General features: G+C 43.3%; 2 protein-coding genes and 1 long non-coding RNA gene across 4 annotated transcripts; 1 reads left to right on the top strand and 2 right to left on the bottom strand.

Annotated features, from left to right (window-relative positions):
• Positions 1-7,946: 7,946 nt before the first annotated feature.
• Positions 7,947-48,975, bottom strand: MMD (monocyte to macrophage differentiation associated). 2 transcript variants are annotated; one of them, XM_088176786.1, is made up of 7 exons: positions 48,836-48,975; positions 18,947-19,028; positions 12,642-12,802; positions 11,824-11,898; positions 11,333-11,434; positions 10,885-10,954; positions 7,947-10,138 (listed from the first exon to the last, which is right to left on the bottom strand). In XM_088176786.1, exons 1-7 carry the CDS (start codon positions 48,874-48,876, stop codon positions 9,938-9,940), a joined length of 732 nt encoding a protein of 243 aa, XP_088032912.1. In that variant the 5' UTR covers positions 48,877-48,975; the 3' UTR covers positions 7,947-9,937. The 2 variants fall into 2 exon arrangements, with proteins under 2 accessions (XP_088032912.1, XP_014733721.1); XM_014878235.2 differs by lacking the exon at positions 48,836-48,975 and adding an exon at positions 25,002-25,128.
• Positions 25,273-31,305, top strand: LOC148221556 (uncharacterized). Its single transcript, XR_015807859.1, has 2 exons — positions 25,273-25,319; positions 25,707-31,305. It is a non-coding gene; the product is annotated as an uncharacterized LOC148221556 (long non-coding RNA).
• SMIM36 (small integral membrane protein 36) lies at positions 48,915-49,465 on the bottom strand. The gene has a single exon (XM_088176787.1). It carries the CDS (start codon positions 49,242-49,244, stop codon positions 48,915-48,917), a length of 330 nt encoding a protein of 109 aa, XP_088032913.1. The 5' UTR covers positions 49,245-49,465.
• Positions 49,466-64,326: the final 14,861 nt, after the last annotated feature.

The following is a 64,326-nucleotide window of genomic DNA, read 5'->3' as shown; positions in this document are numbered from 1 at the left end:
TTAATTGTAGTGTACAACACAAATAATTCATTTTACTCTCCATTATAGCTAATATTTTATATGGACCACATGACAGATAATACATACTACAGGCTTTTAGATATCTAATTTATATAAATAGATACAGCCTGGGAGAGAAGAACTGTAACTCAGGACTCACCCTTCCTGCACACAAGTTATTAAATATATGTACCTATATTTTGTGTTTATATGTACTTATATTTTTATAGCTGGGTACAGAGCAGGATATATAGACACACATACCTATAAAAGTCTCTTTTATAGTATACATAGCAGCTATTATGCACAAAATGTATGTTTTAATAAAACAGAGTCAGTCTCCTCTCTGCGTGTGTGCATGCTTTCATTAGTTTTAAATATATGGCTATAATATAAATTCGTATATTTGAATACACATATTAAAGATGTGTGCATATAAATTTATAAATATATAAATTAAAATTGCATTTTCATATACCATGTTTATCATAATTGCTTTTAGCTTCCTATTTTTATACTCCTTTATAAATTTATCAATAGCTTTACTAATACAAATGAGTATTTTAATGAGACAGAAACCACACACGTGTCTGCACAAGCACATCTATCTCTGTGCATCCATAGAGCTCTACGTTGCCTAATTATGCTTTCATGGAGAATATTTAACAGCATTTATTTTAGTAATAAACCTTTATAAACTTTATAAGTTTTTTTTTTAAATACATATTTCTTTTATCACTAAAAATCTGGTTTTGCCATATATGTTATGCACAAACTATAATTGCTACAATACACAAACACAGTGTGGGCACACACATCCTTGTAGCTCTATTTTTATATATCTACAAATTTAATAACTTTATTTCATTTCACCAGAATTTACGACTTGAATAAACTTCTTAATACACAGGAAAAATATTTGATTGTTAGAAAGGTGCCTTTATGATACTTGCTCTGAATTATGCACAAGAATTGTCACAATATCTGTACATTTCCACACTCACCTGTGTGCCCATATAGTTCTGGGTATCTATAAACTGTATAAATATATATATATAAAAAAAGGGAGTTTATATACATATATAGATATAGCTGTATATATATTATATTTGTATATATATGTAGTGTGTCTACATACTGTTGTATACACATATAAATTCAGTTAGATTTTCATAAGACATACTTAGCATAATTTAATAATTTAGGTTAATATTTTTATATTTCAAATGATTTATTTTATTCTGTAAAGGTCTGTTTTTACTACACGTTCTGTATTATGCACACACACGTGTACTTCCTCTCACTGTCTAGTCAGACAGAAATGGAATAATTTTATTTCCATATAGCATATGGAACAGAATTAATAAGGTTTCTAGTATTTTTATATGAAGATTCATCTAAAAATTGTCATCATTGACAGGTAAAGATCTGAGTATAAATATACAGTATATGTTGTGCACCAAAAATGTGTTTTAATAACCCAGAAGAAATAATAATAATAATAATAATAATAATAATAATAATAATAATAATAATAATAATAGTAGTAATATTCCTGTGGCTCTTGTGCTCAGCCCCTCTGTACACACACATCTGGCACAGAGAGATCCATGTACACACAGCACAGGTTTAAAAAAAAAGGGATTTATTTTTACCCAGAGACATGTATAAAACAATGCGGTTTAAAGGTTAAAAAATGATATTTTCATATTGTTTTTAAAGGCTAGATTTATAGTTTTGAAGTAGATTTTGTTATTATTAAGATTAATAAATGTTACACGGGACACAGTGTGTTTCTTCTATCACCCTGTCTAGGTGTTTATTTCTCATTTATCTTTCCATGCACACAACTAGAGACATTTAATAATTATATTTCACACTGCCAACTCAACACCATTTTCTTCTTAATATGGATTTAGAGCTTCTTGTATCCACACTTTATTGCTACAAAGATTGTATTTGCTATAGATGTTATTTATTATGTATAAAATATACTTGTTATAATGCAGGAGCACACAAGACCTCCTTGACTGCTTCTGCGAGTGCTTTTAGCAGCCTTGTTATTATTATAATTTTATATATAGAACAAATAATACATAAAACATGCTTTTGGAGATGTTTTATTTTTTATTTCCTTTATATGACAGGATTTTCACATGTGATGAAGTATTTATTAGTACACGTTTACATAACTAGAGAAAATTTAAGTATTATTAATACAGCATAATTAGTAGCATAAATATACTTTAATATATAAGTATTTAAAATAAACCACCCCAAGCCCAGGAGACACACCCCAAACACGTATTTATGAGGAGCCAAGAAATAATTCGGAGAAGTTTTCCAGAGCTTTTGCTACTTTGGGGTCTTAGAGCTTTTGTTTTAACCCACCTGCTTCGTTTTCAGGATAAATTTGGTGGATTTAACATTTCTGGGGTCTTCCATGAATGAAACTATCCCAGAAAATCCATGATTTAAAAAGAAAAAAACCTGGAAAAGTCAGTCCCGAGGTGTTCCCTTGGGCTGGGTTTGCTGCTGCTTTTAACTTCTTTTACCCAAATCCCAGTTTTCATAAAACCTATGAGAATTTCAGAATCTTTGAGATGCTTTAAATCCTCTTTGACCCTTGCCCAGCTGCTTAAAAAAAATTATTCCTGAGCCAAATAAAGGCAGAGCCTTACCCCACGGGGAGTCTGGACAGCAAAAAGCGAATCCTTGATATTGCATTTAAAGGGAATAAATGGGATTTGTCACTGTGACTGTGAGCCGTGCGTTTCTGCAGCAATATCGGGGTTTTTATTAACACGTAATCATTCCCAAAATGCAGATGTGGGTGGGGGAGTGTGGGAGATCCATGGTGGGGATGCTGAGAGTCCTTCGGAGCCGACACCAGAGGTCACGCAAGAGCCGGGAGCGCTCCCGAGCGCTGGGATAAAACAAAACCCCGCAGCTTTTCCTTCCAGCATCCCCTCTATCATCTGGATAAAACAAAACCCCGCAGCTTTTCCTCTCCAGCATCCCCTCTATCATCTGGATAAAACAAAACCCCGCAGCTTTTCCTTCCAGCATCCCCTCTATCATCTGGATAAAACAAAACCCCCCAGCTTTTCCTCTCCAGCATCCCCTTTATTTGTGATAAAACAAAACCCCGCAGCTTTTCCCCTCCAGCATCCCCTCCATCATCTGGGATAAAACAAAACCCCGCAGCTTTTCCTCTCCAGCATCCCCTCTATCTTCCCTCGGGGCTTCTCCCCCGGTGCAGCTCCTGCAGGTGAAGCTCCGAGTCACCAGGGCTCAGGGGACAGCACGGTGTCACCTCACTGTGTGACACAGCACAGCCTGCAGCTGCCGGGCTGCCCAGGCTGCTCCAGCTGCTGGCTGGAAGTGTCCAAATATTCGGGTTTTAAAGGATGATGCTCAATCGTTTTGCACATTCACAGACCGGATTTTAATTGAAATGTGAGAATTAGCCCCACCTGCAGACAGCACTCGACAGCCAGGGTTCACCTGGGATGGATGAAACCTGGCGGATTTATTTTTTGTATTTTTTATATTTTTATAAAATATTATATATTATAAATATATAATATTTATAATATAACATTAACATTAATATAACATCTATAATATAACATTATATTATTATATATTAAGTATTATTATTATATTATTATATTACATTATATATTATAGTATATTACATTATATTACATTACATTATAGTATAGTATATTATATTATAATATATTAATTATTATTTATATTATATTATTACATTATATATTATATTACATTATATTACATTACATTACATTATATTATATTATAGTATAGTATAGTATAGTATAGTATATATTACGTTATATTATATGGGGGATATTTTGTTTTTTTGTTTTAATAATTTATTGTAACCAGGATTTTGGCCCAGCAAGCCAATTCCTCTAAGCTGTATTTCATTCCCTGTTTTCCCTCTCCACTCTGCAGCCTCCAGACAGGAACATCACCCCTGGAAAGGACACAGCCCCTGCTCAGCTGTGTCTCAGCCCTGGACCCGCCTTGCAGATGAATTGGTTGCCCCATTCCAAGGTCCAGTGGCCCACAGGAAACATGGATTGTTAATTGGATATTCTTCCATCACTGAATTGGGGCTTTTTGTGTTAGCTGGTGTTATCAACTAGGATTATGAGGGTGAAATGCAAATTATGCTGTGGATCCCTGTGCCACCTTGTTTTATACCTGCAGGTCAGAGTTTAGCACAATTTGTTCCATTTTCCAACAAACCCCCTGGCAGTGAGGATAAATGGGCACAGGTGGCTTTGGCAGCACAGGTCAAATTTTTTTGGACAAGTTCTATCACAACAGCTCAGGTATGCAGAATAGATGGCAGAAAATTTAAAGGGCTTGTCAACACCAGAGATGATGTGTCCATCATTAAAAGCAGTGAATGGCTCAGTAATTAACCCCACCTTAATTGGGGAGGGAGGAATGCAGTGCCCAGACAGAGCACTCACCTCCGCCTTGTTCTTGGTCCTGACGGGCAAAGTGCCCGGACTGCGCCATTTATTGCTGCCATAGCGTGGACGCTGTGGAGAAAGGATGCTTTAGGATAGATTTGGAACAAGCAAGAAGGAGATGTGTGTGTCTTCGTTCCCCATTTCTACAGAGAAGGAAAAGCTGCCTTCCCGGGATGCTGTGTGTGCTGGGTTTGGGGTAAATTTTCTTGCTTGATGCCCCTCTCCTGAAACATGGGATTACAGCCCCTGCTTCCACCTCTCCCTCCTTCTGCACTGTCACTAATTTCTCATGTCCCTTTGTCACAACATCAGCTGGGAAAAGTGGCTGGAGCCTGGAACTCCCTGCTGGCTCTGTCAAACAAGGTGGCAGGGAAGCAAGATTGAAGGGACTGAGTGTGTTTTAATCTAGAGGAGAAGAAAGCAAGGGAAGAAGTCAATCTCCAGCTACAGAAAACCTGCCTGGAAGGGCTCTTCTCTGAGCTGCTGCAGACAAGACAAGGAGCAACATCCTTAAAATACAGCAAAGAAAACAGTGGTTGGGCAGCCAGAAAAAAAAAAAATCAAGAGAGCAGCAGCTGAAACATTGAAATAAACGGCCTGGGAGGATTGTGAAATCCCCATTATTAGAGTCTCTTTAGAACAAGCCTGTCAGGACTGACAGGCAGAGTCCATCCTGCCTGCAGGCAGAGGAGGGGCTAAAATTATCTCAAAGTCCCTTCAACCTTTGTTTTCAGTTTTAGCAGAAGGCTGATTAAGCTGCTCAGCACCACCATCAGCTTCAAGACAAAAGCCATTTCTGTTCAAACATATTAATATATTAAGACACATATTTAAAAAAATAAAATCCATATTCCCCTCCTGGACCAATTCTGAACTTCCCATGTTTATGGGTTTTGATTAGAGAAGACAGTTGAGCTCCCACAGCAACAATATTCAATCCCCCAGCATTTAAGATGCTACCAAATCCTTGCTGGTTGAAGCCAAAAGTGGCCCAGGTTCCCCATGTTCAGTGGGTGTTGTGGGTTGGGTTTCAGTGTTTCAACATCCGGAATAACTACTGCTCTCCATCCAAACATCCTGCAGGCTGCTCTGAATGTCCTGCCGGAGAATGGCTCAATTGCTGGCTGGCTGTGTCACAGCAGCCACATGTCACACCTGGTCACACCTCTGGGCCTCTCCTGGAAGCCAGCACCACCCACCAAACAATGAGGAGGTGCCTGCTGGAGCTAAAGCCACTCCCTCAGTCAGTCTCTACCAACAGCTTCTCACCTCGGAAAATTTAAGGGAGATTTGCAAAGGCACCTATAGGATTTGGACACTCAAATCCACGCCAGCAGGGCTGGGGCTGCTAAGCAACAGAGACATTGAACAGATCCCTCTGAGAGCACATGAGCTGCATTAGCCAATGATGTAACTTGTGTTACAAAACTGGCCTCTCTGCCAGCCTTTTGCAACAGGATTTTGGTTCCCCAGCTCATCCTTAGGAGCAAGCATCCTGGTTCTGCAAAGGGAAGCAGCACTGCCACCCTCACTGCTCACCACAGACAGGAGGAGGATGCCTGGGGTGGAAACAACCCAGTGGCAGGCACTGAGCTCAGTATCAAAACACCATCCAAACACTACCCCCAAAGAGCAATCTGAAAACTCTCTTACCAAGCGAGCCCTGCTTTCCCTGGGCTTGGTCCTGTGAGTGGAACTCCTCTGTGTGTTCAGCTGGCCCCTGGACAGGTGCTCTGTGCTGAATTCTCCAGGCAGGCTGCAAAGCTCACACAGCGTGGGGATATTGAGCCCCAGGGACAGTGCCAGCACAGCACTGCTGCTTGTGCTGGGAACTCCAAGTTAAAGGCATCCCAACACTTCCAGCAGCCACTAGAGAACAGCTCAGATGTCTTCTGTCCATTCCCTACCCTGTGACACTGAATTTATTCAGACTGGAACACTCCCAAAGAGCAGGATGGAGGAGCAGCCTCTGGCTGTTGGAGCACAGTGGTCCGTGGCACAGGCTGGGAAAGGAAAGGCAGAGAGCACCCACACCCTTGAGCCAGCTGTGCCATGCCCTCCTGATCACTCTTTTGTCAACTTATTTTTAGCTTTAACCTTATGGCACCTATTGATGGGTGAAAACAAGCAGCAGCAGAGCCCAACATCCTGTGATCTTTAAAAATAGCAAAGCATGGAGAAAAGATTTAGTCAAGCACATGATGTGACCATGACAGCCTTGGCCTTCAGGGACATCTCGTGGCTAAACACACCAGGCCCAAGTAAAGAACTGTGTAGAGGTTCTAAGCTGGAGGGGCATTTAAGCAAGGAAAAAAACTATGAAAAAATAGAGTATCTTCTCTTTAACTTGCCCATTCCAACCCCAACAATGTGCATTTTATAGAATATCCTGCGTTGGAAGGGACCCACAAAGCCACTCCCAGCTTCCCTGGAAAGGACTGACTGACTTCCCTAGAACTGGGAGGTGGCAACACCATTTCTTACCACAGTCACAAATAATTAAGAGGAACGTGGAGCAGACAGGATTGGAGCCTGCTTTTAGACCTCTTTTTGTTAACAGGAAGAAAACTGAATATTGTCTTTGTGCATTCCTCACTATTTAATTTAAACCAATACAATTCAAAAGAACACTCTAAGATAGAGAAGAAGCCCTGCATTTAATAGAATTCTTTTTTTTGATGCACAGGATATTGTGTTATAAAAGCATGACCTAAGAATATATCCAGTATTCAAAGCTGGATAAAAAGAGCCATACCTGCTGCATCCCAGACATCTTCTGGAAAGGTTCATGTGAGATGTTTGCTATCTGTTTCATTTAGACTCAGCCTACTTGTTGCACTTCTAAAACCTAGAGGCATAGAAAATACAGAAGCAAGAGCTTTTAAAAGCATTTGCCTTGGGAAGACAAAGAAATCCCATCTTTGTACTGCAGCAAGCATTACTGGAAAAAGCACTGTCCTTACTCCTGAGAGGAACCAGCCTCGAGAGCTGCAATTAGATGGAAGGAAAAAAAGAAAACACTAGTTGATATGCTTGCTTTTCAGACAGAAACACATTTTTAGTTCAGCTTGTCTGTATCTTATGCAGTGATACTCCTCCAGGGATAGGAGCAAAATTATGTATTTCAATGTTCCAAGCTGAAAAAAAATCCCAATATATAATGGTATAAGAAAATTGACCCAGAACTGCAAAAGAGAAAAGCAAATTCTAAATATTGTCCAAAATTTAGACATACATTTTTTTCCATGCTAAAAATCGAATAGATTGGATTGCAGTCTTTCCTACTGTTTTTAAAGCACTGGCTGAGGCATGAGGGTCCTAAACTCCAGCTCAGGATCCTCTTTTGCCATGAGTGGCCACAGTGTCAGTCCCTGACTGCCCTGCTCAAGTGATGGAGGGGGGGAAAAAAATACAACACCAAAAATACAAGAGTTCCAAATTGCACCAAATGTTTATTGTTAATCTAGTACATTCAATATCATATTGACTAGAATACAGTAATTCAAAATATTTTTGGCGAATTGAAACTTTTAAAAAACCATTTCAAACACTCCAAAAAGCAAATGCCATGAAAAATTAACTTAAAATTAAAACAAACATTTTCAAGCAATAGTTTAACTTTTGACTACAGAAAACCTTTACATGTATTTTAGTGGTTTTAGCAGTACTGCATTTCAACAAAATATATGGACTCACAAAAAGTGGAAAATATTAAAATAGACATAATGTTAAAAAACTGAGGCATCCAGATGTGCAAGACTGTTGTAGCAGAATCACCTGCCCAGCTGTTCCCTTTGCTCTCTTTTGGGGCAGTTCATGAGTTTGCTTGTGGTGCTGCCACTTCTCTGATCACCTGCTACCACCACACATCAATTCTTCAACGTCTTGAATTTGAAGTTTGTCCCCCTGGTAAATTCCCTATACAAATGCAAATATTTTAAACTTGCTACCCTGTGGCAAATCTGAGTGAAACGGGACCTTTAAAACATCCCTATCTTGCTATTTATTGTTTGCAGACAGGCAATATCCAGAACAAAATCTGAAAAAGGCAACACATTTTGGTTTTGTTTTTAAATACTGACATGAAAAACTGAGTAAATTAGAAAAAGGATAAAGTCAATCTTAATATAAGACATTCATTACAGAGTGGGACAGGATACAATTATTGGACAAACAAGATTACAATGACTCTTCTACACTGGTCATTAGAGCACATGTTCTACAATCATGACTTGCTACCACAGCTGGATTTCCTGTACAGACAGACAGACAGCAAAAACACCAACTGGACTCTTGTGTGAAGTCCCAGGATGACAAGTGACACCCTGCCACGTTCTCCCAGCTCTGCTCCCTGCCAGTCTGTGCTTGTGAAGAACCCTGACCTCCAGGGGCCCAGCAATGCTCCCCCCTGCATTTCCCAGCAGAATCACCCCACCAAAAGCAGACAGGACCAGTCAGTCTAAGTGCTTTTGGAAATCCAAGCCCCACTGCCACATGTGTGTGCATGGGCTGGGGAAATGAGTGACCCTGGCTTGGATGGGGGATATTCCCCACACAAGCCCCCACCCTGGGCAGCACAGGGAAGCTGGAGGAGAAAAATCACCTCCAGCTATTCCTTTCACAGCTCTTCATCACAAATAAAGCCAACTTAAGGTCTGGTTCAGTGGTACTGTAAATGAGCAGAATGCTGCCATGTTAGAACTCAGCAGAATCACATTTAGCTTTCAGTTTGTAAAAGTGGTTATTACAATTACAGCTGCAACACAACCTTCAGAAGAGGTTTGCTCCTCAGCACAGGGTGTGGAATGTAACCATTTCTTGCAAGAGTTTGCAACATGAGTAACTGCATAGATGACAGTTGTATGTCTTCAGTTCAATAAATGTACTTTTAAAGTTTACAAAAAACACAAAAAAGTTTCTATAAAAGTCACATTTTACCAAGATAACGAGTGGTAGCTTAGTTGTCTCTGATTCATGTTTAAGAAATGACTCGTGGAAAGGTGATAGAAACCAATTTCAGGTCAAGAGCATCACGTTTTCACTATTGCACTGACTTCACCATTTGAATTACTAATTTAGAAAAATTCACGTAGTTAAAAATTGTAAAATTAAACTAGCATACAAAATTTGTTTGTAAACATCAGGTAGCCAGTTCTGCTAACGTGGAATGGACCCTTGGTTACTGCAGTACAGTATCTTGGTTATTTACAGCACTTGCCATGTGATGGGCAATGGCAGGACACAAACATCAGTTCACAGTAATTGTGTTCACAGAACTACCAAAGTCAGTGCAGTTTTGCTGTGCAATTTTTCCAATTCCCCCCTAATTATTTAAAGTCAAATAATACTGTTACAGAGGCCAAGTGCAGATTATTTTTTTTTTCTGTAAATATCTCTATCGATCTAGAGATACCCCAAAAATCTCATAAGTGACGGATGATGTCTGCAGGACTTCTGTAAAGGTACTTCCAGATGGCATAGTAATGGACAGCAGCTGCTGTGGCCACAAAGATGTGCCAGATGGCGTGGGCAAAGGGGATCACTCCATCACTCTTGAAGAACACCACGCCCAGGCAATAGATCAAACCTCCCCAGGCCACCTCCTGCAGTCCCTCGGTGTTGCTCTGCCAGGGAACAAGGACAGGGTGTAAAGGGGACAAAGTGTATTTATGGACAAAATACAAAGTGCTTTTCATCCCCCCCCCCCCCCCCCCCGGCAAAGGGAGCTGGCTGTGACAGCTCAGAAAATGTTGGGTGGAACAGATGGACAAGTGAGAAATGCAGTGTATTTATATTACACTTAGTATATAAACACATTATTGTTCATTTCACAATGTCCCCATAGCACTAGAGAAGTTATACTGGGACAACTCAAGAACTGAAACAAGTTTGATGATTTGCTTCATCAGCAGAGCAGACAATCATGGAGACAAAGAAAAATCACATTACTCTGTGGAAGTGTGAGTTTAATGCAGCCCCTCCCAGCAAGACTTTGATACAACCAGTTAAGGCATTAACTTGAAAACGTGTCAGGTTTATATTAGCAGCAGAAAGGGTTAATCAACATTATGTAAAATGTGTAACTATATATAAGTTTGGAGTAGGATGCTTTTCAGATGCACCAGGAAACCCAGGCCCTCTTTATCCACAGAATGGAGCCCAGATTGAATAAAACAAGGCAGCATTTCACTGAAATGTGAGCTAAAAATCCAATTATAACTGGTTGTATTTGGTTGCTCTGCAGAGAACGTTTACAAGTACAGTGTACTAAAATGAACATCTCTGCAGAGGAAGGAGCTGCACTGGAATTTAAGATGGTTATAAAAGGCAAGTTTTGTTTGTTTGCACTGTTAATAGTCACATTCCTTACCATGGATGTCACTACCAGAGCAGGAGAAAATCCCATCGCTAAATAGAAGAAGAGTTCAACGATCTTATACCTAAAAAGGAACAATTTGAGTCCTTTAAGGAGGTGTACAAACATTTCCTTCAATAGCAAAAAAAAATATTTTAAATTATGTGTTGGTATGAGGTCATTATTCAAAAAGTTTTTCATGCAGATAGATAACCAGCGTTTTATGACAAAATTAAAATTAGTGTTTATTTCTGCATTGTAGAGTTGCAGGCAATATCTTCTCTAAATACTGCTTAGATGGCTTCACTTGCAGTAAGTATCAATGAGAATAAAACACTGGGACAACTTGAATTTTCTTATTTGATGAGAACCTTGGTGGTTCATCTCCAAACCAAAAAAAGTTTGGTCCTGTTCTCTGAGAATAATTTTCAGTTTAAAGTTAAATGCAAAGAATAATTCTTACTTTTCATGGTAGAGAAATACATAAAGGGTTCCTCCAGCAGCCATCAGCCAGATAAACCATCTCATGTGAGATGCCAGAGGTCCCAGCTCACGGAGATTTAACCTGGAGGATTCCAAGAGACAAAAGTGATGAGTGAACACTGACACAAGAGCAGTGGGGATTAATAAAAACAAAGAAATACTCAGAGCTTTAACTGCAGAATGATGGGGGAATAAACACTGGGACATTCTATCCACAGAGAGGCAGAAGGTGTTTGCATTGATGAGTGGAAAGCATGCACTGAGGTTTGTGGAATATAAATTACTTTCTGATGTTTTCTACCATCACATTCTGTTCAGCAAGGCCCAGAAGATGACATGACAATGTCTGTCACAACACAGAATATGGTCACTTGCATCCAAGAAGGCATCTATAGGTTTTGGAAAGCTGCAATGACAAACTGTTTACTTTGGAAGAGCTTTGGCTCTGCAGCTGTGGTCCCCATTTCTTACCATGGTGCATAGGATGCTGCAATGAAGACATAGATCATCATTCTGTCACACATGTGAAAGCAATGCTCCATTGTCCTAGGGACAGAGAGAGACAGAACAGTTCACCATGACACATCCTGGAATGATTTTTGCATCATCTCATTTTCCTGACATGCTCTGGAACTACTCTGGGGGAAATACCATCACCTCCATCCCTCTTAAAACCACGTGGAGGAACTGAGACACATAAGAGCTGAGCACTTCTCCAGTCCTCTCTCCTTGTCCACCCCACCTTGCATCCCTGTCACATCAATTGTGCCTAACCCAGACACTCTTACTTTAGAGACTACTGGCTAAATCCAATTCATGGCCCAGAATTACACAGGGGTCTTACAAGGGTTCAATAAAATAAAAACCAAATAATAAATCATGTCAGTTTTGCTATTGCTGCCTTGGTCCCAAGGGGGTTTCCTGCTCATTAGCTGGGCATTGGCAAAAGCTGTGATCCTCAAAGCACTTGAGCATGCCATAGTCCCAGACAGTGTCTTCATATCTGCAATGGGATATTATCCATCAACCACTTACATTATGTATTTTCCATTCTGCTTCTGGATTAAGAGCCACTAGAGCCCACAAAAACACATTTTCTTTGTGACAAGGCAGCAGACATTCAAGTTCATTGGTAGATAAGCTTGGCTCACTATTTCTTCCAAAAAAATCAAGGGTGTTTTTATCATGATTCAGTAGAAAGTACCACTCCAACCTCCTGTAAAATTGGTTTTGATTAAGAAACACAATGGCGAAAAATCAGGAGAAAGTGAAACATTTTCTCCTGCTACCTTAAGTGACTCTTTTTCCAGGAAATGATGTGGAACACGGTGGAGACGATGAAGAGGGCACAGAGCCCCACCCCGTACATCCACGCTGTGATCTTCTCCCAGCGGTCGTCGGAGAGCCGGTGGAGGAGGGCACTGCCCACGATGGCAGGGACAATGAGGAACTGCAAAACAAAAAGCCATTGTCAGGTCTCTGCCCTGGTGCCACCCACCGAGCAGCACCAGCCCAGAGAGCTCAGCCAGACAGAGTTCTGTCCTTTAGTTTTAAATTGACACATCAGCGTGACAAATTCAACAATATCTCAGGCATAGGTTAGGTCTGGTTTTGCTAAATTTCTCCCCCCACGGTACCAGGGAAGGCTACTGAAGGTGGTTCTCTAGCCATGACTGCAAATTCTTTCATCTAATTTTGAAAGTATTAGCAGTGGTTTTATTATCGCATTCTGCCTCATGCTTTAAAACAATGTTGATCTTTCTCTAGGCTTGAATTTAAGCCACCTCTTGTGCATAGACAGAGCACAACACAGACCAAAATAAACTTGAATCCCAAATGAAAAAACAAAGCATTTAGCAAAGTGCAGTTGTAAGAATTAAGCAATAATTTTGCAGAACTTGGGTTTAAGCTATCATGAATAAATTAGCTGCAAACTTCTCTCATGAATAGATTTTTAATGCACAAAGATGTTCTTCTAATGCAGCACATCCAACTCTGTTTTCCTTCCCACCTCCCTCTCAAGCATCTTTAACTCATTTCTTCCAAAACAGGCCCTGTTCAAGCATCACGATAAAATTACCATGCTTGCATGAAGCATCCAAGAAGTGGCTGCAGGCTTCACAATACATTTAAAACTACACTCCTTTCCAGAATAGGTGATGTACCTCTATCTCCTTCAGGAAAAGGCAAAAAGAAAAGGGGGGGGAAGGAGGAAATAACCCAAAAAACACCTTAGGTCCAAGTATTTAAATAAGAGAGCTCACTAACTCAGACATTTCTACTCATCTTCTTCCACTATGAAGTCAGCCTTCCAAGTTACAAACACTGCACAAATTCCCTTCCAGGCCCTACAGCATGCTAAGATGCTAATTTGTTCCCTTGAATTGCAAATAAGCTTCTTAGTTAAATTCTTGGTCATTTAACCCAACTCTCCTATGTTAAACAATAAAGCCAATGTTTAAACAAATCTGGCCACTTTGCATTACAGGTTTGATAGCTCAGACTGCAAAGTTCTAGTCTGGCCTGACCTGTCTGTCCTTGATCTAATTACAGACCAGAGGAAATCAAGGTTCTGCTCTGTGCAGAGGATGCAGAGCAAACTGAATGGATCTGAGAAGAAGCTGGTTGAGCCAGAGAATAACAACAAAAAACAAGTGGCTTTTCCTTCTGGCTTTGAAATATATCAGCTGTAGTTTCATTACTGTTAAATTTCCTTATGTTTTACAAAATTTAGCATAGTTGTGCCAAAAGCTGTCGAGCCATGGAAATGCAAAGCATGGCACTGATACATTCACAGCATTGGGACTAGAGGTGAAAACACTTCCTGAGCTTTGTGAAGTTGACTTGGTGCACTTTAAGGCCAGAAATAAGTCTGCCAGCCTGGCTTCTCATTTATCAGCAACCCTAAGTTTCCATGCACACGTTCTGGAGAGCTCCCGAATCCAGGGAAGGTTGAAATGTGTCACTCCTCAGGAGATCAGTCACTCCTGCTTTCCACACATGACACACAGCGTGAATGAAGTGTGGCTGAAGCCCCTGGGACAGCCAGGGACTGATGAGATGTGACAGCTGCTTCATTTAGGTTTTGCAGCCCCAGAAATGGTGGTGTAGCCATGGCTCTGAGCTGTACAGTCCCACTGTATCTGCACTCCTCAATTTCCTTCCCAATTTTTGGTGCAAATTTCAGTTTTGACTCAATGTGACAGAACTAAAAGGTTTCAGAGAGATTAAGTACCCATAAATGCCGGGTAAAAGAGCAAATTCCTACTAATTCCCTTTAACAGCCCAGGCATGAGCTGCTCAGGGACTCTGACAGACACCACTTCATAGGAAAAGAGCCCTCTTTGGACTTCAGATTTATATATTACACAGAATAACCTGCCTTTCTTACACAGAGACCCCAGCCTTCTACTAATCTCCTCAAAGAAATATTTCACAAACTAAGCTGTGACATGGGATGCTCAAATGGGCCAAAACAAAGTTCAGTGTCAATCACTTTTCCCAGTAATTATTGTGTATAAAGTGATATGGTTCAAACAAAGAAGCAATTCTCTTACCACCTCTTTCTCTGTACCTTCAGAATCAAGAGTACAGCACATGAATTAAGACCTTAATCCCTTTATTTGCCTTGTCCTGCTTTAAAGAACAATTCTACCTCTCACAGGGGACAGCACTGTATTCCACAAGAAGAAATGATTGTTTTTTCCAAGTGTTCTCTTTGGAACCATTTTCCTCCCTGTGACTGATAGGCACCATGGGAACAGTCAGACAACACAAGAGATGTTTTATTACTCTTTTTTTAAACTTTTGGCCAAAAGTAGCTAGATTAAATATGAAATCCAGAAATGATACTCTGCTGTTGCAGCCATCTGGATGGAAGTACTTTAGACAGCAATGCCATAATAGGTAACATATGATACAGTGGGCTTTACCCATCTTACAAAAGAAATACAAATTTAGTTCATTTTAAAAAGGCAGATTTTCCCATGTTCATTTGAAAGAATCATTTGCACAAGAATTGCATTTTAATGTCCAGTTTTCAGAATGGAAAAGCCATCAATTAGCCCTTTAAAAGGAGAGGAATTTGCCAAAAAAGCAGTCGGAGAATCAGAACTAACAGAATGAGTGGGATTGTGCTGTGTCATTTTACAGCATGACAAAGCATTTCTTAGTTGCCAATATTCCTGGAAAAAAAACCCTTCAGCTACAAGTCACAAAATCTTTGCTTATTTCATCATGGAGTGCAACTCTTCCAAGTGAATATCATCAAACCCAGTAACTTAACATACTGTGAGCAAACCCAGAACTGTGATGTGCAAATTTACTAATTTTAGCACCTTGATTAATCCTGGCTGCATCAGAAGTGGGGCTGGAAAGAGATCTGCAGAACAAGAGAGAAGGTAACAGTTTCCTAAGCTTTCTAGAGAAATGCCAGAACAAAATGAGAGAATGAAGGTAAAAAGCTTTTTGCAATAAGGAGGAAGATAAAGGATTAAAGTATATTCTTTTACACCTACAGGTGGTAATCTTTCAGAATAGACTTCAGCACCTCTGTGTGGTGTATTTTGGGAGAACCAACTGCCACAAACTCTGCTGTAAAAAGGAGTAAAAAGCCTTAAGGCACAAGGAGAGAGGCTGACACAATAAGCTATGCAACTCATCAGGATCACCTTAGGTAAATTACACTCTCTGGTTACCAACTTACAGCAAAATATCCACCATCTTCTACCTGTCTGGGGTTGCTCAGGATGCTGCCTCACTGGTCAGTATTTTACCTGTATTCTCTCCATATTTCTCCAGACAATCTCTGCCAAGGAGAGCTTTAAAAACCTGTTGGAAGTTTTGCCTTTGTACATAACATCCCTGGAAAATGAAGTTATTTTCCTTACACATCATGCAGGCAGCAACAATGCCCTTTGATGCACGAGTCACTGCAGCAGAGCATGGTGTTAGTGCTGCAATCTCACCAGCCTCTCACTGGGAGGGAAGCACCAAGGGCACAAAGATGGTCCACAAACTTCCTTTTTGGAAAGGAAGGCAACAGAAAGAGCCATAAAGCTGCCAGTCCCACCCCCCAAAAAATGTGACCATGAAGGTTGTGCCCATCTCCAGCTGCTTGCTCCAGAAGTGCACTCCTGTTACCATCTCTCCCAACTGCTCAATTTTCCCCTAATTTTAGGAGACCAGTAATATGGAGTGGGAGGCCCAAAAGCAACCTGGGCTGTGCAACACATGGAGAGCAGAGAAACTGCTCGTAGCAGTCAGTGGGAATGGAGACATTTTCATCAGGAGAACCCTTCTGAAATTTTGATGACCCCTTCTTCCATGCTCAAATGGCCTTTAGAAATGCTCCAAGTCTCATATTTTAAATATTTATATTACTTCTGTTTTTCCATGCATTTCACTAAGCCAACCTGGAATACAGACTAGAATTAATTTTTAGAATAGTTACTCCTTTTAAGGCAGTTGGAAGAAACATTTGAAGTAGTATAAAGCAAGCCATGTTTAAATTCTGAGGTTTTACTTACATACACCAGAAAGCTTCATGATGAAAAAGCCTCCAATTCTCACAACCCCTGCTTTTCTCATGCACTGTTTCCTTCCTGTTCCTCTGAATACAGAGAACAGTTTTTTCTGTCTGTTTTGAACTACTTTGCTGCCATTCCTTTCTCCCAGTGTCTGAAGGCTTCATTTAAAGCTAAAAAAAACCCCAAAGCAAGATATTTAAAATAGCCTTACAAGTAAGAAATTTGAAGATACCTCACTATGCCACAGAAAGCTACCTTTTAAGTATTGTACCAAAGAGTTGTACCTGGGATTCTGTACCCTCCTTTATCCTTATTTTTTTGTTGCTTGTTTGTTTTTTTATAAAACAGCTGCCATCAACTGATTCCTGTGTATTTTCAAGTCCAAAACCAGATGGGATACCTACTGAGAAGTACAGCCACACTCATAATGTAGAAGCTGACTGCTTCATGAATTATGAATAAAAGTTTGGAATACAAATATACTGGAGAACCATTGTTTAATTCTGTTTTGTAGAATCAACAACGTCTAATTGAAAACTTGCATGTAATCTAGCAGCAAAGGCTCAGCCATTTGACCATCTAACATTTAGTAAATCTGCAACACAAAGGAGATGAAAATACCACCCCCAGTTTTCTCTGTGCTTTACCAGCTTAGACTCCCATTTTAAGACTTTAAATATTGATCAGAAGTTATTGCATATTTATTTTAAATTCATCATAGCAGGTAGTTTGACTGCTCAGAAAGTGATTAGACAGCTCCACCACAAACTGCAGCCTACCAGAAAACACTGATGCACCTTGGCTGTCACCTCCTGCTAACAGGCAGCAGTAAAACACGCCTGTTTTTCAACTAGGTGAAAGCTGACATTGCTAAGGAGCACAGAAACATCTGCCAGATATTTTGAAATCTAACTTTTTGGCCAGAGCAAACAAGATTTGCACAAGGATTATGAGATAAACTACATATTTGTGTTAACTAACAGAATGTTGCTTCATTCCCCAGGCAAATAAGCATGTATTTACATAATGCTGTACATGAGACCCTTGGCTTAAGAACACAGAAGCTTCAGTCAACTTTGTGTCTATATGCAAAACCAAGGTGATTCTGTTCTTACCAGCACCACAGAGCTGTACATTGGTTATTTATGAAATACACACAAGGGATCCTTAAGAACAGAGGTCCTTGTAGAGCTGAAGAGTCCTGAGCACTACTCAGAACTTTCATATCTGCAGCTCAGTCAGACACACTGGAGATAAGAGACTGAGGACAAAGTCAAACATACTTCAGATGTTTGGACTTCAGGGATTGAGGAGATGCACAAGCTGCTTTTATAAAAGGGCAAATGCTATCTCAAAAAGCAAACAAACACATTTTTAAGTCCTTTTCAAAGTGCCAGACAGCAATTAAACTTCCTAATTACTAAAAGAAAAAAAAAAAAAAATCAAAGGGGACAGTATTTGCTATTCTTTATGTGAATACCATATATTAATTCCTTACATTATGAAATAAGGAAAGACTTGAAATTTCAGCAGGGTTGTCAGCATTATCAGGGCCTCTTGCAAAATAGCAGATTTCTTGAAGAGTCAGTAGGTACCAGAATTAAAACATTCCAGCTCTTGTAGCTCATACCCACAGACACTCTGATGAAGCCTTCCCATTTCTCACATGGATAAATCTTTCTTATACTTCCAGTTTACAATTTGTACAATATTATGTCAGCACAGACCTGGGAAATCCACATTGCAGACTAACTACTAGTGGCCTATACCCCCTTTACTGCATGCATCCTCTGGCTGAATGCATGGAAAATATCAAGTTAAAGACTTTTAACACTGGTGAAAAGGAATCTTATGAAGTATCTGGAGCTCCAAGAGATTCAGAACATCACCACACATCTCATTTCCTGGACTGTTACAGTTAACGCTGATATGCACAAAAACAGAGGCTGTAGATATGAACACAGTGATGCAAAGGCAAGCATTTAGCAATCCAATTCCACAAAAACTTACTGAAATATCTGGTTAGAAAAAAAAAAATTAGGAAAAGAAGCCAGAAGTGTACTTACTGCATGTGTGTAACAGTTAGCAGCATGTTCATAGCAGGTGGGTTTGTAGCGGCTGTTGGCTGGAGCTGGGTGGTTCATGAACCTGTTGAAGAATTAAAAAGTACTTTTAGGAAAGTTACTAAAACATCTCTCTGAGGGGCATGAAGGAAATGAAGGAATACTTCCAATCCATTTGTGTTAAGAATTATAAATACAGACATGTTCAAAGTAACTGTGACTTAAATTGCAAGCTCTCCCAAGTAAAGTCTCTTGCCAGACACAGATGTTAAATAAATTCCTGTGACTGCCTGGTGCAAGGGCTGGTTATTTTTAATCAAGAGCAGTCAGACTCCTTTTCTGATGATTTGCTGAGATGAAGAATGAACTATTTCTTATTTAAATAACATAGCAAGAACTCAAAATATTCTTGAAATACAGAGTTCATCATAGCTCTCAGGGGTTACTCTTCTTTTAAGAAGTTCTTGAAACTGCAGCAATATTCCAGTTTGGAACACTTGAACACTGACTTTTTGACTACTATAGCAAGCAGTATTTGTGTTTGGAGCATGAAGTGGCTCATTTTTTCAAATCTCCTGTCTGTAACCAAGACTCAAACATCCCCTACACAGAGATGATGAAAGGAGACTCTAATGGTCAATTCCAAGGAGGAAACATTTCAAGAGGTTTGCCATAGACATTCCACCTTTTTCTCTAAGAATTTTCAAACATTCTAACAAACAAACAATCACATCAAATGCAGTCCATGCAAGCTGAACAGAATATGATGAACCCTGAGAAAGTTTCAGAAGAACTTGCCAGTGCAAACGTTTCATTTAAGTGCATTAAAACACCCAAGCACTTGAGCTATTTTTGTGAAACTCAACAATTTAAATCAGTGTAGGAACACCTGTGTAGCAAACACCTATATACAACAGCCAAATGAAAGCTGTGAACTTCTCCAGCTCCAGTCTGTTATCCCAGCACTGCTGACTGTCCTCTAAAAGTGATTATCTTTCACCAATAATTCCAATTTACTCCAGGCTATTCTAAAACCATGCACTGACAATTAGCTAGGAATCCCAGAAGCCAGGAACAGCTTCACAAGAAATATAGAACATGTCTGTATGCTCAGAACTGAGAGCAGCTTTGTTACCTAGATTTATTCAAAAAGCTTGTTAGAAAAACTTTCCCCATGTCCCCCCGGTTTAACTAAAAATGAGTCCTATTTTTATGACATATATAAAACACTGGCCAACCTCAAACCAAGGAAAAACAAGCAAATAAAAAAATCCAACTCAAATCTTACAGTTGCCATAAGCAGTTCCAGATTTCTGGGATATTTCACTTGGTTTTCTTGACTGATTTATTACATGACCTGTAAACTGTTCTTTCCTAAACTGATACAGTAAAATGTAGCAGCATTGGGAAAATAACAGTGTCATGATCCCTCTCCAAACAGTGGCAATTTCAAGAAACAGTTTCATTGCTACTAATACAAAGGCTAATAAAAACGTGGATTTAATTCATAGACACACGACATAAATGGTTCTTAGCAAATTAATAACTCTACAGGAATTAGTATATGGTTAAAAATTGCAATTCTTTTGTGGCAAATGACACCTTGCTCTCCTCTCCAAGTGGATAATGACACTGTCATCACAAAGGCTTGCAGAATATTTGGAAAATTACTTTTTTCCCAGTGCTTGTATGTCTTCAACAGCTGCTGAACACCATCTCTGCATCCTCTAAAAATGGAACATTCAGTTTGCTCAGTTCTGCTTCCAAGTTAGGAAAACATTTAAAAATAAAAGCATCTGTTGGCTCAGCAAGTGGCCAGACTTGGACTGCCCTTGTTCAACTCCATAAATTCAAAGTCATGGGAAACTTTTGACTTATCACATCTAGAATATTATTACATTTCTCTCTGGTGCTACCTTGGAAGTCTCACAAGAAATAAAAAAATAAAAAAAGCCCAAAAAACTCAAGCCTGAAGAACCAAAAGGAATAAGCTTATACTCTCTAATAGCTTCATAATTTCTGTTGTTCCAAATTTCTATATAAGATAATAGTATCATATAAAAATCCATAAATAATTGATGCCTCCTAATGCGATCTTCTATTATCCGACATTAGACTACTTTTAATTTTTTTTTCCTTCTTTTCAGTAGGAAATACACTGCCTCTTTCTAAAGCAATCACATTGGATCTAGGAGTAATGTTAGATTTTAGAATTATGAACAAACACTTTAGAAATTAGGACCTCTTACTGCCACTGTTTTAAAGACATTTATTAGCCATAGAACAGAACATAAAGACAGTAACAAATCTATCCTTGCTATGTTACCTACACACAGAGTTGGGCTTTTTTTCCCTGTTTTGTTTGTGGCAGCACAGGAATGATGCAAATACTCTGGACCAGAGCTCCAGTAGAACTCCAGCATTAGCAACACCTCAGTGTTTATACCAATAATACCAACACCACCAGTGTGTTTTGGCAGGAGGGGAAGTGTTCAGCTGTGCCTTGCAGAAATGGGTGTCAATGCCTCAGCACCAACTCTGCTGCACATCTGATGGAACTGCACCTCTCCCTTCTGAGAGGGATCACCTTCAACAGGCTGCAGAGCCCGGTGCCAAATGCTGGAAAGCATTTGCTCATGTCACTACTCAAAGTTAATGGTCTTAGTCAAGCAAAGTTTCAGTTATTCCCCTCTGCCTTTTGATAATTAACTATTTATAAACGTTATCAGGAACAACTTCAGAGAGGATCATTAATGACATGGTTGGAAGGGCAGTAATAACAGCCAGTGCTTCTCTGGAGTTTGTTTCATTTCCAGCTTGACACTTTAGGTTTAATGTCTTAAGAAACAGACATGGATTTTGAAAATAGCTGCTCTGTGATATTACTGATGTGCTCATCAAAACCAGGAAATTTTGACACACACTGTTAAAGTCAGTCATATACTCCTGCAGTTATAGACACGTATGACATTGCAACACAAAGGCAGAAGAATGTGGTTGCAGACATTCACATTCTAGAGGCAAAACAAATTTAAAGATAAATAAATAAATAAACCCCATGGCACCACCAACAATGGATGTTTCTTTTTTCCTGCCTTGTGAATACTGCAACACAGGGACATTGTTCTTCCTCCTATCAACAGATCATGTTTGCCTCTCCTGGAAAAGATAATTGTGGGAATTATAATCTCACCTTCCTAAAAGTGGAAGCTCAGTAAAGAGCATTCAGATGCTGTTAACTCCTAAACAAAGGCTCTCTATAATACAGCCATTAAGGTTATTACCAAATGCAGGACAGTCTGATAAAGTCCCACTGAACTGGACTACAGTTTACAGGAAATGTCTTTAACTGAAGCCTTCTTGATTCTCTAGCAAATCTCTAATGCATTCTTTAATAGCAGATCTGGTGAAACCAGAGTCATTTAATCACAGGATATGCAGCACATCTCACAAGGACGCATAAATACTTCTCCATTTAAGATACTGACTATCCAAGATATCTAAGATAAAATACTAATGTCTTCAATAACAGAATAAGAAATTTCTGAAATTAAGAGACTAAGAACTGCTTGCAGCCAGCCAGGAGAACAGAATGCTTTCACACTGAACTGAGCTGTGAGTTCCTTTTCACAATTTAAATTCTCAATGCTCAGGATCTGCTCAAGGCCAAGGAAGTTCAAGACTCAAAATTTCACAGCAAACAAACTTTTGTTGAACATATTACCAATCTAGGCAGAAAAAAGGTATTGAGAGATGTACGGCAATTTGAAACAAGAGGGAAGAAACTCATACCCCTCCCTTCATACTACTTGATCTTTGATCTTGAAATACTTCAAATATTTTAAATTCTAAACATACAGACTGATCCATCCTTTGTGACAGACCCTAATCTCAAGCTCCTATTCATTTCCAAGGAACAGATGCTGTGTGTTTCCCAGAGATTCCAGAATTAAGAGAAGATAGGATTTGGGAGACAAAGCAGAAGGAAAATATGAGGGCTCCTAATGCTTTGTCTTTGCATACAAAGCCAGCTTAGAAAAATAAATTACAAAACCTCAAATCCATTGCACATATCTGTATGGCATTTGTCTCACATCACAGCAAGCTTAGACCCCAAACTGCAGAAGGGAAATCAAATCTTGCCTAACTGATGAATCCCATCTGCTGAATGAATTATTGTTTTAAGCATGAAGAAAAATGTCAGTAAAAACAGCAAGCACTGATAATGGCCTCAAAGATCTGGATTTTTTTTAGTCTTTTCAGGAAGTATATTTCCTTTATTCAGCTCAAAAGACCTCATACTTCCTTTTACCAGCTTAAAAGCACATTCCCCCTTTTTGTGCCTTTCTTTGTGCTTTCCAGCAGCAGGATAAGCCATTTAGACCTAATAAACCACAAATAACAGCATATGAGAAACTGCAACAAGGTGGGCGTAACTCCACTAAACCAGCAGTAGCATACATCAAATGGGGTTAAAAATCGCTTCATTATCTAAACATATGCTTCGGTATCTAGGATGTTATCTAGGCTCTTTGTTTTCAAGAGGAAAACAAAAAAATATTATAAGCAGGTCAAAACATATCTGCACTACATTTTCCTGATGACCATTTAGATTAGATTTTGAACAGAAACGAAAGGATTTATAAAAAGCTTGCTTGCTTTGACCAAATTGGCTGATATTTCCTCTTTACAAATTCATTCAGTTAAAAGCAGATCCATCTTCCTCTGCACTAGGGACTTTCCTTCCTGCATTTGACAGTATCTAGCTGTGGTCTGTAACTATTCACATAATCTTTACTATCATTGAACATCTGAGGCACAGAAATAATTCAGATCAGTGCAGAAGCAGTTCCCTTATTTGGAAATATCAGTGAAATCACATGCTGTGTGAAGGTTCATGTACTTACAGCACGGTACTAAAGATAAAAGGAAACCTGCAATACTCTGAGAATCCACAAACAACTCTGCTATCATACATTGACTGGGTCACGGAAAAAAGTGTCTGTGCATCCCACTGACCTCCCCAGCCCTCTGGCAAGCACAAAAGGCAGCAATTCAAGCAAAGAGTGGGCAGCAATCACAAGTCACCCCAGGTGCTGCAGCACATCTGAGCTCAGGGGCAAGGGACCAGCCAGCCGAGGTCTGGGCTAGCCCAGAAACCACGTCCGACCGCATTCGTATTTTTCTCTTTCAGTTTTATTTCCCTTTTAATACTTAGGTTTCAGTTTTTTGAGCAAGTTGGTGAAAGGAGAGCAGGGCAGCCCTACAGCAGGTACTAGGTCAGGGAGGGCACCGGCCTCAGCAGGAGATGGGCTGTCCATCAACAGTTATCAGCCTGGATCTGGGCTCTGGGCAATGGAGAACCAAAGCCCACAGATGTTTATCCAAGAACCACTACTGCAGTTACCCAATCGACCTCCCCGTGAGCATGAGCAGCATCTTAAGCTGAACGAATGTTGATTTTTAAGCTGTAAAAGCATAGATTTAGCTTGGAGAGCAGGAAGAAATGATTCCGTGTGAGGATGCTGAGGCCCTGTCACAGAGAAGCTGCAGCTGCCCCATCCCTGGGAGCGCCCAAGGCCAGGATGGACAGGGCTTGGAGCACCTTGGGATAGTGCAAGGTATCCCTGCCACGGCAGGAGTGGAAGGAGATGAGCTTTAAGGCGCTTCCAACCCAGAGCATTCCGTGGTTCCACAATACTCAACGCGCTCTGGAGGCAGCAGAACAAGGAGCTCCACGGCCCCGCGGGTACTGACCCAGCCCGGCCCAGGAGCCACAGGTCGGGCCCCGCGATGCGCGCCTGTGACACACGGCCGGATGCGCGAACCTTCACCCATTTAACGGCGGCGATGAACAAACAAACACACAAACAAAAGACCCTCCTCAACCCACACGCACAGCCGCACCCCTCGGGACCCCGCTGCCCTCCCCGCCCGGCACCGGTGAGAAAACCTCGGCTCCCGCACCACCCCTCACTCCTCCCGGGCTCCCACCCCGCGGAGAGCGGCTCGGGCACGGAGGGGATCCCATCCCCGCCGGGGATCGCGGCCAGCTCACCTGCGGAACCGCTCCCGGAGCCGCCGCATGGGTCCGGGGCGGGGGGTCGGGCCGGGGGGCTGCGGGCGGCTCCGGGGGCGGCTCGGGCCGGGCTCCGGGCCCGCATTGGCGAGCGAGCGGCCACGGCGCGCAGGACGGCGGGTGCCGAGCGGGCTGAGCGCGGAGCCGGGCGGGCGGCGGCCGCTTTAACCGGCCCTGGCTCCGCGCAGCCCCCGCCCCGGCCCGCCCACCGCGGCCCGGCCCCGCCGCCGAGCGCGGGAGGAGCCGGCCCGGCCCAGCCCGGCCCGGCCCGGGCCCCGCGGCATCGCCCGCTGCGAGGTGGGCCCGGGCGGCTGTGGCATCGGAGAACGGGGATGGGGAGCGCCGGCGTGGGAGCGGGGAATGGAGCTGGGGGGGATTGCTGGCATGGGAGCGGGGAATGGGGATGGGGGGATTGCTGGCATGGGAGCGGGGAATGGGGATGGGAATGGGGCTGGGGGGGAATTGCTGGCATGGGAGCAGGGAATGGGGATGGGAATGGGGCTGGGGGGTAATTGCTGGCATGGGAGTGGGAGCCGCGGCCTGGCTGCTGAGGGTGGCCCGGCCGAGCCGGGGCTCCGGGAAGCCGTGGGTGGCCGGGGCTGTCGGTGCCGGGGCTGTCGGTGGCCATGGATAGAGCAGCACCGGGGGCTGTTGGGGACAGCGGTTCAATCGCCATTGTCTCAGCTCATCCATCAGAGAGGAGGGCTTGGCGGTGGCAACACGCTTGCTCTTCCCAGCCTGGGAGCTGTAGGAGCCTTTCTGCGAGGGGTTTGGCACAGACTGACCCGGGTGACTTCACCCACCCGCCCGTGGGATCCATCCCGGCGTGGCACGGGAGAGCGCAGCAAAAGCCGTGGCTTTGCTGTCACATAAACCTGCACATGGGATCATTTACTCCGCTCCAAATCGAGGTTACAGTGGCCAGGCTGCTTCTGATAAACTGTTTCCCCGTCCCTATGCCGTAATCTTACCTACTCAAACCTAACTCTGCCAAGCAAGGGTTATTTCACTAAGTGAAGGGACCATGTCAAGCGTATTTCCATGAAATGAACATGGTGTTGCCTTGTACAGTGAAGATCAGGGTATGAATTAGGAGAATATTAAGTTCTATTCATGCTATTCTTCTATCTAATATCTTGTTTACAGTGGGATTTTGACCAGTTCCAGCTCTCAGCAAAAGCAATTACTGGAGGCACACCAAAGCAAACCATGAGTTTAGACAAACAGACCATACCCAGTGTCAACATCTTTCATGGTAGGACTTAGACAGGATCTGCTGGAAGCTGTGCCATGGTTTGTAAGCCATCTCCCAAGCTAAAAGTGTCACCTCTGCCAGGTAACCACCTCCAGCACAGGGAAGTGTGTCATGGTTTGGCTGCATGTCAGGCTTAATCTGACTGTTTATGGTTGTCAGTCCCATTTACCATCTGTTCACTGGTGCCAGCAGTGAGCAAAGGATTAGGTGGTAACAGTTTTGTAAACTGCTGTGGCAAGACTTGCCCCTCAGTTCTTGTAGTTCCAGTAAAGAAAAGGCTCTTCAGATTTTGCTCTCCAACAGGGGCTTCCTTGCTGCTCAGTAAGTGAGACTGGGCCAGAAGACTTCTGCAGACAGCTGCTCAGCTTTTTTTCAAAGAGGAGGGCAGAGCTTCATGCTGGAAAGGAGAGCTCCTGAAATGCAGAGCCAAGCTAGTTCCTTGAGAAATACTCCCATTAATCTCAGGGAGGTATCACTGTTAATATGTTGGAACACTCTGTCATCTGATTTAGCAGTGTCACTGGTAATAAAGTTTCATATTGCCTATGTTATCTGTTAATCCAAGAGGAGAAAAGTTTGAGGACGTTGCTGAAGAGCCCAGACCTGCACACAGCTGTATTTCAACAGCTGAAGTACCAGCAGAATCTCAATATCTTGGCTTTATATTGAGGTGGGGCTTGGTGGTGATGCAGCTGCCTTCCTGCTCAGTACCACACACCCATCCTTGCACTTCTCTGCAAGTCCCCCAGTAATTTACACTTTCAGGTTATAGAAATGTTCTGGAACGTGTGATGTGCACACCATGACTGTAAGGCTGGCAGCTTTGTTCTGGCAAAAAACTGGGCTGACTTCCTGTAAAATGACACCTTCAATGGTGCACACAGAGGTGCTGCATCTTGTCTCCATCTCCTCTCATTCTCTCTGCTCCTCTTTGACTCTTCTGCCTTCCCCCAAGCCACTGTTGTTTTCATTTCCTTCCATGCTGCCTTGGACATTTGATCTAGACTACTCACAAATGTGTCAAGAGAAAACTCCTCACAGTTTTCAAAGCCTGTTTTTCCACCTTTGTTCTGTGGATGCAGATCTCAAACCAGTGTAATTTCCTATTGCTGGAGCATCAAAGATACACAGATTCAAGATACAGTAAAAAAAAAAATCTCTGTTCAGACTTGTTTGCTTTGAATGAAAATAAGAACATTCATATCATGAAGCTTGACTGAGAGGAACCAGGTTAAGAACACCCCAACCATCATGACAGTGGTGATGAAACTGGAAGATTTTTTACTGGAAGTCTGTGTCTATTAAGGAGAGCATTAAATTACTCAGCACAGGTATTATTAGAGCAGTCCTGACCAATAACATAATTTTAGTACCAGTGACTCCTGTTGAACTCATCTCTGTAATTGCTTTTAATGATCAAATGAATCAGAGTGCCTTAAAAAAATAAACTAAACCCCTTGTTATGGACCAAGGAACCATTAAGTCTAAATCCTAAAAATTAGCATTCAGCATACAAGATTAAGGAAGAAAAACCATGTTAGTTTGGTTACTCTTAGTTACAAAGAAAAAACAGAACCTTCAAATACCTGAAGTAGTTTTGATTAAAAACATTCTTAAGACTAGAAATATGTCATTGTGCACTCAGCCAGAAATGCATTTTAATAAATGAGTCAGGGTTACAAGAAGGGTGAAAGAACTTTTCTTACTGAACGCATCCCTGCTGGGGGATGAGCAACATAGTGAACATGAACAGCCAAGGGCTGATTAATAAGACATATAAACTATTATTCTTTCATGGGACAAAGAGACTTCTGTAAGGTATTTGTAAAATGGGTTTCCAAAATGAACCAGCCAATCCCAGTCTGATACCCAACAGACACCCATGTGGTATCTCATAGCTGTTTGCATAGCAAATCTGTTACTAATTGCAATTCTTGACACTAAGGAGTACATGAGCTGTGTGGTTTGCCCTTATTATTTTTAGGTCAAATTTTACCCATATACAATCTCCTGCTAGCCCTTCACAAACACTAGAGGTGGAGGAGTTTGTACTCCTGAGCATTAAATTGTCATATAAAGACATAGCAAGTTCTGAAAGAGACGTTAAATATCTGTATTGAACTATGCAAGGAGGGACACAGAAGTGGGGTCTGTAGTTTTCTCTGCATTGCAAAATTATCCTGGGTTGTACAAATCCATCAAATGAATAGGCAGGCTCTGAAAGCTTCCTTTTCCCCACCCAAGATGAAAAATGTAATTGCCACTGGAATGCCAGTGGTGAATGAGATTCTGTCAGGAGGTTATATTGATGAGAGTAAACATCCTGCACAAAAGCTGAGTTTCTTTTGGCTGCTTGGCACAGATGAGTTCTTATTATAAGCCTGCACAATAACCAGTTCCCTGATTTGTTAAACAGATAACAGAGAAGAAGTTCCTCAGTTGCCAAAATGGATGTATTAGTGACAAGACACTGCTATTGCTCCCAGCTGCTCCCTCTCTGGAGCTGGCAGTGGTGATGGGCTGGCTTCAGAGGCAGCAGAGCAGCACAGCCTTAGTGAGGCACAGGAAATGGGTTTGGTAGGTGAAACTCCACTCCCAGTCTACACTGCAGAGTAAATCAAGCATTTGGGGTAAATAAGGGTGAGAAAAGTACCCTTCTGCTTTTTTCTGACTTCATAACAAACAGAATATGAGGATTTAGCCTTTCTGTCTTAGGGGTGTGTATGATAATGGAGGAAGGCAGTGGTTTCATTAAGGTTTGATTTAGAAGCTTTAGTGCTAAGGCTCTTTCCTTTTCTTGGATTTAGAGAATACAGGGTTTGGGCTTTGTTAGCACGTTCAGGGACATGTGGCAGCAGTACTACCCTGTAAAAAGTTTATGCTTTGGGTCCTGCAGACAGCATAGATATAGCTTTTTTTTTCTTATTGCAAACTGACCCAGATTTCTGCCTTATTTGACAGTCTTTTTGAGCATAGTGTGAAGGAGAAGCATCGCTTCTGGAAATGCATGTCAATGGTCTTGTGAAATGAGCCTCTCTCCCTCCCTCAGCCTTCCCCCAGTCTAATTAATAAGGTCATCCCACTGAAGGCAGGCTTATAAATAGCTTTCCAAACATTAATGGAATTAGTTCTGGCCTGGCAACTTTTCTAGGGTGACACAGGTATCGAAGAAGGGCTGGCTCCTTGGCATAGACAGCCACTTAGAGTAGGAAATGTTGAAACATAAACATTTACCTGATGTCCCAGCTCTTGCTGCCAGCACTAAACCTGAAATGGGATTACAGCACTGCTACTCACATTTAAAAAAAACTTCCTGCAAGTGGAAAAAGGATTTCAGAGTGATGGGCCTTGTATTAGATTACATTAGTATGGATAATGAAATGTCAAATGCTGATGAAGGTTTCTCTTTTGTCACTATTTCTGAGGAAAGTGTATTTTTCATGTTCCACAAACCCACAAGATTTTGTGAGGATAATAAACAGTTACCATGGGGAATAAAATCGAAGTACTTCCAGTCGATAGGAATCTTTACTATGACAGCAATTAATGGGAAAGGAATAGCACAGTTATAAACTCTCAAAGGAGAGCAACGATTGAAGATTGACTATTTAAATCATCAGTGAATGGGGCCATTGAACCCCTTCAAAAGCAATGGCTGTATTATTTAAAATCTGGTGTGAGACTGGCATTTCATAATGAAAATAAAACCTAAATGCATCACAGAAAATGTAAGCTCTATTTGTTTAAAAAACTGGAAGCAAAATACAATGTATCTGATTCAGGAACTTCAAATCAATAAGCATGAAGCTCCTGAAAACATGAGACAAACATGAAGTTAAAATATGATTATCTATGTGACTAATGAAGTTTAATTACAGTAGAACAATGGAGAAACATTATTTCACAGTCATTTGGCCTGTGTATCACAATAGTCCTGCCATGTATTGCATTTCCAGTAAACAAAAGGACATTTCAAAGATTTCAAAATGCATATTGGGAAAACCAATGAAGGTCAAATTTTATATTAATTCGTCTTTTAAATCAAATTCATTGCTGTTGCATATTCTGAATATAACCTCTTTAAATGAAGAGGCTGACATGAGGGCAGGAGGTGCTTCATGTAACTGAGAAAAGACTCACTTCTTCTTCAGAGGAGAGAAAAGCAGCACTTTTCAGTCTCTGAAATGGCCTTGGACCAGCTGCACAAATTCTGAGTCATCAGATGAATCAAGTCTGTTAATGACTGCAGAGAACTTTTACTTCAAAAAATGCAGAAGCATCCTGCTTTCAGATATTGATTCTGTAGTGCTTCCTTTGGGAAGCTTTAGTCATAAAGGTGCCGGATCTCGAGGCTTTTTTAGAAATAAAAAATGTGAGAAGGGTTTGGCTTTTAGTAATTGTACCATAAAAAAGATGGTGGCCCATAGCCCTTGGAACATCTATCAGTTCCTCTAGCAGAAATCAGTACGGAATATTGGCTGCCAGGCAAAGAGGGAGTTATTAAAGATAAAATTCACTCATAAAGAGAATTTTATATGAAAGGCCAAATCAGGACAACCTGACTGAGGAGCTAATCAGCTGCCATTGCCTTCAGCTTCAGCTGGAGAACACCTGAAAAATCACAGTTCAGTTTCTTAAATGAAAGGGATAAGAGACATGGGGATCTGTGTTGTAGGAAGTCTACAACAGAGAATAAAGAGTGACTCTACTGGCTTAGGACAGCATATCCTCTCAGTGTCATTAGATCCTAAGAGAAGGGGTCTCGTTATTGTGGCCTGCAAAGAAAAGCCCCAGCTGTACCCCACCCTTGGGGAAAAAAAAGACCATTTTTGCCCTCTCTCAGATGTTGGATTTTAGCACCCATAAGTGGAGGCTTTTGAAGATCTTTGTAGCAATGTGTTATCCATGTAGAATTAAATTATTTCTCTTTGGACCCAATATTTGAATATATCCTCAAGTTCTTCCCTTTTCAGAAATAAATGAAAAATGTTCACCCTTGTACCCAAATAAAGCAGTTCTGTGTTTGAATCCCAGACCATCTTTAACTGATGTTTATAACATTGATGCACAAAATCTTTTCCCCTCCTTTCTTCTCCCCATCACTGGGTTTTTGCTCTGTGAATGTGTCTGCCATCCATAATCACTCTTAATTCCTCATCTTTGACATCACAATCAATGAAGGGAAATAAGCTGTTACTTAATGGGGCTGACACAAAATCCATTTAAGTTAACGGAAAGACGTTCATTGTTTCCTATCAGCCCTGGGTCAGGCCAAAGTGAACAGAGTGGGTGGAATTTAGCCTGTCATTTGTCATCTGAGAGGAAATGATTCCTACATCCCATCTGGACTGCTTAGAGATTTTAAACATATTTAGCAAAAGAAAACAAAATTGATTTCTTGTCAGTTGTTAAATGGTCGAAATTTTACTCCGGTTGGATAGTCTCTCAGTTAAAAATGGTACTTAGTTTTCTCAATAGTTAAAAAAAACCAGCAAAAAACAAATATAGGAGAGAAAGATCATGGTGAGTGTAAGTCAGTGAAACTGAGGAGGTGCCTGACTGCCCTGTGCAGGTCACGAAGCATCATCTGCACAGGAGCTCGGCCTTGCTGGCAGGGGCTGCACAGGGCCCGTGAACTCACCCTGCCCTTCCTGCCAGCTAGCTCACAGCCTCTTGGTTTTATTTATTTTAGGTTTCCTAAATACATTTGGAAAGGGAGAAAACATCTGTACTCCAATGCATAGCATTGTCTCAGGTTTTCTAGGTTTTGCAGACAGACTTAATAAAATATTAATCCATTTTTCTCTATTGCTCACAAATGTTTATAAATATCATTCAGAAGCAAAATGAAAATGTTCTTTGATAGAGCCAAACAAACATCAGACACACTGTCCCTACTATATCTCCCAATCTGAATAATGCTTGTTAGCCTTGGGAAGAGGGAGCAGAGTGCCTGGCAGGGACAAGAGGATCTGAGTGATTGTCTAACTTGCAATTCCCCTGATAAGTTTAGAGGCTGTTTCTGCAATTTCTGAAGAAATTACTTCTGTTATTTAAGGACAAAAGTCCAAATGTTCTGTTTCTAAGTTATGGTGTGTTACAAAGAGTAAAGGGAGTTCTGTTTCACCATGTCCCTTCTGAACAGCAGGAAGCTCCTGGGATAGATCATTGAGTTGCTGATGCTCAGGCCAAGTTGCTGAGAGGTCAGAGAACTTGCAAGAGACAGAGATATCAAGGAGTTTGATTCCACTGCAAACTCGTCTACTCTGCTCCAAACAGTGATTGCAAAATAAGTGTTACTGCTACTGGCAACCTTTGTGAGGCCTTACATCCACCATCCTCTTAGTTCTGTCTGTCCTTGAGTTAGAGTTATAAACTGTGTTATCTTCAGTGGAAGGGATAAGTTTTCAGACAGACTCTGACCTGACTTCTCTTTCTGCTGTGGTGGATGAAAGTCTACAGCATTCCAGTGATATAACTGAGGGATTGGACTCAAATGAGACTCTGACCCCTCATATAATTGCTGGAAGGACTAAAGTGGAACAAAAAACTTGGGAAGTTTTTAGGAGCCATTTGGAAAGCGATTGGGCAAACAACAATCCAGAGAGGCACAGGAGTCCCTCAACTTGTTTTTAAAATCCCTCAGACAGCAAATTCCTGTTCTCCAGATTCCTAGGTCTTGAGGCTCAGTAGCAAGATTTATTAGGAGAGGCTGGTTGAACAAATTCAAGAAATGAACAGACAATGTCCCTGATGAAGAGCTGAAATAGAGAATTTTGTGGGCACAGATCGTTTCTTTCCAGAAACTGTTCCTTGCTTGGGGCTGTCATTTCTGAGCTCCTTCTGGTTACCCCCAGAGGGGAGTGGAGATCCTCACCAGGTCCTAACCTTGTTCTGCTGCCCTGGGCATCACAACCTCTTATCTGCAGCTCGTGGGTGCTAAATTGCAAGGCCACATTTTTGGGAACAGAAGCCAGAGCCTTGGAGGAAGGCTGTGCTTTCAGACTCTGTTTCCTCAGTAGCTCCCCCAGCACTGGGGCCACAGTGCTGGCAGTGGATCAAAGCCCAGGAATTCCTGAGCTGTGCTCAGACTGTTCCTCCTGGCTGAGCTCACATCACTCTCCTCCTTTCTGTTTGGTTTTAGCAGGATCAGTTTTATAAATTACAATTATATATATTATGTAATATATATAAATTACAATTTATAAATTATCTTTATAAATCAAGATACAGCCCTGGTGTGAGAATGGGGCTGGGGAGGGCACAGGGTTGCTTGTGTCCCAGACAAACCACAGATGTTGGCATCTGCCCTCGGCTGACCCTGCTGGCAGCTGTGCTCTGTCCTGCTCCTACTCACTGCCCAAGGCTCATTTCAAACAGCCTCACATCTGATAGAAATGGGAATGGTGAATTTCTGAATTGCCTCCAATACTTTGGAACTTTACAGGAGTCTTGTAATAGCATTTTACTTAAATTCTAGAAAACAACCCCAATGCTATTAGCAACCTGGCACTGGAAGAACCTCTGTGGAGGTTTAAGTCAAAATGACAAAGGTCTCGATCTGAAATCCAAATTCCCATATTTTGGCAGCAGAGCTGTACTGAGTACATTTGCACTGACATGAACCATTGAAAAGCTCCTCAGTGCCCTTAGAGCCCCCTTTGAGGAAAGATGCCCCTTAGCAGAGGAGAGGTGATACTCTCGAGGAGTTCATCTCTTCTGTTTTGTTCTGGAGTTTTGGGAGGACAGAGGCTCAACTTTTGGATGGTGACGTAAATCCCACACAAACTGAACAATGGGCTGTGCCCCCACTTGCACTCCTGCAACGTGGAAGGTTAAAATAAATGGTTGTTAAACTCCAGGCTGTATAGTGCACGACACATTAATGCTGCTTTTAGCCATCAGTACATTGCTATTTAAAGATGACTAAGACTTTTAAGTCTGATGATTATTCATACTAATAGTGTTTCTTTTTCTCATTTGAGATTTTATGCTGTCATGCAGACATCTTCATAATTAAATGTGTGCTTGACTCTTTCTGTCTCCAGTTAAGTAGACATTAATGGGGAACCTACCAAAAACAACTGCCAGAAATGTTCCTGCACTTCAATTTAAAAATATTAATACCATATTACAGTAATGATTAAAATCCAATATGAGATTACTAAAGGGAATCAATGCTAAGTGGTTTTGGAATCATCCAAGGTAGTTTGTTCAAACTGCTCTTTTTCTCACAATTTTTCTATGTTCCCAGCAGAGACCTATTCTCCACTGCATGAGGAGGGGTTTAAAAATAAACACTTTTAAGCACAAAATCTCTCCACTTATAAAAGAGTAGTACTGAAATTACAAAATCAAAGACCTTAATATTAGGGAGCACCAAAATTCAAGTCAAGTCTGTGTTAGCCTGTCTCTGTCATACTATTTAATTGCACACTATTTAATGCCATAATCAAACAGTGGTTTTCCTGTGGGAAAAATCACACAGCTGAATGGACTCTGTTCACTTTGGGAGCAGCTATCCAATATTTCATTTTTCAGCATGTAGCATAGGGTTTAATCCAAGCTGGGAGGGAGAGGTTTTACACACTGTAGCCTTGATAATCTGATCTGATCCTTAGTCATTTATAGAGCAACTCTAATCTAACCTGGGCACTGAATCCAAATGCTAAAATTTTCCTGTGAATTTTTTTGTCTTTAGAATTTTCTTTCCATGCAGTAAGAAGAAATCACCTGATGCAGTGCCCACAGGAGGGAACTGACTCACTGATTAAACAACCATGGCTTGATCCTGCCTTCCCAGGGGGCAGATGGATGCTTGAGATAACCTGAGGTATAGATGGAATTGTGCAGTGACTGGAGCTCCCAAAGGGGCCCTTTTTACAGCCACTTCCTAGGCCAGAGCTCTTCTCTGTGCAGGAGGGTTTCCATCCTTGCAGCATTGCTCTGTCATGCCTTGGCCTCTGTTCCAGGCTATGTGAGTGAGCCACACCTTACACAACCTGCAGACCAAGCTGGAGGCCCAAAACACAACCAAAATTGGATCAATTCTTTTGTAGCAAGTGAGTGGGACCTTAAATGGGGATGTTGTTTGTACTCATCCCTTTGCTGCTAAGGAGCAGAGAACAAATATTTGTACAACTGCCTTCACAAATCCAGTTCACATAAACCCTCTGCCCTCCCTGTAATAACAAGTCACCCAAAAAGACTGGGTGTCCATTAAATTTTGCTGTGGGTGATGAATGTGGGTGCCTCTAAAAGCAGTCCTGCCCTCAACACTGAACACGGCCTGGCAGGAATGACCCAGCTGTTGTGGCTGGCTTGGAGGGAAGATCCTCAGCCCTCTTGGGACCTCTGACTCCAGTGCAGCCAGGGATGCTCTCTGGACCTTTATTCCAGTTGATTAGCTGCACAACTTTACATCCTAAATCCTTTGCATCCTAAATCCTAAATAATTTTTATCCTGAAATACGAAAACCCAAGCCAAGCAGCTCAGAGTCTCTTCTTTGGTCACAATTTACCCACTGCAGCAAGGGTTTGCTGGAGGAGGGTTGGAGAACACATCATGAAAATGTGTCTGCTCCATCTGGAAATTTCTGCACAGCTCCTGGCTTGGAGGGGAATGGGACAATGCCCATCCCTCTGTCAACAATCACACAGAGGAGGTGGCAAAGCTGCTCGTATTTGTTGTCAGAAATGGACATGCCAGCAGGGGCCACAGCCTGAGCTAAGCCCGTGGGAATGTGGGCAGGCACAGTGCATGCCTGCCCAGGGAGCTGTGCCAGCTCACCTCCACCCTGACCTCACACAGCCCCTGGTAGTGCAGCCCTGAGTCCAGCTCCAGCAGCAGCTTTGTGCAGGAGGAAGGTTTGTTTTGACAGCAGGATAATGAATGTGCCTCAGCTCCATAGCTGTAAAATCCCTGGGGAGACAATGCATGTGTCATTTGTACTGTGCCACAGCCAGGTGAGCACAGCACCAGGGCCCTACTCAGGCATGACCGTGCTCAGGCTCAGTATTTACCTGACTGCACAAACTACAGCTGCTTTCCTCATTTTAGAGTGGCAAAGCTGGTATTCACTAACCATTGCACTTGGAAAAATACCAGCTCACTGGAGAGGCCACAGTGAGAAACCATCAGCTCTAGCAAAATTTTTCTTATGGGATCAAGGAAATTGCAATCACTTTCCTGACACTGGGACTTGAGGCAGCATTGAAGGACTGAGCTCTGTCTTCTGCTGACCTGTGGGTCAGGCAGTGAAGCTCATCTTTTTTTCTATTAAAAATTGGCTAAAATGTGTAGGAAAAAGCCATCCTTAATCAAAGGAGCCCTTGGCTGATGGCAGGTCCTGCCTTGCAGAGCAATCCTGGCCTGGGGCAGCATCACTGCAAGACTCTCATGATTTAAGGCCTGAAGGTATTTTGTATTTGCACAGTCATCCCTCATATAACCATGTCCATGTTTACATATGGCTGCTCCACATTTTACCCTGATTTCCCAACCAATCCCTGTCATTTCCTCTTTGACTCACCTGGAAGCCAAACTGTTCAGTGCTGGTCTGGGAGTGCTCAGCACTAGTGTGGGATAAATGCACTGAAGCAGCAGCAAGGACAGTTTTTGTGACACTCTTCCCATAATCCAAATTATTTTATGGTTTGGTATTAAACACAATGGTTTTGTTTTTTTTTTTCTTTTGTGCTAATAAACCCTGCAAATATAAATATCAAGCCAGGCTGGTTTGTGTGGGTATTTGACATTGACAGAATAAATTACCTTTCCTACATATTTTCCATTATATATCTGCTTCCATTTTGTGCTGCACACGGACATGAGAAGGAAACCTTTGCCATCACAGCCCTTTGCAAACACAGCTCCCTTCCAAGCTTTTGGTCTTACTACTAAATAAATATGTATGCAAGATAGCACTAGTGTAGTACTAAGAAACCACTATTATTTATACAGCTTTCAAACCTATACAAATTCTAATTTTTCACACAGCAAACTTGTTCTAAGGCATGGAGCTGCAGAGGATCTTCCACAGCTGTGCTTACACCAACTCCAGGACCAGAAACCCAAAATGCAGAGTAGAGACCAAACCTGTGGTTTTTTTACTGAACCCAAATGAAATGTCTTGTCACCTCAGAGGAAATAAATACACCTGAGAGCTGAATTTCCTCTGGAGGTACCCAACCCTCCCCTTTGGCTGTGAAAGTAGACTGAATTTCTAATTAGTCACTCATGTAGGTAAAAGAGGAGCAATTCCATAGCCATGAGCTTGGGCTTGAAATCTGATTGACCCCATAACACTGGTTCTGTAAGGAATCATCTCACCCAGCAAAAAGGGTAAAATTAGGACATTTTTCAATACCCTGAAAGGTAACAAGATGCCTGGCCAGTTTTGAAGCTTTTAGGCAAAAATAAAAAAAATACAGCTGAGTTTGATCAACTGCTGACAAAATATTTTCTTTTCATTTACAAACTCCTGCAGCCTGTGGGTACACAGTCCCAAACCATCACTCCTAGAGCAGCATCACTCTGGCTCTAAGGCAGAAATCCTGTCCCATCCAGGGTGAGCACTGCAGCTGCTGGGCTCTGTCTCCACATCACCCAAATTTCAAACCTGCACTGGGCACAGTTCAGACCCACATGGCCAAGAAAGGGGACCCACAGAGAGGGAATCAAGTAGAGGAGAGCCCCAAACCCAGCATCTCCTCAGATCATTCCATTCTCAATAATTTCTATTTAGTTCATTTTCTTCCACTTCACTTCTAGGATGGCCCTGCCAGCTCCTAAAAGCCTTACAGAGATGTTATTATATTGCATCTTCTATCATTATATATTCTTATGCATTATATAAGGTTTTATATGTATTTATATACACACACACACACAGAGGCAGGTCACCTTTGGTTTGCCAGCTGGACTGGACTGCAGAAGTGGCAGAGAGGGGAGCAAAGGCTGGGCTGATTTACAAATCTTCTCTATACATTGCAACAAACCTCACGCAAAGTCAACATGGCCTTGCATCATAAAGCACAGGCTGGAGCCAAGAAACAGCTCAGCTGCAGAAGCCACAGAATGAGGAGAGAACAAGCCTGTTCAGGTAAGAGCTCTGCATCTAAAAACATGTCCTGACATATTCACAAGAGGAGGTTAGGTATTTTTGAAGTTGATTTTTCTTTTCTTGCTACTCCCCAATCCTCTGAGCTCATTAAAATGGAGATGCTCTAATTTCCAGGAGTGGCCAACAGGGAAAGGTCAAGGAAGGACTTCTTTGTAATGTCAACTCTCAAATTCCAGGGAGAAGAACAGCAAGATTTTCATTAAACCACTGTCAAATTATGAATTACTGCACTCTCAAAGGAAAGTAGGACTGCCATTATGCAAAAGGAAGTGAAAGAAAAGAGCTGATGATTTGTATAGAGGTCTGTCTGAAATGGTTACCAGCACAGAGCAGCCAGAGCTGTTGGATACCTGGGGTTACCTATCCCCTCTGCACAGGATGTTTTGTGGGGGCACATTCATAGAACCCCACTTCTCAAGATGCAGAGTTACTCAAAGAATTTTCTGAAGTTTTCAAAAGAAACAAAGCAGCAGTTTTTTGCTGTTGCACTAAACCTCAAAAAAAGAAAGCAAGCCCTGGGAACCCAGCGAAATCTGTACTGAGCAGGACACTCAGTCTCTTAGGGAGGCACACCAGTCGAAAATCCAGAGCTGTTGCTTGCTACTTTGTGGTTTGTATTTCCATGGATAGATGCCAAAGGAAGACAGTCTGATTTGACAACTTACTTTTGTTCAAATTGAAACAAATATTTGATTTTACTCATCCCATCTTCACTTGAAAAATGCCATCTGTCCACTAAAAGGCATCCTGACTTCTAACTAAGAAAAAAACCATTGCTTGAGGCCCTCAAAGGGAAAACAAAGGGAGGAGCTGAATCTCCCAGGTGCAGCTCTAATGACAGAGTTTAGGGTGTTCCGAGCTGCAGCTGCCTTTGTCCCTCAGGAAAGTTTTGCTCAGATCCATGGGCTGGATCTGAAGACCAAGAGACTGTCTTTTAACAGTTAATTAGCTGCACCAATTAGCGGTCATGTTGTACAAAGAGTGACAAAATGAGTGTGAAAACCAGCAGTGAGAGCAGCTGGATCTGAAAGCAGGGAGGGGTGGCAGAAAGCTGGGGCAGCACATCCAGCAGCAAAGGGTGGCTTGACAGGGGCTCTGAAGTGTGACAGCAAAATAGAAATCCTGATTGTACCCTGCAGATTTGAGCCCCTCTCCTGCACTGCAGCTGCACTCGTGTCACCCCCGGGTATTTCCACTGAAATCCTGTTGAATTACCTTGAGTAACCTCCTGCCTGCAGCAGGGACAGGGAGAGCAGAGCACAGAGCACATGGGCTTCAGACTTGCTCCAGGATCACATCCCAGTCTCCAGCAACAGAATCTGGCCCCTGCAAATCCAAAAACTGGAGCATGGAAAGATCAATGGTTTGTGGGGAGACACCAAGTGCACATCATGTGCTGTACCTATATCCCAGGATGTGATTTTTGGAAAGTTGATGCTTAGGACAGCAGTTGCATGTCAAAATCAAATAATCTGCCCTATCCCTTGAGCTTCTGGAGAAAAGGGGTGACCCAAGGTGAGGTGAAGAATGAGAATTGAGCTGGGGTGACTTCTGTATTGAATTTAAGACACTGTAATACAGGGTTAAAATAGAAGCACCTGCAGCCTTTATGCAAGAACCTGTAATTATATTCACAAAGACAGGTCTCAGCCTGTGGAGCTGTGTGCATACTGATATGGGGCTGGCAACCAGAGCAGCCAATAGGGTTGCTACATGATTGCATACTATATTATCTTTTATAAGGAGACATTCATTACGATGGTTTCATTTTTAAAAATCCAAACATTAAAGCATTTTCTGACTGCACCACACACAGAAGAGGCCAGCACTGTGCCAGCAGCCAGGGCTGCACCTACAAACCCAATTATCTCTCTGCAGCCTTGCCCTGCTCTGGTCATCTGGGGCACTTGCTGTCCCCATCTCCCAGGTTGAAGTCATGATCAGGCTCACTGGGAGTTCTAAGCCCAAAGTGCCCCTTTGAACTCGGGGCTGATCTGAGCCCTTGGTGCCTTCTGGCAGGTTGTGCTGGGACTTTGAGACGCTGTGATCTGGCCAGCAGAGGTTTATCTGCTAAGATACAAAAGCTGGTGCCCTGTAGGAGCAGAGCTAATCTGACAGGGTGGCATTTCAATCAAAAAAAGAATGGCAAAATGCTTCTGAGCCAAGAGGATGCTCTCAAGCTCTGCCCTGGTAGATGCAGTGGCAGGAGCTGCCCGTGCTCACAGCACTGTTACACACTGGTAGAACACATCCCACCTGGCCCTGCTCAGGACATGCATTCCTGCCCTCCAGACAGGTCCTGCTGCTCATCCTGGGGGAATTGGCCTCTGAGGATGGCCAGGGAGCTGCTGAGACCCAGCTTCCACCTGCAGCCACCTGCACAGGATAGGAAGTCCCTGGAGATCCAAGGGGGCTCTGTGCATTGCAGGCTGCTGCAACCTGCATGGAGAGAACTCACAGCAAAATGCTGACCCTGCTCTAATCCAGGTAAGGGCAGGATTTTGCTATGTGTAGAAACAAAGAGAGGTGCTTCACCCTCATGTGATGAGAACAGCCTGGGCTTTAGCCTTTTGCCTTCATCCACTTCATCCAATAATTACGCCTTGACTTCTTCTACTCAAAAAAAAAAAAAAAAAAGAATAAAAAAGGAAATGATCCGGCTTCTGTAACATCTGTGACTCCAGATTACCCTGAATGCTTCCCAGCAGAGGGGGCACAGAAAAAACATGGTCATCTCCTCCCTAGCAGCTGTTAAACAAAACAGGAAAAGGCAGCCTTGCCACATGACTGTGCTTTGAAGCTCTGCCCTGTGGGACAGGCTTTGGCCACCTTTGGGGAAGTCTTAACAACATCATTCACCCACCTCCTTGCTGGTGGTGGGACCTTTCTTTACCTTCTTGCCTCAAACATGACTGCCCCCTCCTCTGGGAGTGCTGCCCCAGGTTGGGGCATCCTCTCTTTCACTGCACATAAAGAGCAAACAGACAACGAAATAAAAGCACAGTTCACCTTCAGCAGCTGAAGAGGGCAAAGCATTTTCTGTTTGCAAAAGGAGACTTTTGTAAACAGATGGGCTTTTGCAATACTGAGAGCACAAATTCACAGGAGGAGGGGAGCCTCGGGATCTGATGGCCTACAGAGTTGGCTGGAGGGGAAAAAAAAAAAAAAGGGTCCTTTGTCCCTTCAGCTCTCCAGAGGCAATAATAGGGGAGCAGCATGTCCCCTCCCAGGCCAAATAACCCTGCCAAGGCAGTTACCAAAACACATGGATGTGACAATGATGAGCCCTATCTTCTCCTCCAGCCATGGCTTAACGCTCCCGCCGGTCCCAGCAGTTCTCTAATCTCTACCACCAAGAACTGGCAAAAACCTCCCTCCTCCCAGGGAGCTCAAACACTAGCACATTTTGTAAATACACATACAAAGATGTGGTGTTAATACTTCACAATGATTTTTTCCATGCCAGAATGAGTTAAGGTAGGAGTCTCTGTCCTGGCTTTAAATTTCCTGGCTTTCCCCCGTCTGCGTCACAACATAATTCTTTCCAGCAGCCTTTTCCTCAGATGTTCAGAGTTAGCATTGGGATCCCTGCCAGCTTTCCTTCCCAAAACAAACAGGGAGCCTCCTGATGCCAAAGATTTGCCTTCTATTCATTTCTCCAGGGACAGAGCACTTGGCTTTACAAGCAATGCCCCGATTTTCAATTCGGCATATGTATATAAATAAAAATGCAGCTTTACAAGGTCTTGTCTGCACTAGAAAAGACTGGATGTTGTATCCCTAACAAGCTGTCTCTCTCCATCATCTGTAAATAGAGCTTCAATTAATTAATGAGATTATCTGCCAAGTTAGTACACATGACTTCAGCAAGGAAAATAAGGCTTATTGTCAAATTACTTTTGCTGGTGTAATCACGTCGGCATCAGAGTTTTTGCTTCTAATAAAAACACCCACCCATGATTAAACCACTCTGGTTCCACTGTGAACCTGCTCTAAGGGTAAAGCCCTGAAAAGTGATAAAATACCATTCCCATCTCAGTGAAAAGCTTTTCTTTCCCTCCAGTGTCCCTGGGCTCATAACACCTCCCCTGCCCTGGTGACCTGCCTGCTTTGCCTGGAGGGCTGGAAATTGCAGAGCTGCTGGTGGCTGATGAGAAATGATTTAAAGGAAACGTTGCTGTGAGCCCTGCAGAGAGCAAACCACAGCCCTGCACTGCTCCCCGCGGGGACAGCTGAAATTTGGGTAGATCCTGTCTCACTAAGGGACTTGTCCTTCAGCCTCAGGACAGGTGGAGCGTTTGTCCTCCAGCAAACCCAGGCTGCTGCTCTCTGTGCTTCTTCTGGAAGGAAAAGCAGTAGGTTTCCTCTTTTTGAGGACTTACGTCAAATCTGTGCTTAATAGCTCCTGAAAGAGAAGGAATGCAGATAATGGGAAAGAAATCACCTGTAACAAGCACTACTAACATGCCTCCATCAAGTATTGTATTTTTTTGGTTGTTGTTGGGGAGGGTATGAGATGCAGTGGCTGTACCCAATGGGTAGAGCACCTACAAACATTAAATCATCTGCTGCTACTCACAGGTTTTTTCAATCCACCTTTTATGCTCATTATATTCCCTTGATGTGTTTTATATATTCCTTTTATGTACTATATTCCCTTATGTGCTGCCCAGTTTCCAGCAATAAACTTAAGACAACTCCCATTAACCTCTCAGAAATTCAGGGGTTTTGTCATTTGAAGAAGGCAAAGGTGGATATGACCAATTCCTGCCTCCCCTCCTCTTTCTTGAAGGGTTTAGCCCTAGAATTGACCTGAATTTGTACATTTATTTTACATTAAAGAAGTGGCAGAGATAAAAATAGAATGTGAAAACTATTATGTAATGAAGTGATAAAAAGATACGGATTACTTAGGCAATATAATTATTACAAATAAAAGTGGATGCTGTGCCTATATTCCTTGCTCATTATGAAGTCAACAGAAGTTAAATTCAGTGTATTTTTAGAGTAATAAAGAGCTATACCATGAGCCAAACAGCTTCAATACTGAAGGAGTGCAAAATGAGAGTGCTTAAACAATATGTCCAAGTCTTCTAGGCATTCAGGAAGAGACACAAATATATAATCATTCATAATTAACAATTTCTCCATAGCACCACCCGTGAAAGGATCTCATGTTCCTTCATAAATATTAATTAAATCAACCCTACACCCCACTTGTGTAACAATTATTACTGACATTAACAGATGGAGAAACTAGGGCACAGCTTCATTGCCCACACAGAGCATCTGCTGCAGATCTGGGATGAGACTGACCCATCCCCAGCCAGGGCTGAACATCACATTTTGGATTTGGATGCCTTGTGACAAGGATCTGCCTCCAAAAACTGCCCCTGATTTGTCACATTAGGGTGGAAATGCCTCTTTGAAACATTAATGTCAAACAGTGTCAGTGTTAGACAGGGAAAGCAAGGAGCAGTGTCTCCAAGGAAACCAGCATATGGGAGGAAGTAAGGAAACTAAAGCAGAAGCAGAACAGAAGCTTGAAGAGGCAGCTGTTCAGACTTTCCCATTTTTTATCACTCTGCTATGATTTTCTCTAGTTAAGTCAGACAGCTTTCTGCTGTGGATGTCAGAGCAATTCATTTATAAACAATTAATTTATCTTTGCAGCACTCCAGCGTGAGGAGCCCTGAGAGCTGCCCCGGGAGCAGCAGCCCCCAGCAGCCTGCAGCACACGGACACCCGTCCTGCCATCCACACTGGCACACCCTTGCTGAGGCTCCGGCTGCCCTCGCATCCAGGAGCCCCTCAGGGACCCCAGCAGGACACGTGGATTCAGTTCCAACCCCCAGAGCCCACCTGACACAACAGATCCTGCACAGGGACTCCAGCACTTGGGGCAGCCACAGAGTCATTGGGGCTGGAGCAGGGCCAGCACAGATCAGTGCTTTGCCATATAAAAGGTACAGGTACCCAAGAGACTTGGGCTTGTGGGATTTGGTCCCTCTAAAAGATGATTAATGGGCTGTAGGGCTCCCCAAAGCAGCATTGGCTCATGGTTTGAAGAACAGTATTTCCAATTAAACTCCCAATACCAATTCTTACTTCCTGGCATTCCCACCAAAGCACCAATATCACACAAGCTGAATGACTGATAACTCAAAGAGATGCAGTTCTAGGCAGTAAAAATTATTCTTAAGTTCTTCTTACAGCCAAGGAGTTTGATTTGGACATGCCACTGTGCTTCTACACTCAGCACTATCAGAGGATGAAACAATGTGCTGGTAAAAAAATTAGACAAGATTAACCCCTTTTCAAATTCAAAACAATCACTGCATGGGAAGGAATTCTCTCTGGCAAATGTGAGTTAGTCTGTCTGGACTAATCCTCTACTCATATGTAGTGGCTTATTAGGGATTTTAAAAAGAAATCTGAAAGCTTAGACAGTATGTTTACAGTGGAACAGCCTCACATGAAAGATGAATTTTCAGTGAATTTAATGACATGTTTGACTTGAATTAATATTAGAGAAATCTAGAAATCTTTTTTTCCTGTTGTTTCTGTAAAACCCTTTAATAAAGGCTTTTCTGTAAAGCAGTAATTTAGGACTTTAAAAGCACACTAAGCCAACTGTAAGTGAGCCAGTGCAGACTGAATTCCTGCTTCCTGCAGAACAGCAATAAATCCTCCCAGCACCCCTGAGTTCCCTTCAATCACAGAGCTGCAGATATCAGAGTGCCATGGTGAGCACAGCTCACCCAAAGCAGGTCTTGTAAGGCTGAGCCCAGAGTTTGCCCAGATTTAATGTGGTTTGTTCATCATTCTCTGATCCACCTGCTCCAGGCTTTGTTTGTAGGAGAATATTTTATTTTGTTCTCTTGGATCCTACCTGAGTTAGACCATGGACTGAAATTCAAGTGCAGCCCCTGTATGCCAGTTTTGTAAAAACCCCCTTACAAACTGCAAAAATGACTAAGAAGAGAGAAATCTCAGTGCCGAGGGCAGAAGAGCAGAGGAAACAAACCAGAGACACATGGAGCAAAGCACAGAGGGGACAGGAGCTGCCCAAGGATGCCTCATAAGCCAAGGGCAGAACCGGGAACAGAGCATTTCCTAAATCCTTCTCAGTCCATCCAACGTTCTCTAACTCATATTGCTTATGAATAAATGTTAATACAATTTTACACACATTTCACTCATTTGCAAAGGGCACCTGCTGCAGGACAGGATTTCTGTGCTGGATATCCTGACCTTAAAATCCTGTCTAATCCTCTGGGCACAGCACGTCTCCATAGGCACAGGCAGGATTAAGCAAGGCACAAACCCATCCTCGACTGAACAGGGATGGAAGAGTTAGATTCAGAGGATGTGCAAAGAGCTGCACCACTGCTCTTTCCCTGAATCCATGGATCCTCCCAGCCATGTCCCATGTAGGACAGGGCTTGGAAGATGCTGCAGGTGTCCCAAAGGGATGGCTCAGTCTCTGCAGAGCTCCTCTGCATGGCTCACTTTGGGATAGAAAGCAGCAAAGCCTGGCTCAGGATGTTTTGCACTGTGTGAATTCCAGCAAGGGATTCACATTTTACACACAATTTATGCGAACAACAGCCCTGCTGTGAGAGGGATCATCCCTGTTTCCTCACAGTGATGCAAATGGTGTGGCAGAGGACTGCAAGCCCTCGAAGGAACACAGCTTCAAGGCTGATTTCTGGCGAGCTTGGCCTGATAAAAACACATTTGCATGCGTTAATCTTGACGCAGTCATTAAGTAAAGCATGGCAGCAGAGACCTCCCCAAAGCAGTGATTTCACTCGCAGGGACTTGATTACTTGGAATTCTCAGTACATACTCAAGGGCTCTCTCCCACTAATAATACTCCAGTCCTGGTCTAGCATAAACAGTACTCCAATATTGGCCTAGTAAGACAAAATATTCCAATATTGGTTTAGTACAGACAAAACTAAGAAAGCCATTTTATTCCTGTTGGGAAGACAAAGTCTTGATGCACTTTAGTTTCTCATTTTCCAGAAAGGGATTTACTCTATGTTTACCTTCCTGCTATCAGAAGAAAAATATCATTTGCTTCTTTTACCTCCCCATTTTGGAGCAGAGTCCACCAACTATCACAACTGACAAATTTCCTCATGAGTGAACAATGGAAACTGCTCCTGTGCCTGCAGCGTCCCCAGACACAACTTCCTAAAGCTTAAGCCAGAAAATTTACCCTGCCAAAATCAGCAGCTTCAAGGAGCCAGGGATCTGTGGTTAATGCACACCTAACTACATATCTGGAGAATTTCATCTATCTGGAAGTATTTATTAACACGAGTCTGTTTTACCTACAAAACAAACACAGTGGCAATGATATGTCAACGTGACATGGTGTCATTGCATTATTTGCATGACCTTCAGTAAAGAACCACAGCTTCTCTGCTGGCACTGTGGCATTTGGTGTCACATGAGCTGTGCCATTCCCTCTGTGGTATTTTTGAGTTCTTTTCAGTCTCCCCCCAAGGTGTTATTAACAAAGGTTATTATTTCTGTTCTCGAATGCCAGGAATCCCTTATCACCAAGAAGGCTGCTAGAAAGCTAAATGATACATGAGCACACAAAAAGCTCTGAAGAGCTTGCAGGCTGAAGGGAAGGCAGATGGGAGAGCCCAAGGAGACATAACCCACCCTGTGTGGGTGACAGCAGCCATAACATACGAGCAGCTCAGTCACTGCCACATTTTGCCAAAGCAGCTACAACTAATTGCACTTTTTCAGTGCTAAATATTTCAGCATGATACATGGAAGAGGATCATGACACCAACTTTGGGTTTAGCAGTTTCATCACATCAAGGGTTTTACTCCAGCACCCACCCATCAGGAACCTTCCTTCTAATTCAGGCTTCCTTCCTTCCCAAACCAGGGATATCCACGACTCCCAGGGTGCAAAGGACAGCTTGGAAACAAAACCTGGGTTCACCCACAAGAATTTAGAAACCAAAAGAAAAACCACTAAGAGGTAAATACAAAGATACTCTCGAGATTTCTTTGCCAGTACCAGGATGCTCTGTGGCTGATTCAGAAACCAGCATGTCTGGGGAGGTACCACAGGCAGACTATTCCTACCCAGCTGGAGTACAAACCATGCAAAACAGCTTTGTTCAATTATGGTTTCAATTCACTGCAGTTTATTTCTGGAAGTATTTAAAATGCCTGTCCTGAAGGCATTAGGACCACTGCATCCAGTGAGTCATCCATGACACCTGACACAGGTAATAAATCTCACTGTGTTTTACTACAGCTTTCTGTAGGACTCTGTGGGAACTTCATATTAACACGATGTAAAATAGCCTATAGGACAGGCACCTGCAACAGTCTGGGTCCAGTGCCAATTTTTGCCTTAATAACCAGCTAAAATCCACCACTTAAATAATATCACATATAGGAACTTGAGCACTATTTAGAGGGACTAAATAACCTAGTGTTAAACATCCCATTGAGCACTGAGAGGAAGAAAACCAGCAAAACGCAGAAGAAACTTGTTAACCAAAAAGGCCTTTAGCTTATAGCTTTGAAATGATGGGAATAGCAAGATCTGATGCAGACAGCATTATATTTACTGGAGATACAAGAACAGCCTTGATGTGGCCCAGCAGGAACATGATACAGCTGAAGGAAGGCTCAGGGTGAGAGGCAGGGTCAGACACGTGGAGATGGACACTGAAATCCAGGACGTGGGTCAGAAATTCCTGTTCCAGTGGACAGTGCTGACACACGTTTCACATTACTCCTAAATTCACCTCAGTTCCCACTTCCCCTTGGGCAGGAGGCATTGTACCCAGCTTTTCCAGGAAGCTTATTGTATCCTGTCAGGGGATCTGTGCAGGGCAAAGGCTGCTCTGCCCCATAAGAGCAGAGCTTGTGTTCCACCTACAGAAAATAAATGCCAAGACAGGCTTGGCACTGCCCTCAGGGGAGCTCCCAGCCAACATGGAAAGTATTGAATTCTGATGGAAACAGCAGCTGGCCTCTATAGGAAAGGCACTGTCTCTATCCTCTGAAAATCCTCCGTGTTTCTGCTCTCCCTGGGGAGGTGAGAACAGCCTCCCAAGGTCATTTTCCCGACTGAGGAAGATGTGCCGAGGCTGTGGGGCAGCACAGCTCGGCCCATTGCGGTGGGATGCTCTGAACAACACTGTCCCTGCCAAAATTACTGCACGGGGCACAACTCGCGATTAAACCAAGGCCCCTCATCAGTGCCTGAGAGGATAACAGCGTCACTGCTGCCAGTGGGCTGCAAGGCAGCAGCAGAAATGGAAATTAGTCTCTTTATGGCTGGCAGGCAGAGCTGTGAGCTCATACCCATGCAGAGCACAGCTCAACATCAAACCATCCCCTGAGCAATGGCACCACATCAAATAAATGGCATACAAACATACCTGGGGATCACATTATCCTTCTGCACACGGGGAGTAAACATAGCAGAGAGGCAGGAGCTGCAGCTGCAGACAGGCTCCCTCACACCACTGTAGTCCTTTTGCCAGGCAGATCAGCAGGGTTCTCGTAGGCAGAGATGAGCCCCTTTGCCCAGCGGGTGCCAGGGGAGCCCTGCTGCATCACCACCAGCCGGATGGGGGGCTGGCTGTCTGCAGGGACCTCAGGAGCATATTCCTTGCTGGGATCCTTCCCTCTGCAGTCATAGAGCACGCAGGAGATCAGGAAAACCAGGAGCAAAATTACATAGCTAGATACCAGAATGATGAGATTCAAGGTAACGGGGTCAATCTCCAAATAAAACTCCATTTGGTCCCATACCAGTGAGGGCAAACCTGGAGAATGAAGTTTCATATGCACGAATGAGCAAGTGCTAACTGATCAGAATAGATGTATTGGCTTTGTGGTAAAAATACACTAATCCTCAGGTCTCCTGTAGCAATGGATTTCCCCGAACCGGACGATTAAAGCAGCTCAGTTTAATAACTTAAGCTCCTTCTTTTAATGCCACGTTGCCTACAGTGGCAGAAGCTAAATTTGATTGCTATATTGACAGGAAAACAACCCCCTTGCCCAGGGACCACCTTTCTCCTTGGTGGGCAGGTACCAAACTGGGTTTTCTCTAAGGGCATTTTGCAGAGCCTCCCTTCCTCAGGTGGGCTGAAAAACCCTGAGCTGTGTAATTAGTAAATGAATACATATATAATTAGAAAGTCATTTCCAAGGTAACTTTTCTCAAAATCTCACAAGCCTGATCCTGATTTTGACTAAGACCTTTCTGCCCTGGGCTAGTGCTACAGAAGTGTTTTACAGTGAATTAAAGCTGTTTATTGCCCAGATCTCTGTCACTATTACAAGGACACGTCACACTGCTGTCACACACTGCTCAGCACAAATTCCTCTCTAGGATCCTGCTTCCCAGAGGCTGCTCGGTTTCATTTGAGTCTCCCACATGTGAGAAGGTACAACAAAACTGCAGCACTTCTGTAGCCAGGGCGCTGCTGATTTCTTTGTCCCGAGTGGACCGTGCTGAAACGAGGGTGAAGTTTGTGAGTGCCCGACAGCAGAGCCAGGCTCCCGAGCACAAACCCCTCAAGTGCCTTTTGCACATTCCAGATTTATGTCTCTGAAGCTGAGGAGGGGTAGGGAAACACAGAGCTGGCTTGTGTCACCCACAGTGCTCGGAGAGAGATGCCCAGGATACCAGGGAGGCAGACACCAGGGGCAGGGGACGGTGCCAAGGAGCACCACAGCCCCTACATCAGCACCCGCACCTCTCCGTGCAAAACTGCAAGGTTTTGGTTACAGCACAGGAGGATTTTAGGAAGAGATTAGGCTGGCCCAGCTCTTAGCACTGCCAGAGCTGTGGAAAAGGGCTTTACGTGTCAGCAGGAATCTGATCTGGCGTCTAAGCTGTAAGAAATATGTCATGGGGCCATCCTGCCGCCCCAGCCTCGACTCATGCCACTCGTTTTGAGGTCAGCATCAGCTGCGTCCCCCCCTCACCATCTGCCCTCACGGCTCTTCAGCTGGGGAGAAGTTTGTGTCAGGACTAATCCCCAGGCTGGCCCTGCAGCAGGAGGGAACCCCAGGGCACCCAAGGGTGCACAGTGGTGTGTCCCTGCTCTCCTGTGCCTTCACACACTACGTGCTGTGGCTGAAGCACAGCATTTGGCTCTCAGATGTGGTTTAGATGAGGCTGGGATTTTTTTTTTTTTTTTTTTAAGGCAGGCTCTTAATTACGCACTTCCCTTCCAAAGCAATGCTTTTCAGTGTTCGCTGGGAAATTGAAAGTCTTTTGGAAATCCCTCCAAAATTCCCAGAAGCACCAGCACATTTGAAGGGCAATAGGGTTCATGGCGTTAAATTTCAATCATGTTGTGCTACAAAAGATCAGTACCAAAGTCATAAATATCATATCATTTCTATGCCGTCCATGAGACGGAGATGGGATTTTACATAAAGTCTTTTAAAAGTCTTTTTACATAAAGTCTTTCAAACCATTCGTCAAATGGCAGCCTGGCTTCTGAAACTTAGCACTGTGTTTAAAAAAAAAAAAAAAAAAAAAAAAAAGAAAAAAAAAAAAAAAAAAAAAAAAAAGAAAAAAAGAAAAAAAGAAAAAAGAGTTTACGGGATTTCCAGACCTGAATTCTCTCCTCCAAGGTCCTCCACATCAATGGCTTTGTTTCAGATTACTGTCTAACACTGCAGCAGGGAGATACATGCCATTAAGTGTTTAGTTTAGATAGGCATCATGCCAGCTTCTAGAGGGACTTTTGAAAAGGTAAAATCTGGTACTACATTGCCACAGCACCTCCCGTGTTGCTGCAGACACGGTCTTCTGGAGAGAAAATTGCCCATGTATTTGCCTAGTGCAAGAAGAATGCAATAGATCAGAGAACTTTGGTGAAAGGCAGCTGGAATTCACCAGCACCACAAAAAACAACGGGAGGCGAGGCACAGGCAGAGGCACCAGAGCCCCGAACTCGCAGAACCCAAAATGCACAAGGTGACGGCGCAACTTCCCGCCCGGGTTTGGTGGATATTTTTTTTTCCCCTGCAGCGGGGGTTTCTGAGCTGTCACGGAGCTGATCCCGGCCGGCCACACGTAGGAGCTGTTGCTTTCCTTGCGGAGCATCCCGGGGCGAGCCCGGCAGGTGGCACCGGGACACCGCGGCTGGACCCGCTGTGACATCCAGCACCGCCTGCCAGAGGGGAAACCTCTGCTTTTTAACCAAGGTGTCAACCCTTTGCCAGCACCTGAAGGGGAAGAGGAATGCCTGGAGGAAGGAAATATCCTTATTTTTCATCTCTAAGTAATATTCCAATGAAAGCTCAATTACCCCAAAGTGTGGCAAATCTATTTTGATGTGCTGTGAGATATTTAGTCAGTTTGCTTGTCCTTGTCCATGCAAATGTGAATTTCTTTTCATTATTAATGGTGAAATCACTTAAAAACAGAAGAAAAAACCATGAAATGCTTGATATTGAATGCTGGTGTCCTGGAATGGGTAAAGCTGACTCAAAGTGGTTTTAATTTTGCTGTAGCTGGGCTGCTCACCTGATTTGTCTTTTGTCCCATACCTCAAGAGCTAATCAAGATGATGCAGATATAAAATTAATGATGTAGACGTGCTTGCACTAAATTCAATGAAACTCCTTTTGCTTTCCCCATCTGAGTTTTCTATCAAACTCAAAATTACTCCATATAAACCATCATATCTGCTTTTAAACCTCTGCTGGTCAATGTGTCAACCCTTTGAAGGGGAAGAGGAGTTCGCTGCTCACTCGATGCTCGCTCTCGGGAAGTGTTGTCACAATGGTTAAATTCTTTCCTCCTTTACAGGTGCATTTGTTCTGTATTTCATCTCTACAGCACCAGAAAACAGCTGTGAAAATGCTGCTTTTGAGAAAGGGATAGAAATTCAAGGAGAAGAATGAAAAGGTAAAATAGAAAGTAGCTCTTAGGATGCAGAATGGGTCTGATTCGTATTTTTGTAATTATTTGTACTCAGTGCCCTCCTGGGACCCCAACACTCCACACATCAGCCAGGGAAGGGTCTGACAAACTGTGAATATTCCTACAGAGCTTAGACAGACAGCTGGCACCTGAGATTATGCACATCCTGAATCATGCAGAATAAAAGAAGCTCAAAACAAAAGTCTTACCAGATTAAGCTCACAAGCCTTGCATACAGGTCTCTGCTCCTCTCCCCTAAAGCTCAGCCACCATTGCTACCACATCCATGAAAACACCTCCCACTTACAGCCCCTGGTACCCAGCAGGCAAATCTACCAACTTATATCCAATTTCCTTTATTGCAAACCAGCTTACAAGAAAAGTCTCAGCCAGAGAGGATCTGGTCCTTAAGAAAATTAAAGCAGTTGCCATGAGGTGGCAGATGCTGATCAGATATTTCCCTGATTGCTTTTTCTTTGTCTCAGGCTCCAGGTGAGATGTGCCCCTCAAGCCCCTGCCCAGCTGAGATTGCTCAAGCAGAAATGGGGTGCTGGTGTTTGCTTCTGTCCCAGATTCCTGCTGGAGGGCTCTGCTGGCACCAGAGCTGGCTCTGCTTGATGCTACGAGGAGCAAAACCCTAAAGGAGCTGACTTTGTGCTATGACATTTTTGCTTTGGATAGAGATTTGGCAGGCAAAAAAAAAAATCAATTTTAATGTAGAGGGTGTGCACGAGTCCAGGATGCTGCATGATAGAGAAATAGATGGGTTAGAGGTTTGAGCCAGACCCGGGGGTCACAAGGTGTGACAGTCAGACAGGAACCCTTTCCATAATCTCCAGTAGGATGTAACTGAAATGATACTGAATGTTCTCATAAAACACCTTAATATTTGACTTTTTTTGTTAACCAGAAAGACAAATTTGATGTGAAAGAGAAAATTCGTTACTTGACTTTAGACTTTAGATCTGAATCTTCATGTCAGATAAAACCTAACTACTTTATCAACATAACTGGGCTGATAACAGATCATGGGTGCACTGACTGCTTGGTAGGGTGAAAAGTAATAGAAGATTAATACCTAGAGGAAGGAAATATCCTTATTTTTCATCTCTAAGTAACTTTCCAATAAAAGCTCAATTACCCCAAAGTGTGGCAAATCTATTTTGATGTGCTGTGAGATATTTAGTCAGTCTGCTTGTCCTTGTCCATGCAAATGTGAATTTCTTCTCATTATTAATGGTGAAATCACTTAAAAACAGAAGAAAAAACCATGAAATGCTTGATATTGAATGCTGGTGTCCTGGAATGGGTAAAGCTAGCTCAAAGTGGTTTTAATTTTGCTGTAGCTGGGCTGCTCACCTGATTTGTCTTTTGTCCCATACCTCAAGAGCTAATCAAGATGATGCAGATATAAAATTAATGATGTAGACGTGCTTGCACTAAATTCAATGAAACTCCTTTTGCTTTCCCCATCTGAGTTTTCTATCAAACTCAAAATTACTCCGTATAAACTATCCTGTCCTTTCCATTGCTCTGACTTGGTGCTGCACAAATAATTTTAAGTATATACTTCCCTTCCTTCCCTGACCCTGAAGTGCATGCTGCCATGCTTTGCTGAGTTGGGATGGTTTAGGTGCACACAGTGCTCTGCTCAGATGGATGTGGTTACCTGAACAGGAGCTATGAACTAATTGTGACTGCCAGAAATCAAATTATTATTGTAGGTAGTAAAGCATTGAATCTGAGAAATCACAAAGTGAGAGCTACAGCTTCTTGGTTTATTGTTTATGAAGATTGAGGGTTGTACTCTTTCTTTTCTCATTCCTAGTAAATGAGGATTTTTCAGGTCTGGTTCAGCTGGAGTGGTAGCAGGAGGCACTTGGTGTGCCCAGATCTGGGGATGTGCTGGGTTTGGTGACACCCCACCAACACAGCTATGGCCTGGAACAGAAAAATAGGTACAGCACCCTCCCAGAAAAATCAGGGGCTACAGACATCCAGGAGAAGCTGCTGTGCCCAGGGCCAAGAGGGGAACTGAAGGCTCCAGCTTTGGGCAGTGCTCTCACCAAGTTTTGCCATTGCAGACAGAGCTGCTGAGCAGTTCTGGTTCTGTTTGCCACGAAATCTGTGTGTCCTCTCTCAGAGTGACATAGGTGTGTTTGCCCCTCTCTGTTTGCCTTGAATAAACCTCTGTGGGGCACGATGTCAGGAGTGCATCACTGTTCCTGGGACATGTGGGAGTGCTGCTGTGATCCTCTTGCCAAGCTGTGGGCAATAAATCATTTCTGCTCCTGAATTCAGTCTGCTTTTTCTTGATTTGCATTCGTGGCTCTGCACCTTTGGGATGACTAGCTGCTTTTCTAGGAACCAGGGGATTTCTGTGAGCTGGGAATGGGTAGAGGGTCTTTGCCCTAGTGAGGAGGTTTGCTGGCACTGTAAATCGTGGGAGTCATTTCCTCAAAACCAGAGGTCTCCAGAGGCTCCTGACCACTGCTTTGAGTAAGATGTTGGGTAAGGGAGGCAGAGGGGAGTTAGATGATGAGAAAGGAGTCTCTAAAATGAACTTGGCAGGATCTGCCTAAAGAGGCCCTGCAGAGCTCTTTGCTTGATTCAGCTGGGGTGCAACCAGAGAGAAAAAAAACCCCGAGGTTTCCTGGAGCAGCTTTTCTTGTTTGTTTTGCTTTTTCAGGCTTCTTTCAAATCTGAAAATCTGTATCACATGATGTGTGAAGGCAGCAAATAAAGTGAACTCTGAATTAATTTTTTGTTTTGTTTTGAGGGAATACAGGCCTCCCTCAAAAGAGGATACTTGAATACCAGTCAGACACCTGGTGAGCAAACCAGCTGTTCACAGCTGTTCTTTCCATCTCTCTTTTTCATTGTTTGCAGAAACAATGAAGTGATCGAGGACTAAGAGGGTTGAACTGAGAAAAAAAAAAAAGCCCCAAGTGCCAAGCTCTTCAGTGCTCTTTGTAAAACCCAAATAAATGGAAAAATAAATCAAGCTTAGACACCAACAGGAAATTGAAAAGTTACATCAATGGAAGGACAGAAATATATACGTCAATCATTTGGCTGGAGATGTTGTGGTATAAACAGATTTTTATCACTTACAGCTCTCTATTGAAATAATTCTGTCCCAGAGTTCTTTTGTAACAGTACAGAGCACAATTTTGCCAACAAGCCTCTGAGAACAAATATGAAAAATAGAACAAGACTGGCTTTGCTCTCTCTGATTTCAAGTTCACAAAGTTTTTACAGCATTGGCTGGATTCAGAAAAACAGAAAAAGCTTATACCCAACCCTCAGTCAAGGCAGCAGGACTTGTTTGATGCCCGAGTGGGCACATCCCAAAGTGTTGTGTTGAGTAGAGATGAATTCCTTGAACTGCTCCATCCCCACTGTGCTCAAACCCATCCTCGCTGTCACCTCTGTTTCCCCACACATTTCTGTGAGCAGGGAAAGGCTGGATGTGACAGCAGTGTCCCCATTCCAACAGGAGCTGTCCCCATCCCTGCCCAGGGTCACCGTGGCTCCAGCTCCATCCAGGGCCATGGTCCCTGTCACGGGAGCCCTGCCCCGGGGACAAAGCATCTGCCTTCCTTTTGAGATACAAGATATGGGGATACAAAGAGTCATAAATAACTGATGTCACTCTGAACTGAATCCTGTCCCATGCCTCACCCTGTTTACCTTCCACTCTGTTTACCACCCGTTTTTTTTTGTTTTGTCTCTGCTTCTTCCACACCCGTGGGTTGCTTTGTGTTTCCCCAGACTCCAGTCTGCAGCAAGGGGCTTTCCTGGGAGATTTTCCTCTCTGCTGAGGAAGGATCCATGTCCCCCTGCTGTTGAGGCATCTCCTCCTGACACCTGGGCTCTCCCTCCTGTCCAGACCCAGCAGTTGCACTGCAGTCAGTCCTGCCGTGTTCCTCAGGTTTCTTTCCTGGCACCAGACACGGTTTTCAGCCGCAAATTTAATCCAAATAATTTTTGCATTGTTCTTTCCTGGCCACTGTCTTATCATCTCTTCACTGCTCCCTCTTGGCTTCCTCTGTGGTTCCCATCTGTCTGCTGGCTCTGTGTGTATCACTGTAGGCTCAGCTTCAGTCAAGTTTTGATGTCATTCGTTGGACATCTTGTTATTACTTGTCTCAGCACTCTGGTTTCTCTCTGTTCTTGTCAAAGCATTCCATGTATTTCAGCCTCTCTGGGTCAAATCTCAGTCCAGTGTATCCAAAGAGCCCCGAGCAGAAGGGGAAGGCAGGATGCTGTGAAGGTGCCCATGAAAATGTTCACAAGCACAAGGTGGAGCTGAGCCCAGTTGGCCAAAACCTCTAAGATGCTCTACAGACCTGTGTGAACTCTTACCAAAATACAGTTCTGTTCTGAAAGCAGGCACTGCTTAGAGTTTTACATGAGTTGCTGGAAAATCACGAGTTTCCTGTCTCCATGTGACAGCTGAGGACCTGGTTTGCCAATCTCCAATCAGCCAACCTGATGCACATGGGAATAAAATTACTTCAGGCTTCCAGGTAAGTGATTACCTATCTGGTAAGCATTTAACTACACCTTGGGTAATTCATTGGAGACAAATCAGAAGTAAAATTCACACAAATACATGATATTCTGAAAACAGTTCCAACACTCTTAGAAGTTGCTCAGCAACCTTCATGCAGTAAAAGTGGCCAAAGAGGAAATTTTAAAAGTTTAAGATTTAATCCACCATTTGTGTCACCCTATGAAAAGGGAGGATGATACAACAATTTATGCTCTTGGACTGAGCACTTCACTGTACAAGGACATCTATTTTCAGTTTAATATAGCAGACCTGTCTCTTGTCTAATGTTCAGCAGTTCTTGTCACAGCCATGCTCAAATGATCAATAATCCCTCGGCACAGAGGTGTTCTGGTCAGGCTGCCAGCACTGCCCCATCTCTGGCCATGAGTCAATGACATTTTCCAGCAGCCCAGCAGCTGCAGCCCACACAAAAAAAAGAAAGCTTTGTGTCATATGAGACTGGGCCATGCCAACCTCCTCTCCAGTGCCCACACTTCAGTTCCCAGCAGGGCCACACCTGGGCAGTGAAGGCTGAGCCAGGCACCAGTGTGAGCCCCACCATCAGCACTGTTGGGTCAGCACCTCAATAGACTGAGTGCAGCCCAGTGTTGTTTTCATTCTTATTGTGACAAATCAGCTAATTAGAGTACAAAATAATATTCTCAGGCTTGGCAAATCCTTTTGACTTTGAAAGATTTAAAAATTTATTTTGGTTTTTCTTGCTCAGACAACATGGAGACTCAGTGCTAAACTACACAAAACAAATTAAATATCCAATTACAAACAGTTGGCTCTGGTCTGGAAGCACTTCAGTTGACTGCCATGATTATAAGCAGAAAAATTATTTCATTTTGAATACTGTAATGCTTTTTAAACACAGCACATTGGCTGACCCATCCTGGATCACGACCTCAAGAACTTCACATACTTGTTTTTAAAAATGATGTTTGTGCCTTGTCCTGTCAAATGGATGTTCAAACAGCAGTGAGGGGAAAGGAGCTGCCCATCTGCCCTTGATGATGTTTCAAGGGAGACACACAGAGGTCTAAAGTGTGTTATCCCATGTGTGTTATCCCATGCCTAACACCAGTCTTGACTCCCTGCCCTGGACCACAAAGGTGTGTACAAGAAACCCCAGAGCAGACACAGAAGCTCCTCACCTGTTTGAGTGTGTCTGGCAGTGCAAGGATTTAAAGGTGTCACATCCCTGAGGCTTCCATGGCAATATTCACAGGTGCTGCCATCAGGGATTGACAGAACAAAGGCATCCTTTTGGGCTGGATCCACACCAAAGTGTGTTTGTCAGAGCCAAGGCTGACATTTCCTAAGGAGAGCCCAATGCTCATGGCTCAGGTAGACATTGGTATCTATCCTCCAGTACTTGCCCTTCACCTTCACAAAGGGCAGAGCTTTAAAGCAGCACCACACGGCTTTAAAAAATCTGGGGGTGTAACAGCAGGTAAATGAGGTGCCTGATCCTGCAGAGAAGATGTTTGTGCTCAGAGGTGTGTTAAGTTTCACAAGACTCAGTGCAACTCCCAGGTTCCATGTGGACCACCCAGCTGCATGGCAAAAACCCCATTTTTTTCTCATGGTTTTGTCCATACTTTAACTGTTTTGCAGCTTTTACAGCTCTTTTGTTTTCCCAGCTGGTTTGCCTGAGATCAGGTCACAGAAAGCAAAAGGCTTGGTCAGAAGTTGAACAAAAGCTCTTTCAAGTTTGAAATGAAGAAAGAAGAAAAAAAACCCACTTGCAGGGAGACCCCTTCTCCAATGAGGAAGAGTTTGATTTGGAGGCTTTTCTGCAAGAAATCCAAGGCTAACCTGACCCATGACTAGCACTGCCAAGGTGTGTGAGATGGGTGAGATTTGACTATCTCTGTAAGGAAAGAGAATCTCAGGAAATGTGAATATTTTAGGTCATATGTTGGAATAGATGATCTTAATGGTCTTTTCCAACCTAATCAATCCTGTGATTCTGTGAAAAGACTTCAGCAACAGAAATACATACCCAGGATTTAAGACAAGGGATAAAATCTCCTTCTTGATAGGCAGCCACCAGAAAAGCCAAGGAGGATACAAGGGACTGGCTAGGAGAAGATGAAAATCTCAGATGGATGATTCAGCACAGCCATGAGCTGGGTGGGTGATTGAACACAGTCCCTGTGAGGGTGAAATCCCAGCAGGGTGCCAGGACAGCCCAGCCCACAGCACAGCAGGGCAATGCTGAGGAGCTGAGAGGGGCAGGCTTCCCTGGGCACATAGCAAATGCTGCCAGTTTTACCCTTGGGAAGATTTCCAAGAACCAGCCACTGTCATCAAGTAATTCAATGGCAGCTTCTTTTTGTTCCTGGAGCACAGAGATCAAGATTTCTACTTGCCTGGCAGGAACTGAACAGGCTTTGAATGAACCAGAATTACTGGAGAAAAGCATGAACTCTTTCCTTTTATTCACATAAACCCCACAACTCCAAGTGTCCTGAGAGCACATCGGGGTGTCATACATCATTTCATGCCCATGCAGACAGAGTATCCTGCATTTTAAACAACTGCAAGAACAGAAATTTTGTTCCCATGGAAACTATTTTTTTATTACACTCCTAAACCTAATCTTAATACTTCCAAGTGTACTTTGGGCAGTGGCCAAGCTGTGCACGTGTGGTAGGAAGCTGCTTTGCACAGCTCTGTGTAGAATGGGACAAGGGAGAGTGGCTGCACAGGCTCCTGTGATATCTGAGGCCAGGAGAAGCAGGAGGCAGCAAGAGCAGCTTGGCTGGTGAGGAGATGGTGAATGTCACCCCACAGGGGCTGCTCTTACTGTAACAGGGTGGAAAAGCAACATGTAGAGATTAAAAATAAAAAAAGGGAGAGCGAGCTCCTTTGATAGCCTCAATATCACAATCAGGAGAGACTTCCTGGCCTCATATTTTCCATATAAACACTCTCCACTGGATAAAGTTAATGGTTCCCTAACTGCAAGGCAGAAGGGCTTGATCAGTTTAATTGACGTCACAGATTGGGTATTTTAATGAAATGTGCTGTGCTTCCCCCATTTATATGTTTGACCCTAACCTTTACCAGATGTTCAATTCCTGCTCCCTCGCAGACACTGCAGCTCTGTGTTTGGGAGGCTCTTGGAAAGCTGAAATGCTGAAGTTGAAATAAAATCCTCTGACACGAACCCTTTTGTTTGAGCTGCTCCCTGGTCTCGGGCTCAGCAGGAGTGTGCCCAGGAGAGAACAGGGAAATCAGCCAGAGGGATCATCCTGTGCTTTGCCTGCCTGTGTGGGAGGGTGAAGGATACAGTGCTGCTCCCCTGCCACTGGACACGGATGAAATCACAGTCTTCCCTTCCAGCCCCCTCCAAACTGCGGCACTGAGACAAAAAAAAAAAGAACCGAACTGGGGATTTGGCTCTGCCATGTCCCCTTGGGCACTCTGTTCCTGCCTCTCAGCCTCGTTTCCCAGGCATCAAACAGGACAATGTCCCTTTGCCCAATTACATCCTGTGTTTATCAGGGGCAGGGCTGGGCTGGGGAGAGGCTGCAGGGCTTGGATTAGGAGGGTCCCTCCTGTCCCCTGGGACAGCCCAGGCTCTTCCTTGGGCAAGAAAACAACAGTGCCAGCACCACAACCCCAGCACCCCTGTGCTGCTCTGGATGCAAATCTGCTCCAGGCTGAGATCCCTCAGCAGTTCCACCTCCCTGAGCTCTGCAAGAGTGAAGCCAGCTGGAAATAAATAATCAGGAAAAGGGCATGTCATCAAAAAAAATGTCATCAAAAGTTTTCTAGTGTTTGATGGTGAATTAGAATGGCTCCTGCTTATTCTTTTTTTAAAAGAGAATATAAATGATGGAGTAAGAGAGGGTTAAAAGAAGATCCACGTTCCCAAACCTCAGCTTTGGTTTTCAATCATTTTAGATAAATTGCAAGCTGGACTCCAGCCTTTAGTTCTGGGTTTGGATTAGCAAATTGGAAGTCACAGATGAGGTTTTGCAAAACCAAACCATATACTCCTTGGCCTGCTTCTGGCTGAAACTGAGCTTGCCCTGAGCAAAAATGAGTGAATCACTCTTTAAAACACACACACCAAAAATGCTGAACTCAACAACCACAAACTGAGTGAAGGAGGGTGTGAAAGCCTGTGCAAGGCACTCATTCCTTTTAACCCCAGAGACACCAAACTTGCAGCACCAGCTCTTTGCAGCAAATTAGGCAGCAAAAACATTTGGAAATCTCAAAAAAAGAAACATGGATGGTTTTAGTTTTGGTAATTCCATGCACACACATAAAAACTAAGTATTCTGTGTCCAAACATTTGCTCCTGAGCAGATGACAGTGGCTGTTAGCATGGCAACCTCAGACCTGCTCGTGTTTCACTTTGACATTGATCCTGCAACAAGGTTCAGTGGATTTAATGGAAGTGGGTCTGGGGTTCTCCTGAACCCAGGATAAAAAACCCAGGATAAAATCCAGTCCAGCTGCCCTGCCTCAAGCACACACCTCTGTAACCCCAAACAATACCCACGTGTAGGTTGAGTCTAAAGTGTTGATTGTGTTCTTGAAAGTCACATCTGCTTCTCAGCCCATCTCAGTGCAAAGGGTATCTTCCTCCTGCCTGGTGTAACCAGAGGATGAAGAGATGCTCATGAAGGACGAGCTCTCCCCTGTCAAGGAACAAAACATGATGTCCCTGCAGCACTGCCCATGTCAGCAGTGACTGCCCCACAGCACCACCAGCCCGGGGTTGTGCTCCCAGAATGTGCAAAAAGAAGTGGGAAATTTACAGTAAATCAGATCCCATCTCCTGTTCATGAACCCATTAACATCACCACGCTTTTATTAGCAGGAAATCCTAAATTCAGCCATAAAAACGTTCGTGTAATTGCAATCTGATAAAAACAGCAGGTAGGGGCCCTCTCAGCCCCAAGGTTTTTGGAGGGGCTCCTCTGAGTTCCCACATTCACACAGAAAATACAGCCTGAGCACCAACAGTTAAGAGTATTTTACCAGAGACAACGAGAGGGGTTCCAGCAGACTAGAAAATAACATAATTTTCTTTTTAATCAGGGCTGAGAATGAGACCAGGCTGTCTTCCCTGCCATAATTTACACATCCCCACAGACAGACATATTGGAAGTGACTTTTCCAGCCAGCCAGGAGACAGCCACACAGCCCACACCAGCTCTGGCAGGACTCACATGCCACAGTGTCCCACAGTGTGTCTGTCTCTCTGGAAGAAGCATGTGGAGGGTTGTTTTTCTGCTTAAGCCCATTTGATTTTATTTTCCTTTACTTACTGGCAGTGAATTGTCCCACCCCTCTTGCTCACCAAACACTTCATGTTGTGGGGTTTTTTTGTTTGCTCATTTGTTGCAACAGGAGTGGCAAAAGATTGTCTGGGCTCTCAAAGCTGACAGGGGGCAAGCAGCCTTTTTAGAGACACTTGTTAAACCCCACTTTCAGCCCCACATTCCAGATGGTGCAAAATAAACCATCACCCAAAACAAAAAATCACCAAGTCAAGAGCCTGGGAGGGAAGAAGTGAGATTCTTCTCAATGAAACTAATAATTGAGAATTAAATATCCAAAAGGAAAATGTGCTTTCAGTCTTCTCACTGAGATGTGTCACTCCCTCCTTTTTGCATTCATGAATGCATTCATTCCATAGCATGGATAGAAGCAGAGTGACAGGGCCAGGCTGGCAGGAAGGTGCCACCAGCATTGGAAGTGACAAGTGCAGCAAATTTGGTGGCTCTGGCTCCCTGGCTCACATAGGAGGGGAAGGAAGGGCAGGAATTTGAAGATGGTTGTTGCCTTGGATGTGCTGAAGTCGCTGTTGATTTTAGGCCAGGGAAGAACGATGTGATCTGAGCTGCTGTGTTCCCTCCTTGTCTTGGCTCCTACTCATAAAGGCACTTACAAAGCTGTCTAGCTTCAAGTATGAGCTTAAGTGCTGAATTAGTGAATTAGCATATTTACTTGTCTGCAACCCCTCAAAAGCCAATTGGAAGCCCTGGGATTTTGATGAATGCCTTACACGGTCCCTGGGACAGAGCATGGTCCCAAGTTCCCCTCCCTGACCACACCTCTGTGGCAGCCCTGTCCCGAGGAGCTGCTGCAGAAGAAGCTGAGCTTGGATGTTCCTCTCTGGTCATCTCTAAGCTATACTGATGTAATTTTAGGGATCAGTTTCCTCCTATCACTTGCCACACACATTTGGGAACTCCTGGTTGCGTGAAGCAGAGCTCACTATCCCCCTCCAGCTGATATTCTTACACTCCGAGTCTGCTTCTCCTGCTAATCGAGGCTCTGAAGTGCAGTGATGCTTTTCCTTTGGTTTAATTAGGGGAAGCTGTTTCCAAGGAATCATACATGTCGCTGACATCAAAGGCTCCCCCAGCAGGGATGCACCCCGAGGTGCAGCGGATGTGACTCACGGTGACTCACAGCTGTGTCCAGCTGCCAAATGAGTCAGCACTTGCAGCAGCCCCGTCCCAGTCCCGAGACCTGTGGTACCCTGAACGTGCCAGGTGGCAGGAGGTGAGCCCCACACGTCCCCTTGCTCCTCAGACCACAGCAGTGGCCCATCCCCAGCACTGTCCCCAGCTCTGCACCATCAAACTCCCCAACAGGGAACTTTATATCTTGCCTTGTTCAAGTCTTTAGTTTGTTCATGGATGCTTATAACAAATAAAGAGCTGCATTTCTAGTGAATATCAAGCCTGGGTGCAGAAGACCTCAAGTCTTTTCAGATCATTAAAAACCAGAGAAGCCAATTTCAGAGGAACTTGAAGCTAAATGAAGTGTTGAAATAAGCTGTTTCTTTTAAAACTTCTGCAAGAGCAACATCCTTGCTGCTGCAGCCCCAGGGGAAGATCACAGCCCTGGCCCCGTACCCCTTCCCCTCTCACTTTTGCCAAACTGCAGCAAATAATGGATTTTTTCCCCTTCTGTGGAAAGTCTAAGCTAAACTCTTGATGATTCTTGTAAAATCTGGACGCTGAACAAGCCTGGCTTCCCCACTCACAGCCCCGTGTAATTTGTGGTGTGGCTCTGCAGGAGCAGGGGAGGACTGTGACCATCTGTTTGTCTGGATGGGAGAGGGAAGGAGCCACAAGGAAAGTTCTGGTGGAGCAGCTCAGCTCCGGGCTGTGATTTACAGCTGTAAACACAACAAATCCTCTCCAACTGCCCTGGCATTGCTCAGGAACCAGAGTCCAGCTCACAGAGGTCACTCGGGTTTAATGGCCACTGACTCCGGAAGGTGAGGAAAGGAAGATGAATTGCTGCCCTTGTGTCTTGGTTTGAAAGACAGGCTCCTGTCCCATCCCAACCATCACCTCCAAACTGGGAACCCCCAGATCCCCTCATGCACAGCTCTGCTGGTACAAATGGCAGCACAGAGTCAAAGGGAT

This window comes from Sturnus vulgaris, chromosome 20 (genome assembly GCF_052056855.1).
Source record: "Sturnus vulgaris isolate bStuVul1 chromosome 20, bStuVul1.hap1, whole genome shotgun sequence".
In the NCBI taxonomy this organism is placed as follows: domain Eukaryota; kingdom Metazoa; phylum Chordata; class Aves; order Passeriformes; family Sturnidae; genus Sturnus; species Sturnus vulgaris.
The sequence above is the reverse complement of the archived record's forward strand: the minus strand, read 5'-3'. Positions and strand labels throughout refer to the sequence as shown.

Coding starts and splice junctions, on each gene's coding strand:
- MMD (XM_088176786.1), bottom strand. CDS start 48,876: ATGTTTACTCCCCGTGTGCAGAAGGATAATGTGATCCCCAG. Junction 12,803..18,946: donor CTAACTGTTACACACATGCA/GTAAGTACACTT, acceptor TTTGTTTTGCAG/TTCCTCATTGTCCCTGCCAT. Junction 11,435..11,823: donor GCAGCATCCTATGCACCATG/GTAAGAAATGGG, acceptor GGAATCCTCCAG/GTTAAATCTCCGTGAGCTGG.
- SMIM36 (XM_088176787.1), bottom strand. CDS start 49,244: ATGAAACTTCATTCTCCAGGTTTGCCCTCACTGGTATGGGACCAAATG.